General features: G+C 44.1%; 1 protein-coding gene and 1 long non-coding RNA gene across 4 annotated transcripts; both read left to right on the top strand.

Annotated features, from left to right (window-relative positions):
* Positions 1-6,107: 6,107 nt before the first annotated feature.
* On the top strand, positions 6,108-11,916 carry LOC118366432 (uncharacterized). The gene is made up of 4 exons (XR_008088892.1): positions 6,108-6,239; positions 6,503-6,681; positions 7,256-7,331; positions 10,857-11,916. It is a non-coding gene; the product is annotated as an uncharacterized LOC118366432 (long non-coding RNA).
* A 23,271-nt stretch (positions 11,917-35,187) lies between these two features.
* LOC118366170 (D(4) dopamine receptor-like) lies at positions 35,188-64,080 on the top strand. Of its 3 annotated transcripts, XM_035748634.2 has the most exons (6): positions 35,188-35,758; positions 45,314-45,501; positions 49,924-50,255; positions 50,823-50,935; positions 53,605-54,315; positions 62,969-64,080. In XM_035748634.2, exons 3-6 carry the CDS (start codon positions 49,971-49,973, stop codon positions 63,183-63,185), a joined length of 1,326 nt encoding a protein of 441 aa, XP_035604527.1. In that variant the 5' UTR covers positions 35,188-35,758; positions 45,314-45,501; positions 49,924-49,970; the 3' UTR covers positions 63,186-64,080. The 3 variants fall into 3 exon arrangements, with proteins under 3 accessions (XP_035604527.1, XP_035604526.1, XP_035604528.1); XM_035748633.2 differs by lacking the exon at positions 45,314-45,501 and having other exon boundaries at positions 35,191-35,758; XM_035748635.2 differs by lacking the exon at positions 45,314-45,501 and having other exon boundaries at positions 35,195-35,758; positions 53,605-54,311.
* Positions 64,081-64,731: the final 651 nt, after the last annotated feature.

Genomic DNA, 64,731 nt, shown 5'->3' with positions numbered 1-64,731 from the left:
CTGTCAAGCATAGTTTTACACATTTCTATTAGACCTTTTGTACAAAAACGTGAATTAATGAATTGTGCAGGTAATATTGACCCTCACTCATAAAGGAATGTAAAGTGTTAGTTCAACCAACAATCAACCAGTTGTCTAAATTTCTCAAAGGTGCATCTCATGAAGAATCAATTGGCAAGCATATATAGACAGACCAAAAACACAGAGTTGCAATTTTCCAATAATGGATGGACCAGGAAATGAACAGGGTCAACAGCCAAGAGGAGGAGGAAGAAGAGGAGCAAGGATGCATGGTGGAAGGCAAAACAGAGGAAGAGGCAGAAGAGGACTTAGGCTCCACCCGGCACAGCCAAAAGAGGACTGGCCACCCCACATAGCCTGGTTCCTCTCTAGGTTTCTAATCTCCACCCGGCACAGCCAGAAGAAAACTGGCCACCCCACATAGCCTGGTTCCTCTCCCCCCAGCACAGCCAGAAGAGGACTGGCCACCCCACATAGCCTGGTTCCTCTCTAGGTTTCTTCCTAGGTTTTGGCCTTTCTAGGGAGTTTTTCCTAGCCACCGTGCTTCTACATCTGCATTGCTTGCTGTTTGGGGTTTTAGGTTGGGTTTCTGTACAGCACTTTGAGATATCAGCTGATGTACGATTTTGGACGATTTTATTTTGGACCTAAGCGTGTCGTCTTCCTCCCAGCCTTTGGGACAATGCCATCTAATTGTTAGGGTGGAGACATGAACATCTCTTCATTATATTCAGATCTCTGGACGGATACACTTTTACGCCTGATACAGTACGTTAGGTTACATACACCCGGAGAGAGAGAAAATGTAGCCTACACCACACAACAACGACACGGACAGAGACAGTTTGTGAAAGTATGCCTTATCTATTTTGAAGAACTAGTACAATGATTTTGTCAGACAGCTCTGCAGCATACTGAGGCAGGCTAGCTATATAGGATGACTACAGACAGTACAGTATGGGTAGAACATAGACAACTGGCTGGCAGACTGCTACTGCCTGAACAGAGATGAGATGATGACTTTAATAAGGAATGAAACCTAATAAAGTCATCAAATAAAACAAAGTAATATATACAACTGAAATATTGTATTATTTCAAAGTAATTTCCTATTGATGCCTACCCAATGTGGACCTGACAGAGACCATTTAAAAAAAAATGTTTTGGCAATTTAATGTTTACTATTTTGGGCTTTGGAATTTCCATTGAAAAGCTCTAAAATCATTGTAATGTCATAATTTGTTTAATTTTAGAAACTCCGTGATAATTTAAAAAAATAATCTAACCGAAACCGAACCGACCTCAAAAAGCATTAAACTCACTGGCTAATCAGTGATGACAATCGATCACTTATTAACTTCCAGAGAGAAAATAAAATCAGAAGTATTTGGGGCTCACAGTTGAGTACCCCTGCACTACATACCCTAGACTCACATGCCAGGCCTCTAGGCTAGACACCAAGAAGCAATTACGAAAACCAGTTAAATCAACTCCTTTCTCTTTGACTTAAAAACCTTTAAAAAAAAACACTGCATTCAAGGAGATGGTCATCTGCACAGAAGTGATCTAGTTGTTGTAATGAAATCATGGATCACTGAGGTCAATTGAGGCTTAGACCTTGGTGACGTCCAAAATGGCCCCCTATTCCCTATGTAGTGCACTACTTTTGACCAAAAGCAGTGCACTATATAGGGAACAGGGTGCCATGTGGGATGCAGGCTTGACCTGGAAGTTACACAAGAAGAACATCAACACTTCTTGATGGGCGATGAAGGGGTAGTAAGACTTCCATAGAGCCTTATATCTAAAAATATAAAGATTAGCTTAGCTTCAGAGACAAGGCAGCATTGGGTTGCAGGGTGGTATTCTGCTGGTAGACAATTTATCCTGAGCACAGCTATGCAGCATTTGTGATTGGTAGCAAACTCTTTAGTGAGTGTTTATAGGCCTAGAGCTGGTTGGTTGGGGACAGCCTGTCCTCTTTTAACAGATGTTAGATCAGGTGGTATTTGCAAACAGTCTAAATGTAATGAATTCCTCCAGTGGCAGGCCAGAGCCAGGCTTATTAATGTAATTCCTCTTTAATTAAAGCTAAGGACTGTCAGGCACTCTGCTGATACCATAGCCCTCTGTTAGCCAGCCTGCTCATCTCTCTATACCCCTCCCTATTATCACCCTCCCTCGCTGTCTCTCTCTCTCTCTCGCTGTCACTCTCTCTCGCTGTCGCTCGCTGTCGCTCTCTCTCTCAAACTATTTCTATGTCACCCCTCTGTTGGTCCCCCTCTCTCCCCTATTTCTTCCCCTCTTTCATCCTTCCCTCTGCCCCACTCTATATCGCCCTCTCTGTTCCTGCATTTCTCTCCCCCTTCGCAAACTTCTCCTCGCTCTCCTATCAGGAAGTGTTACATCACTTACGTGGAGTGCCGTGGTGGTATAATAAGGAATCACTTTAGTCGAGCCTGTAAAGTGAAGTCAAGTGAAGACCGCACACTGCTCAGATGGAGGAAATCATGCTGTTTACAATAGGCTGCCATTTGTCATTGTTCCTGAACACAGTGTCTGGTAAAAGTTTTGATGAAATATAAAGCTCCTTGGTGAGAGTTTTGATCTTCACACAATGGCTCTCCTAATATGAGCCGACTAAGAGCAGACTGAAAATAAAGAAGGAGAAAGAGAGCGAGAGAGAGAGCGAGAGAGAGGGAGGGAGAGGAGGTGGATAGACTGCTTTAAACCTGTCAAGCTCACTTCTCACCAATTCAATCATCTCAGACGGAATAAATAACCCTGTAAAGGGGATGATTTATAAAAGGTCACACACGCACGCACGCACGCACGCACGCACGCACGCACGCACGCACGCACGCACGCACGCACGCACGCACACACACACACACACACACACACACACACACACACACACACACACACACACACACACACACACACACACACACACACTACTTATGCACCCACCCTCTCTCTAAATTGTAGCTGTTTTTCCACATTCGGACATTGCAGTGCATAACAGCATTAGACATGACATTCACTCGGGAAAAGCTCCTTGCTTATCTAAACTGCTTTGCTTTCAAACGGTGAGCCCTCTCGGTGTGCGTACAGATCTCCCAGTGTTTAACAACAAAGACAACAGCAATTAGGATGATGATGGTCATGTTATGGTAAGAATCCCTCCTGGACCTTTTCTACAGTATTTCTCTGAATGGGTTTGATGTCCTTCAGGGGGCCCTTCGGCAGAGAATGATGGAGCACACACAGCCCTGATTTCCTTTCACCCGGGTGACTGACATTTATTCTGAGACAGTAAAACCACTACAGGAAAGGCACACAGAAGCTTTCAATATAAAAAAACAAGGCTTTTTTAATAATGTAGCCGTATTGCAACTGAGGTGTCGTTTGAACGCTTGAGCTGGTGGCTGGGTGTTTACTTGTACAGTGCAAAATGAATGACTAAATTACATCTAAAACGGATTGTTCTAGCCTTAACCTTATGTCCACACCTGAGCCCTTTACTGTTTTACTTAAAGGTGTGTTAAAGCCTTTGAAGGAGTAGTGTCTGTTTGAAATCCCTTCTGGTGCTGAGGAGTGATGTTCCTATCAGGTATCAGGGGGAAGCAGGCCATCAGCACAACACACATGGGACAGGTGAGAGCAGACTTGGAGCAGTCAGGGGATTAAGGACAGGCCAGCCAGCACTCAGCCCAGCAGGGGAGATGGGGTCTGGGGGGGGGGCAGGGGCACGTTAGTGGGTTCAGCTGGCTCTGATCAACCAGAGAGAGAAGTCCCTATTTGACCACCTGTGGAAAGGAGGAGGCGGGTGAGGAGGGAAGGAAAGGAGAGATGGTTGGTGAAGGTGAAAGAGAATAGGAGAGTAGGAAAGAGAGGACGATGGTGTAGTGGATTATGGTGGGGAGAACAGAAGGAGAAGACAAGGGAATGGTGATAAAGGAGGAGGGAGAGATGAGGGTTGGAGAAAGGGTGAAGGTAGAGGAAGATGTAAGGATGGGGAACAACAAAGCAAGAACGTTACACTTGAAGGAAGCTATGAGAAAGGAGGATAGAGAAGGAGGGGGGGATCTATGTCCTCAATCCCTCCCATACCTTTTTAATATGAACAGAGTACATCTTGCCTATGCTGCTCTGTACCATCACTCATTCATATATCTTTATGTACATATTCTTTATCCCCTTACACTGTGTATAAGACAGTAGTTTTGGAATTGTTAGTTAGATTACTTGTTGGTTATTACTGCATTGTCGGAACTAGAAGCACAAGCATTTCGCTACACTCGCATTAACATCTGCTAACCATGTGTATGTGACAAATAAAATGTGATTTGATTTTTTGATTTGATTTGATTTGGTAAGAGATGGTTAATGGTAAGAGGAAAAGGGAAAGGTGTCTCGAGCATATTTGTTCCCTGTATCTTTTATGGGGGATATAAAGAGAGAACACATAGGTATTTTGAAGCAGACAATGTCAGAGTGGAAGACATCCGGCTCAGGCATCCACTCAGAGGAAGCAGGAATGGGAGGGAGAGGGGCTAATAGCCTCCTAAAATACGCAGTAAAAGGAAGTGGCCACAGTCATGGCCCTCATAAAACTCATTTTCAACTGATCCATGAAGGATATATTGTCTAGAACAGAACACTCCATGTAATCCAATTAACAAGGAGACACAGCACAATCACACCCAGCCACAGATACACACGTGCTGAATACGCGCACATACACGCACACCAGTGGAGGCTGCTGAGGGGAGGATGGCTCAAAATAATAGCTGGAACAGAATGTCATCAAACAGATGGAAACCTTATGTTTGATATATTTGATACCCTTCCACTTATTCCACTGCAGCCACTACCACGAGCCTGTCCTCCACAATTAAGGTGCCACCAACCTCCTGTTAAACACACCCAACCCCATACAAACATACACTATATTTACAAAAGTATGTGGACACCCCTTCAAATGATTGGATTCGACTATTTCAGCCACACCCGTTGCTGACAGGTGTATAAAATCGAGCATATAGCCATGCAATCTCCATAGACAAACATTGGCAGTAGAATGGCATTACTGAAGAGCTCAGTGACATTCAACATGCAACCGGCATCAACAAATGGGTTTCCATGGCCAAGCAGCTTCACATGAGCCTAAGATCACCATGTGCAATGCCAAGCGTCGGCTGGAGTGGTGGAAAGCTCGCTCCCCTCTGGAGCTGTGGAAACATGTTCTCTGGAGTGATGAATCACACTTCACCATCTGGCAGTATGACGGACGAATCTGGTTTAGTGGATGCCAGGAGAACGAACGCTACTTGCCCGAATACATAGTGGAGGAATAATGGTCTGGTGCTGTTTTTCATGGTTTGGGCTAGGCCCCTTAATTCCAGTGAAGGGAAAACCTTAAAGCTACAGCTTACTATGACATTCTAGGCGATTCTGTGCTTCCAACTTTTTGACAACAGTTTGGGGAAGGCCCCTCAACCCCATCAAACACCTTTGGGATGAATTGGAACGGCAGCTGCGAGCCTGGCCTCATCGCCCAACATCAGTGCCCAACCTCATCTTGTGGCTGAATGGAAGCAAGTCCCCGCAGCAATGTTCCAACATGACGAGCAGTTGTCCACATACTTTTGGTCATGTAGTCTATTTGCGTAAAGAAGACTTGCCTAATTAAATAAAGGTTCAAATGTTTTTAAAAGGAAGACTTGCCTAGTTAAATAAAGGTTCAAATGTTTTTAAAAAGAAGACTTGCCTAGTTAAATAAAGGTTCAAATGTTTTTAAAAAGAAGACTTGCCTAGTTAAATAAGAGTTCAAATGTTCTTAAAAAGAAGACTTGCTCATCCTATCTCTCTCTTTTTCTCTCACTCCCTCTCTCTGTGGTCTCTCTCTTAACCCTTTTTCTCCTCTCTCTCTCTCTCTCTCTCTCTCTCTCTCTCTCTCTCTCTCTCTCTCTCTCTCTCTCAGTATAGGCTGACAGCCATCCTCTCCTCTCACTTGGCTCCTCTATTTCCCATAATGCTGGGTAATAAGGCAATCAGTGCCTAATTGGAATGGAGACATTCAGCTGTGAATGTATCATAATGCTGGAACAAAAAGCTTTTGTCAGGCTTTTAACAACATCACCATCACCAGCACTGGGCCCGGGTCCAGATGACGAATCATACACAGATGGAAGTTTAAGTACTCTCTCATTGTAATGTTAACACTTTTTTTGTAATATCTGTAGTTATTGTTTCCACCAGGCAGTTACCGCTCAAATTAGCAGTAAAATACTTTTAGGGTGGTAAAGGGGGGAGATGTTGCCAAAAGTAACGTAAAATATGTCCCCACTAGAAATTCTCAAAGGGACCTTTAATTTCCACTACAGAAATGTCCTTTATACTTCAAAACGTGTATTATTATTCTCTCAGAGGGAAAATAATCCCGGTTGTGTTTTTATGTCTTTTTTTCTATAAGAGAGATAGGAGTCCATTGTATCCGGGCCGGGCTGAAGTCTAAGGAGTGGGCTGTCTCTGGAAGCTGCATTGCCATAATTGAAGTTGGTGTCAGCTTCATAGCTTTTCACTGTGTCCTTTCTTCCAGACCCCAGGGGCCAAAAGTTTTGGAATTCCCACTTTAATGGTGAAATATTATTGGTAATCCACCTCCCTCTCCTCCTACTTATGCATTTAGTACTTCAGCCACGTTCACTTTCATTCCAAGAAATGGTAATATAGCTTTTAGTATGCAGCCACTTGACTGGCTTGATTAAGTAAAACCAAGAGCAGAAAATAAAATAAAATTACCCAAAAATGCGTACACCCCTACAGACTGACACACACTCACACACACATATTGAGAGCTGGGGACTATAAAAAGACGATTCTGAGATAATTGGCTTCAACGTTCCGAACCCTCATTGGTTTGAATGGTGTCAGCAATTTCTATTTTGTATTATTTTTAACTTAACATGAATTGGGGTATTTCTAGTACTTTCTAGGTAGACAACATTGAACAGAACAAGGCTATGTCAGTAATAATAAATAATAATAATAAAAAATGCAGATAGAACCTTATAGTTCCATGCCCTCAAATGGCAGTCTATAACTTTGACCTGTATTCTATTTCATAAATGTTGTAATATAGTCCACTGTAATAGTGTCTATGGCCATTACAGCACAACATACTTCTCAAAAATTCAGAACAGAACTGATTCTGTGTCTCTTCCAGCCCGAAACCATCATTTGGAATTCAATTATGAGAAGTAGCCGGAACCACACAACCTAAAGAGGTCCGTCATTTTAAGGTATTGTCAATACTGCCAATAAGTCTCAGTTTTACATCTTATGCAGGTTCCTGTAATGTTTACTGCCCCTGTTTGAGAAGAAGGATGGATGAAGGGAGAAGAGCCAGCCCTGTTGGGATAACCCCAGGGTTTTTACATTACTGAGCACTTTCAGTGAGGTCTTCTGGAAGAGTCTCTTAGGGGACAGAGGCATCAAATTAAAAGGGACCTGGTGAAGGAACAGGCATCAGGGAAAGGGTGACAGATATAAAAAAGGACTTGGTGACATCCCCTCAACTCAACCACGGGCCACACAAACAAGCAAATATCTTCTGAATATAAATGAATGTGGCCGTAAACACATACTGTCGGCACACAATGACCACACAACATAGGCACACAAAGACACACGCATGCACACACCCTCTGGTCAACCCTTCTGTCCTCTGCTGCTTACTAGCTGCTTATTAATCGTCCATGCATACAGCATACGTCTCCTTGGGGCCCATAGTGTGGGCTTTGAGGTCATTTATTGTCACACACATCGCATGCACACACACACACACACACACACGCACACACACACACACACACACACACACGCACACACACACACACACACACACACACACACACACACACACACACACACACACACACACACACACACACACACACACACACACACACACACACACACACACACACACACACACACACACACACACACACACACGCACAAAGAGTCTCTAGACAGAACATATGCGGAGGCTACGTCAGCAGGTCCCAGCCTATTTTTTTCTTTCCTCTCTTTCTCTCTCTCTTTTCATCTAAGAATCTCCAGATCGCTCACACACTCTCCCCACACAGTCACACTTGTTCTCTACACTCATTATTGTCCTATTCATCCTTCCAAGTACACACGGGAAAAAGCCGCTGTCTCAGTACTTTGTGAAAATAATACAGATGCATAGTTCGAGGAACTGTTCTGTCAAATGCGGATTCTGAGAACCGTATCTCTTTTCGTGGCATGACAAATGTTACAGTGCATTCGGAAAGTATTCAGACCCACATTTTGTTATGTTACAGCCTAATTCTAAAATTGATTAAATCGCCCCCCCCCATCAATCTACACACAATACCCCATAATGACAAAAAAATGAATTAAAAATAAACAACTCAAATATCACATTTACATAAGTATTCAGACCCTTTACTCAGTACTTTGTTGAAGCACCTTTGGCAGCGGTTACAGCCTCGAGTCTTCTTGGGTATGACGCTACAAGCTTGGCACACCTGTATTTGTGGAGTTTCTCCCACTATTCTCTGCAGATCCCAAGCCCTGTCAGGGTTGGATAGGGAGAGTCGCTGCACAGCTATTTTCAGGTCTCTCCAGAGATGTTAGATTGGGTTCAAGTCCGGCCTCTGGCTGGGCCACTCAAGGACATTCAGAGACTTGTCCCGAAGCCACTCCTGCGTTGTCTTGGCTGTGTGCTTAGGGTCATTGTCCTGTTGGAAGGTGAACCTTTGCCCGAGTCTGAGGTCCTGAGCGCTCTGGAGCAGGTTTTGTTTTATCAAGGATCTCTCTGTACTTTGCTCTGTTCATCTTTCCCTCGATCCTGACTAGTCTCCCAATCCCTGCCACTGAAAAACAGCCCGACAGCATGATACTGCCACAAACATGCTCCACCATAGTGATGGTGCTAGGTTTCTTCCAGACGTGACGCTTGGATTTCAGGTCAAAGCGTTCAATTTTGGTTTCATCAGACCTGTTCACCAAAAGTGCCTTTTGGTAAACTCCATGCAGGCTGTCATGTGCTTTTCACTGAGGAGTGTCTTCCGTCTGGCTACTCTACCATAAAGGTCTGATTTGTGGAGTGCTACAGAGATGGTTGTCCTTCTGGAAGGTTCTCCCATCTCCACAGAGGAACTCTGGAGCTCTGTAAGAGTGATCATCAGGTTCTTGGTCACCTCCCTGACCAAGGCCTGATTGCTCAGTTTGGCCAGGCAGCCAGCTCTAGGGAAAGTCTTGGTGGTTCCAACCTTCTTCCATTTAAGAATGATGGAGGCCACTGGGTTCTTGAGGACCTTTAATGCTGCAGAGATTTTTTGGTACCCTTCCCCAGATCTGTGCCTCGGCACAATCCTTTCTCTGAGCTTTACGGACAATACCTTACAGGTGTGTGCCTTTCCAAATCATGTCCAATCAATTGAATATACCACAGCTAAACTCCAATCAAGTTGTAGAAACATTTCAAGGATGATCAATGAAAACAGGATGCACCTGAGTTCAATTTTGAGTCTCATAGCAAAGGGTCTGAATACTTATGTAAATAAGGTATTTCTGTTTTCTTTATATTTAATACATTTGTAAAAATTCCAAGACCTGTTTTTGCATTATAATTATGGGGTATTGTGTGTAGGTTGATGAGGGGAAAAACCGAATTCAATCCATTTTAGAATAAGGCTGTAATGTAACAAAATGTGGAAAAAGTCAAGATGTTTGAATACTTTCCGAATGCACCGTATGTTTGGTTGATCGTGTTTTCTGAGTGCTGGAAGGAAAGATCCTCTATTTATTGCATGACAAATGCACATATCATTTACAGCCTCAGTCATGCCGTTCATGGCACGTATTTCTACCTTCTTAATGCCTAACAATGACAGGTATGTCGTAATTACAATAATATGGAGTGTGCAGAGTGCAGTGTGTGCTGGGTGAACCCTGATGCGCACGCTGTGAATTACATTCTTTCTGTATCAGCATGCTTGAAAAATCACCATATAAAGAGGCATTGTACATGTTCTTTTATGACACTAATGGTGGCCTTTTTCACTGTGCTGTAACAAAATGCATGTATACATTCATAGAAAGAAGGGATGGTGAGAACAATACAAGACCTCAGGGACATCATTAAAATCTGAGGATTGATCAGGTTTAATAGCCTCACCCGTTGGTTATGGGGCCAGGGGTTGTAGACACACACACACACACACACACACACACACACACACACACACACACACACACACACACACACACACACACACACACACACACACACACACACACACACACACACACACACACACACACACACACACACACACACACACACACACACACACATACTGGACCCCAGGAAGAGTAGCTGCTGCATGAGTAACAGCTAATGGGGATCCTAACAAACAAACAAACAAACAAACACACACACACACTACACATCTAACATTACCATCACTCCAGTCTCCTCATCATCTCTCTGTATTGGAGCCGGATGATGGCTGTATCTTTAATAGTTAGTTGAGTCCCATTAAAAACATAATGAGCAACTGGACTTCCAAGAACTGTACAATCAGGTTCAATGAATTCTAAAGCATTACTATGAGAATAGGTTGACAACAAAGGAAGAAAGACAATTAAATACAGCACATAATGCTTTCATAGAGGTGGTTGCGGTGGGGGGGTGTCCTAATTACACCAACTAGGTGTCACACGCTGATCTGTCTCTACTGTCTTTGTGTTTGTCTCCACCTCCCCTCCAGGTGTCATCCATCTCCCCCATTCTGCCTGCCCTGACCCTGAGCCTGCCATTCTGTACCTTGTAACACCACACTGGATTATTGACCTCTGCCTGCCCTGACCCAGAGCCTGCCTGCCGTTCTGTACCTTTTGGACTCTGATCTGGATTACTGACCTCTGTCTGCCCTTGACCTGTCGTTTCGCCTTCCCCCTGTTCTGGTAATAAACTTTTGTTACCTCGGCACTGTCTGTAATCTGGGTCTTCACCAAAACGTGATACTAAGGCTGTTTTTTAAAGGAAGAAACTTCTATCAAAGTTGTCTGTAATTGTCTCTAACCTCCTACAATAAGCGTTCAATTCCACATGCTTTGAAATCAGCATTATACTGTACTGGACTGGCATCATGTGTAGTATATATGTGGAATAACAGTGCCAATGTGTATATGTGGAGTGTGTATATATGTGGAATAACAGTGCCAATGTGTATATGTGGAGTGTGTATATATGTGGAATAACAGTGCCAATGTGTATATGTGGAGTGTGTATATATGTGGAATAACAGTGCCAATGTGTATATGTGGAGTGTGTATATATGTGGAATAACAGTGCCAATGTGTATATGTGGAATAACAGTGCCAATGTGTATATGTGGAGTGTGTATATATGTGGAATAACAGTGCCAATGTGTATATGTGGAGTGTGTATATATGTGGAATAACAGTGCCAATGTGTATATGTGGAGTGTGTATATATGTGGAATAACAGTGCCTGTCCTCTCCCTCCCTCCTCCACTGAGAAAAGAGGACACAATTTTCCAGCTGAAGACGAAACTTAAGTCGCATTGCATTTGGCCTCATGCACCAATTCATGTTGTTACTCCTGTGACCAGAGAAAGTGAAATATTCCTTGCAGCTAATAATAACAACGCAAGCACGTTATCGAAACACTGTACTATACTCATTCATTGCAGCTACAGTGCTGGTGGTAGCGTGAGTGGAAGGAGGACGCCATTGTATGGCTTATCAAAGTGTTGAACAAAGTGTTGACAGTGCTGAATAACTTAGAAATTAAACTCACTCGTAAAAACAGCAGATCTTTTGCTGTATTCGTTGTGTCTCTTTCTAGTCATGGTTTTAAAAGTTTTAGAAATCACACATGATCAACTTTGCTATGCTTTCCAGGATTCTTTTTACAGTCTATTGTGTGAGAAAGCTCAGATCGCTGTGCCTTCACAGCTATCTGATTGGCCAGAGGTAGGCCTTTCCGTGAAGCTTTTTTGAAATCTTACACAGCGGTTGCATAAGTATATCTATAATTCCATGCATAACACTTGTATCTTTTATCAATGTTTATTATGAGTATTTCTGTAAATTGATGTGGCTCTCTGCAAAATCACCGGATATTTTGGAAGCAAAACATTACTGAACATAACGTGACAATGTAAACTGAGGTGTTTGGATATAAATATGAACTCTATTGAACAAAACATACATGTATTGTGTAACATGAAGTCCTATGAGTGTCATCTGATGAAGATCATCAAAGGTTAGTGATTCGATAAAGTTAGTGATTGCTTTTTGTGACTCTCTCTCTTTGGCTGGAAAAATGGCTGTGTTTTTCTGTGACTAGGTCCTGACCTAACATAATCGCATGGTATGCTTTCGTCGTAAAGCCTTTTTGAAATCGGACACTGTGGTGGGATTAACAACAAGTTTATCTTTAAAATGGTGTATAATACTTGTATGTTTGAGGAATTTTAATTATGAGATTTCTGTTGTTTGAATTTGGCGCCCTGCACTTTCACTGGCTGTTGTCATATCAATCCCATTAACGGGATTTCAGCCATAAGAAGTGTTTAAAGTGAATAGTATTCAATGACTATGTCCATAGGGCAGTAGCCTCTAAGGTGCATGGTAGAGTAACCAGGTGGTAGCCATCTAGTGACAGTGGCTAAAGTTCAGGGCAGGGTATTGGGCGGGCAGCCGCCTAGTGGTGACAATTTAACTGTTTGATGGCCTTGAGATAGAAGCTGTTTTTCAGTCTCTCGGTTCCCGTTTTGATGCACCTGTACTGATCCTGTCTTCTGGATGGTAAGCGGGGTGAACAGGCTGTGGCTCAAGTGGCTGAGGTCCTTGATGACCTTCTTGGCCTTCCTGTGACACCAGGTGCTGTAGATGTCCTGGAGGGCAGGCAATGTGAACCCGGTGATGCGTTGGGCAGACCGCACCAACCTCTGGAGATACCTGCGGTTGTGGACCGTGCAGTTACCGTACCAGGCGATAATACAGGATGTTCTCAATGGTGTATTTGTAAACGTTTGTGAGGGTCTTATGGGCCAAGCCAAATTTCTTCAGCCTCCTGAGGATGGGGGTGTGCTCCCTGTGCTCCTTCATTTTGTTGAAAAGAGGTTATTTTCCTGGCACCATTCCGGCTAGGCCCTCACATCCTCTCGTAGTCTGTCTCATCGTTGTTAATAATCAGGCCTAGCATTGTTGTGTGATCTGCAAATTTGATGATTGAGATGGAGATGTGCATGGCCTCGCAGTCATGGGTGAATAGGGAGTACAGGAGGGGGCTGAGTAGGAACCATTGTGCGGTCCCTGTGTTGGGGGCGACCCATCAGGAATTTCAGGACCCAGTTGCACAGGGAAAGGTTCAGACTCAGGGCCCCGAGCATAATGATAAACTTGGAGGGTACTATGGTTTTGAAGGCTGAGCTGTTGTCAATGAGCAGCATGAGCTGTTGTCAATGAGCAGCATTCGTAAACTGAGCAGGCACAGCATGCCAGACAGGAGGGGTGGCACTGGTATTCATCAGACATATCACTGTGGATGACGGATCACCACCTCAAGCTGAACCTCGGCAAGACGGAGCTGCTCTTCCTCCCGGGGAAGGACTGCCCGTTCCATGATCTCGCCATCACGGTTGACAACTCCATTGTGTCCTCCTCCCAGAGCGCTAAGAACCTTGGCGTGATCCTGGACAACACCCTGTCGTTCTCAACTAACATCAAGGCGGTGGCCCGTTCTTGTAGGTTCATGCTCTACAACATCCGCAGAGTACGACCCTGCCTCACACAGGAAGCGGCGCAGTTCCTAATCCAGGCACTTGTCATCTCCCGTCTGGATTACTGCAACTCGCTGTTGGCTGGGCTCCCTGCCTGTGCCATTAAATCCCTACAACTCATCCAGAACGCCGCAGCCCGTCTGGTGTTCAACCTTCCCAAGTTCTCTCACGTCACCCCGCTCCTCCGCTCTCTCCACTGGCTTCCAGTTGAAGCTCGCATCCGCTACAAGACCATGGTGCTTGCCTACGGAGCTGTGAGGGGAACGGCACCTCAGTACCTCCAGGCTCTGATCAGGCCCTACACCCAAACAAGGGCACTGCGTTCATCCACCTCTGGCCTGCTCGCCTCCCTACCACTGAGGAAGTACAGTTCCCGCTCAGCCCAGTCAAAACTGTTCGCTGCTCTGGCCCCCCAATGGTGGAACAAACTCCCTCACGACGCCAGGACAACGGAGTCAATCACCACCTTCCGGAGACACCTGAAACCCCACCTCTTTAAGGAATACCTAGGATAGGATAAAGTAATCCTTCTCACCCCCCCCCCCCTTAAAAGATTTAGATGCACTATTGTAAAGTGGCTGTTCCACTGGATGTCATAAGGTGAATGCACCAATTTGTAAGTCGCTCTGGATAAGAGCGTCTGCTAAATGACTTAAATGTAATGTAATGTAAATGGTATTCCTCATGTCCAGATGGGATAGGGAAGTGTGCAGCGCAATGGCGATTGCGTCATCCTTGAATCTATTGGGGTGATATGCAAATTGCAGTAGGGTCTAGGGTGTCAGGTAAGGTGGAGGTTGATCCTTAACTAGCATCTCAAAGCACTTCACGATGACAGAAGTGAATGCTACGGGGTGCTAGTCATTTAGTTAATTTACCATAACTTTCTTGGGTACAGGAACAATGCTGGACATCTTGAAGCAAGTGGGGACAACAGACTGGGATAGGGAGCGGTTGAATATGTCTGTAAACACTCCAGCCAGCTGGTCTGTGCATGCTCTGAGGACACACCTAGGGATGCAGTCTGGGCTTAAATGTCTTATGTCTGCCACGAAGAACGAGAGCTCACAGTCCAAGGGAGCCGTGGCGGCACTGTGCTCCCTCAAAGAGGGCGAAGAAGGTGTTTAGCTTGTACAGGAGCAAGACTTCAGTGTCCAGGACGTGGTTGGTTTTTCCCTTTATAATACGTGATGGTCTGGAGTCCCTGCCACATACGCCTCATGTCTGAGACGTTGAATTGTGACACCACTTTGTCTCTGTACGGACATTTTGCCTGTTTGTTTGCCTTACGGAGGGCATAACTGGACTGTTTGTACTGAACCATATTCCCAGTGACCTTGCCCTGTTTAAATGCAGTTGTTCGCATTTTCAATCTTGTACAAATGCTGCCATCTACACACAGTTTTTGGTTTGGATAGGTTTAAATCGTCACAGTGGAAACAACATCCCCTGTACACTTCCTGATGAACTCAGTCACCGTGTCGGTGTATACTTCAATGTTATTCTCAGAGGCAACCTGAAACATACCCCAATCCGAGTGATCAAAATAATCTTGAAGCATTGATTCCGATTGGTCAGACCAGCGTTAAACAGTCCTTAAAAAGAGTACTTCCTGTTTGAGGTTCTGCCTATAGAAAGGAAAGAGCAGGATGGAGGAGTGATCTGATTTGCCAAATGGAGGGCAGGGGAGGGCCTTGTGGTCAACAGTTATTTATGCGTGAGTGGCACAGGCGATGTGGTAGCGATTTCTTCAGCGTTTCTTTATTAAAGTCCCCAGCTACAGTAAATGCGGTTACCAGTTTGCACAAAGTCCAGTGTAATTCCCTGAGAGCCGTTTTGGTATCGGCTTGAAGGGGAATATACACAGCTGTGACAATGACAGAATAGAATTCTCTCGGGAGGTAATGCGATCGGCATTTGATTGCGAGGTGTTTTAGGTCAGGTGAACAAAAGGACTTGAGTTCCTGTACATTACCACAATCACACCATGAGCAGTTAATCATGAAACATGCACTACTGTTCAAAAGTTTGTGGTCACTTAGAAATGTTCTTGTTTTTGAAAGAAAATGAAATGTTTTGTCCATTAAAATAACATCAAATTGATCGGAAATACAGTGTAGACATTGTTAATGTTGTAAATGACTATTGTAGCTGGAAATAGACGATTTTTTATGGAATATCTACATAGGCGTACAGAGGCCCGTTATCAGCAACCATTCCTCCTGTGTTCCAATGGCACATTGTGTTAGCTAATCCAAGTTTATAATTTTAAAAGGCTAATTGATCATTAGAAAACCCTTTTGCAATTATGTTAGCACAGCTGAAAACTGTTGTCCTGATTAAAGAAGCGATAAAACTGGCCTTCTTTAGACTAGTTGTGTATCTGGAGCATCAACATTTGTGGGTTTGATTATAAGCTCAAAATAGCCAGACACAAATAACTTTCTTCTGAAACTCGTCAGTCTATTCTTGTTCTGCGGGAGGGATTATACGTGACAGTGAGGGAGTACGAGGGAGTATACGTGTATGAGGGAGTATACGTGACAGTACACCCTCCCTGAGGCGTGACTCCAGCTGCAAGGACGCTGACCAGAGGAACGTCCCGGGGACCAGGAGCGGGCCGATCGCTTCTGCTGAGGTGCAGGAACCTGTCAAGCCAGCTGAGGCATGGGAGCCTGATGAACCGAATGAGGCATGGGAGTCTGACAAACCGGCTGAGGCATGTGAGCCTTATGAACAGGCTGAGGCATGGTAGGCTGATGAACTGGCTGAGGCATGGGAGCGTGCCGATCCAACCGAGTCTTATGAACCTGTCGAGCTAGCTGAGGCATGGGAGCCTGACAAACCGGCGGAGGCATGGGAGCCTGACAACTGGCTGAGGCATGGGAGCCTGACAAACCGGCGGAGGCATGGGAGCCTGACAACTGGCTGAGGCATGGGAGCCTGATGAGCCGGCTGGGGCATGGGAGCCTGTCAATCCAACCGAGTCTTGTGAACCTGTCGAGCTAGCTGAGGCATGGGAGCCTGACAAACCGGCTGAGGCATGGGAGCCTGCCAACCCGCTGAGGCATGGGAGACTGACGAACTGGCTGAGGCATGGGAGCCTGATGAGCCGGCTGGGGCATGGAAGCCTGCCAATCCAACCGAGTCTTGTGAACCTGTCGAGCTAGCTGAGGCATGGGAGCCTGACGAACCGGCTGAGGCATGGGAGCCTGACAAGCTAGCTGAGGCATCCTCGGTAGCTTCGACCATGGATGCTTGACGGGCCAACCGAGTCTTGTAAACCTGATGAGCCAGCAGAGGCATGGAAGCCCGACGAGCCAGACAAAAAAATACTCCTTGATGCTCCCCTTTGGTGAGGTGTTCTTCTGTATGCCATTGTACTGTAACAGGTACGCAGGGAGTCGGGAGGCAACATGGAACAAAACAAGAAACATGAAAAGTGTACAGACATGAAACAGAAACAGATTCAATAACACCTGAGGAGAAAAGAAAAGGGAGTGACAGATATAGGGGAGGTAATCACAAAGGCGAAGGAGCCCAGATGAGTGTCAAGAGGCCATGGTGCGTGTAACGATGGTGACAGGAATGAAAGGTGAAAGGTGCATTGCTTCTATGGTATTTTTTAAAGGGTTGTTTATTCTACATGGACATGTTACTACATTTAAAAGTCATCAAAATACTCAGTTTAGAATATCTACACAAATTCGGCAATTGCATTTCTCATATATCTCTGTAGGCTACTGACCTATTCAATGTTTCCTGTGGCATCTCACCATACATCTATCTGCCTGTAGTTATTGATTTCAACCTGCAGGGGGGTTGTTTGTTGTGATTGAGTGGGGGGAAACAGCTGCGGGCAAGGTTCTGACAGATGGGTGTGTCTTGGTGGTGGCAAGAACACACCCAAGAAACACCCACATCAAACCACATACCCAAGCCAACTCACATTTGGCTTCTATTATGGCTGCCAGTATTTCTTGAGGAGCAAGCCAAAAATGAGGCCAAATCCGAGTGTGCATTTCCCCTTTAAATTAAGTCACTCAAAGACTTCCTGCCTGTCAGCCTTGCCGGCACTATGTATCCCTCCACCCATGTCCCCTTTCCCCTTTTTTATCCTCACCCAGACTATGATTAAGAATGGGGAAATGGTGCTCAGCAGTTGACTGGGCATGAAGAATTAGGTAATTAGTCCACTGGGCTGGCAAATAAGAAAAATAGCCAGCCACAGCCATCACTTTCTAGCTGCTTTAAACAAAGGTACGCTCTGTGTAGTTGCATTCCACCTTGTGATGTGCTGTGTTCCACTGTTTTTTCACAAGCCAGGTAAATAAAGACAAGAGACATAGCACAGAGCACAAGCAGGAAATGGTATTTCATCAAATCAATTCCAATGTATTTATATAGCCCTTCTTACATCAGATGATATATCAAATTGCTGTACAGAAACCCAGCCTAAAACCCCAAATAGCAAGCAATGTAGGTGTAGAAGCACGGTGGCCAGGAAAAACTCCCTAGAGAGGCCAAAACCTAGGAAGAAACCTAGATAGGAACCAGGCTATGAGGGGTGGCCAGTCCTCTTCTGGCTGCGCCGGGTGGAGATTATAACAGAACATGGCCAAGATGTTCAAATGTTCATAAATGACCAGCATGGTCAAATAATAATAATCACAGTAGTTGTCGAAGGTGCAACAAGTCAGCACCTCAGGAGTAAATGTCAGTTGGCTTTTCATTGCCGATCATTGAGAGTATCTCTACCGCTCCTGCTGTCTCTAGAGAGTTGAAAACAGCAGATCTGGGACAGGTAGCACGTCCGGTGAACAGGTCAGGGTTCCATAGCCGCAGGCAGAACAGTTGAAACTGGAGCAGCATACTTAAATTCAGACAGGGCCCCGGATAAGACAGGAGAAATACTCCAGATATAACAGACTGACCCTAGCCCCCCGACACATAAACTACTGCAGCATAAATACTGGAGGCTGAGACAGGAGGGGCCAGGAGACACTGTGCCCCATCCGATGATACCCCCATACAGGGTCAAACAGGCAGGATATAACCCCACCCACTTTGTCAAAGCACAGCCCCCACACCACTAGAGGGATATCTTCAATCACCAACTTATCATCCTGAGACAAGGCCGAGTATAGCCCACAAAGATCTCCGCCACGGCACAACCCAAGGGGTGGCGCCAACCCAGACAGGAAGATCACGTCAGTGACTCAACCCACTCAAGTGACGCACCCCTACTAGGGACGGCATGGAAGAGCACCAGTAAGCCAGTGACTGCGCCACTGTAATAGGGTTAGAGGCAGAGAATCCCAGTGGAGAGAGGGGAACCGGCCCGGCAGAGACAGCAAGGGCTGTTCGTTGCTCCAGAGCCTTTCCGTTGACCTTCACACTCCTGGGCCAGACTCCACTCAATTATATGACCCACTGAAGAGATGAGTCTTCAGTAAAGACTTAAAGGTTGAGACCGAGTCTGCGTCTCTCACATGGGTAGGCAGACCATTCCATAAAAATGGAGCTCTATAGGAGAAAGCCCTGCCTCCAGCTGTTTGCTTAGAAATTCTAAGCAAACAGCCCTTGCGGTCTTGTGACCGCAGCGTACGTGTAGGTATGTACGGCAGGACCAAATCGGAAAGATAGTTAGGAGCAAGCCCATGTAATGCTTTGTAGGTTAGCAGTAAAACCTTGAAATCAGCCCTTGCCTTAACATTTCATCCAGGTTTCTGCCCCTGTTTGTGTGAGTCACTCACTCTGTGGGCTAATGGATCAATTGTGCAGCAGGATTAGTCATAAGAATGGTAAATAAGAGATGTGATCTCAGACTGAGCACCCTATTCCCTATATAGTGCACTACATTTGACTAGAGCCCACAGGACTGTGGTCAAATGTAGCGAGCTGTATAGGGAGCTATTTTTTTTATTATGATTTTTTTTTTTCTCAACATTGCCACGACATCGCTAACAACTCACTCTCCTCCTCCTGCTGTGATAGCAGGGTTGTTGTGACTCAGTACAATCAAACAAGTCAAATACTGTACAGGAAAGATGTACAGAAAAACAACATATTGCACATACTTGCTGAGGGAGATAAAAAAAAAACTGCTTCCCAAATGGCACCCTATTCCCTATAAAGTGCACACCTTTTGTACACTATATAGGGAATAGGGTGACATTTGGGACATAGCCCCCACTCAGCACAGACAAACCCAATGTCGTCGATTCCCATCAGTGTGGCCTTTGGCAAACTGCCAGTCCCAATGAGAGGGCTCTGACCCATTGAGTGATCCATCGTTCATGGCGTCTATTAGGTCAGTCTCGGGACATCAAAATGGCAATGAAGCTTTAACCTTTAGCCCTCTTCCTGTCTTGGCTGAATTGAATTACAGCGCTGAATTGAAGTTGTGAAATGTTATTCACAAGGTCGACAGGGCTGGAATATCTGAGGTTCTAAGGTGCAGAAACACTTGTCTGTCTGCCTCTAACTCCTTCCTGTCTCTCAACCCTTATTTTTCCTCCTCTTTTCTCTCTGGTCTGTGTTTCTTTTTATTCTTGTCTGCTTGTCTTTGTCTGTCTGTGTCTTTTTTGTCTTTATCTTGATCATCTCTCTCTCTCTCTCTCTCTCTCTCTCTCTCTCTCTCTCTCTCTCTCTCTCTCTGATGACATTGTGTGTGGGTATGATGATTGTTTATCTCAAATAGACAGCCTTGAGGTCCAGATTATTCTTCTGCCCAGGGTGAGAGAACAAAGCGGAATAGGGGAGAAGATGAGGGAGGACGTAAGGGGACACTTGGGGGTCAGTGGGGGAAGGAGAGGGGAGAAGGCGAGAGGGGACAGGATGGGGAGGAGAATGATGGTGTATGAGGGTCAGTGAAGGCTTTTAGGGGTCAGGAGGGTTGAGTGAGTGAGCACTTCAAATCTGCACTAAATCAAGAGAGTGAAGCAGAATATACTGCTATTGCCAAAGGGTCAAGTTGGTTTTATTCAGATTTGATTCAGATGGTCAAGGTTGCAAACCTTCTTGCGCATCAAGAAGGACACAGGGAGATCAGAGCCATGGACGACAGGCACATGAAGCGAATGATGAAACGTGATTACATTGTGAGAGCAATTTCACAGAGACAGAGGAGAGAGAGAAACGGAAGACAGAGAAGGAGAAAATGAGAGGGAGAAAGAGAAGGGGGCAGACAGAGATAGAGTGAGAAAGAGAGATAAAGAGAGAGAGGAGGAGGTGAGACAGACACCTGAGATGCAACTGAATTTTGCTGGTGGGGAGAGAGCGAGAGAGGATGGAGGAAGCTTGCCTTGAAGTGCTGGGCATCTTATTCTGACCTGCATTATCTGAATTAGCCCATCAGAATTATACCTACGGAGTAGCGTCTTCTATGGAGGAACTTTGAATGTCTTTTAATGTTGTACTAGAGAAAATGTTAGCTAGCTAACAAGCTTGTGTGTGCAGAGCAGCACTAGAATTCAAAACCTTTATGTAGTTAATAAATACAATGAGAAACGTGATAACTATAATGTCCTTAACTAGCATTGGAGAAGTTAATGCATTCTCTCCCTAATTTCTGAATCATGCTTGTACAGTTGTCAGTAGGCTACAGTAACCTATGCTTCGAAGGGGAGGGGCAGGTACCCTACATACACCTACTAGGAAAGATTTCCAGCTGGCAGGCAGACGCTGGAATACGTTTCTGAGTGACAGAGGGAGGGCTTTGCATAGTTTTTTTCCCCATGGAACGTTTAAAAAATGTGGTTTGGTTCCGGAACAGTATAGATCACTTTTGTTTCCGGTTCAGGTTCTGTTCCTCAAATAATTTCGTTATTTTCCTGTTTTCGGGTACTGTTCCCTGAACCGGTTCCAACCCTTGCAATGGACCAAGGAGAAGTAAAAGACTGAACCTCTCAGTTGTCAGCTCCGACACCTGAGGGTAAACACGATGCCAAAGACTAGGCTTGACAGCTTCGCCACTGGAAGGACATAAGTACAGATGTAGGCCCAGTGGCAGTGATCAATGTGAAGAGGGCCAAAGCGATGTGTGGCACTGTGTGTGAGTACTGTATGTGTGTGTGAGCGCGTGTAAGTGCATGTGTGTGAATGCGTGTTAGAAGTAGTATAGTGAAGCGAGGGAATTTGATTCCACTTTTTCATTCAGCCGCAGCACACAACGTACTGTAGGGCAGAGAGAAAGGTCAGTATCAAAGCAGCTAGAGAAGACAACAGTGGAATGAACATTTCGATTTAAGAACTACTGTTTCTATAAATGTATGCTTCTAAGAATAAGAGCACATTGTCCGCTATAGTAGTTCTCTGTTGAAATTGGCTGTACCTTAAAAGCACAAACATGCAGAGCCATTTCTATACAAATGAACTAGTACTCTTATCCGTAACATCGAATGAAGCCTACACTGCATCTGCTATATTCCAGATTTGACAGAGGTTTGATACCTCTGTCCCCGCTATCCATCATCTCTTCGTTCTACCTTATGAATGGGCATAAAAAGCCCCTTTCGCTTTCATCTCCCTCAAAATGCAAATGACAGGCAGAACGGTGGCAGTCAGTGTACCGTGTTCAGGGGCCTTCAGAGCTGACCATTTGCATAGCGACTGTCACCCGGGGCCGTGCACTCTAATAGAAACCCTCTGACAGTGATAAAGAAGACGGTGGAGAGACAGACCAGCAGGAGACACTCTGTATTTGAAATGTACATCTTTTTTTTAACCTTTATTTAACAAGGCAAGTCAGTTAAGAACCAATTCTTATTTACAATGACAGCCTACCAGGGAACAGTGGGTTAACTGCCTTGTTCAGGGGCAGAATGACAGATTTAGACCATTTCAGCTCGGGGATTCGATACGGCAACCTTTAGATTACTGGCCCAATGCTCTAACCACTAGGCTACCTGCCAGAATGCAATCTTCACAAAGCCTTAATGTAAAACCACAGCAGGTATGATAAGAGTGAGCCAACCTGGCACATGTTTCTTGAGGAATCAGCATGTAAAAATGTCCACATAATAACGGATTTGGATTCAAAAGCCACCAACTAAAAGGGATTGATCAAAAAAACAAAAAGCAAATTCTTATTTTTGACACATTTTTCTGTTTAAGAAGAAGAATTTATTTAAAATGTAGCCGGTGTGAGTCACTGAAAACACACACGACAACAGCAAGTCACAGCGTGTGTTAATCTCTCAAAGCAGGACCCCGATCTCTCCCCCTCTCCCTCTCTATGGCTACATATCTCATCTCCTCCTTTCTCTTTTTATCTGCCTGAATAACCGACAAATAAAGGGAAGCGGATTGGAGGCTGCCCGCCTAGATCAGAGGACTTTCAACCACACAACCAGCAAGGAACTCTGAGAGAGATACAGTGCCTTCAAAAAGTATTCATAACCCTTGACTTATTCCACATTTGGCTGTGTTATCGCCTGAATTCAAAATTGATTAAATATATTTTTTTCTCAACCATCTACACACAATACCACATAATGACAAAGTGAAAACATGTTTTTTTTATTTTTATTAAATACAGAAATATCTCATTTACATACAGTACCAGTCAAAAGTTTGGACATACCTACTCATTCAAGGGTTTTTCATTCTTTTTACAATTTTCTACATTGTAGAATAATTGTGAAGACATCAAAACTATGAAATAACACATATGGAATCATGTAAGTAACCAAAAAAGTGTTAAACAAATCCAAATATATTTTATATTTGAGATTCTTCAAAGTAGCCACCCTTTGTCTTGCTGACAGCTTTACACACTCTTGGTGTTATCTCAACCAGCTTCACTTGGAATGCTTTTCCAAAAGTCTTGAAGGAGTTCCCACATGTGTTGAGCACTTGTTGGTTGAATTTCCTTCACTCTGCGGTCCAACTCATCCCAAACCATCTCAATTGGGATGAGGTCAGGTGATTGTGGAGACAAGGTCATCTGATGCAGCACTTCATCACTCTCCTTCTTGGTCAAACAGCCCTTACACAACCTGGAGGTGTGTTGGGTCATTGTCCTGTTGAAAAACAAATGATAGTCCCTGTAAGCGCAAACCACAATGGATGGTGCATTGCCGCAGAATGCTGTGGTAGCCATGCTGGTTAAGTGTGCCTTGAATTCAAAATAAATCACTGACAGTGTCACCAGCAAAGCACCCCCACACCATCACACCTCCTCCTCCATGCTTTACGGTGGGAAATACACATGCGGAGATCATCCGTTCACCTACTCTGCGTCTCACAAAGACACAGAGGTTGGAACCAAAAATCTTAAATTTAGACCAAAGGACAGATTTCCGCCGGTCTACTGTCCATTGCTCGTGTTTCTTGGCCCAAGCAAGTCTCTCCTTCTTTGTGGTGTCCTTTAGTCGTGGTCTCTTGCAGTAATTCGAGCATGAAGGCCTGATTCACCCAGTTTCCTCTAACAGTTGATGTTGAAAGTTACTTGAACTTTGTGAATAATTTTTTTAGGCTGCAATTTCTGAGGCTGGTAATTCGAATGAACGTATCCTCTGCAGCAGAGGTAACTCTGGGTCTTCCTTTCCTGTGGTGGTCCTAATGAGAGCCAGTTTCATCATAGCGCTTGATGGTTTTTGTGACTGCACTTGAAGAAACTTTAAAAGTTCTCGAAATGTTCCGTATTGACTGACCTTCATGTCTTAAAGTACTGTCGTTTCTTTGCTTATTTGAGCTGTTCTTGCCATAATCTTCTGCATACCACCCCTACCTTGTCACAACACAACTGTTTGGCTCAAATGCATTTCGAAGGAAAGAAATTCCACAAATTAACTTTTAACAAGGCAAACCTCTTAATTGAAATGCATTCCAGGTGACTACCTCGTAAAGCTGGTTGAGAGAACGCCAAGAATGTGCAAAGCTGTCTCATCACATTGAAGAATCTCAAATATAAAATATATTCTGATTAGTTTTTTTTGGCTACTACATGATTCCATATGTGTTATTTCATAGTTTTGAAGTCTTCACTATTATTCTACAATGTAGAAAATAGTAAAAAAATAAAGAAAACCCCTAGAATGAGTAGGTGTGTCCAAACTTTTGATTGGTGCTGTAAGTATTCACAGCCCTGAGTCAATACTTTTAAGAAGTCTTTCTGGGTACGTCTCTAAGAGCTTTGCACATTTGGATTATGCAACATTTGCCCGTCGTTCTTTTCACAATTCTTCAAGCTCTTTCAAATTGGTTGTTGATCATTGCTAGACAACCATTTTCAGGTCTTGCCATAGATTTTTTAAGTAGATTTAAGTCAACACTGTAACTCGGCCACTCAGTAACATTCGACCATGAACAGGGTCGAATACTTATTGATTTAATTTTTTATTCATTTGATAAAAAAAAAAATGAATAACAGAATTCCATTTTGATATTATGGTGTATTGTAGTCACCTGGAATGTAGGCTGTAACACAACAGGATGATGGAGAAAGTCCAGCGGTGTGAATACTTTCTGAAGGCAGTGTATGGGGTGAGTCTATGATATCACAAGTAGTAAGACGCATGAATTTATCTCACTAAAACTAGGGTTTCAAAACTGCTGGTCATTTACCAAAGTTACCGGAACTTTCAGTCATTTTGGTAATTAACAGGTAATCTATGGCAATCTATGGTTTGTAAGGTATACATAAATAACGACATAAAATGTAATAATGCATAGTATTCATTTGTGTCCATATTGTCCATTAGTTTCTAATGGATAGACCATATTGGTTCAATGATAAAAGCATCTAATCAACAATGGCATTTTTTTTCAATTAACTCTGCAACTCTTGTAACTACTGAATTTAGTTCACAACTGCCACCTGCCACCTGCGCCAAAACATTTAGAACAAACACATATTGACATAGTAAAACAAATGTAAGTGTGTAAAAAAAGATATAAAGGATATTTCATGCTGTTACCCTCATATTAAACATCAGTGGAATTCACTAAATTGATGGTTTGCATTTAGGATCATGTTTTCCAGCTTTTTCATTATATATTTTTTAATCGGAAATCATCTTATTTGATTACTTTCTATATTTGAAATGTGAAAAGGCCACACAGAAGGACAGAGGTAATTACAGACACCTGTGATAATCTGAAGTACCGCAAAAGGCCACTTGATGTCATGTGATAAAATTCCCCAAAAATGTAAACGTTACCAAAATTCTTGAAACCAGCAATATGCCCTCTCTTTGCAACCACAACTTGAGATTAAACCATGCATAAAATATGGATGGAGCAATTAATCAAAAAAGAAAATTCTAACAGGAGACAAGTAGAGAATTATGAGGAGCCTTTAAATGGCTTTTTGCAGACATTGTGGGAGCCACTAATTGGAGTAAAGCTTGGTAAAGCACACACACACACACACACACACACACACACACATACACACACACACAGTCTCCAGACACAACAAACACATCCTAAATTAAATAAAACATGAAAAGAACATCCGGAGCACACTGTTCAAATTGGGCATTTGGAAGTCAATGGATTCTGAAAGGTTCCATAAATATCACCTGTTCTGGGACATGTAAATCAATGTTGATGAGACTAAGTTTTGGCACTTAATCAGATGTTTGCCAAGGATGTAGTGTAATCCATTCAGATATGATCACCGAGCGGGCGCCCATCTGACCATGGCCGCGGGCCACTTTAATAAGGAGCAGGGAGCCTGTCCAGGTGAATAATGATTTGAATGACACACACACACACACACACCACACAAGCACGCACGTACACCACAACAACAAATGGAGCCAATTAGCGGGGGCAGTGAGAGGTTCACCTTGTAGCTGAGAGTATAGAGAGCAGACAACTCCATCACGTCATACCTCATATATGTACAGTGTACCATTAGAAGGAACACACACAGACCAGGTGCCGATACAACGGATCTCATAGGACCAGAACAAATGCAGCATGACAGCTCCTAATACATCATATTATGTGTCCCTTGTTTTACAGTGACCTGCACAAAATGGACCGGTCGTAACATGCATCATTATTGAAACACAATCACCCTGGAAAAAGCACTATCAGTAGAGCATCAACAGTGAACATGGTTTCGAAATAGGTCGGCGTGTGGGAGGGGAGGTGACAATAGGAGCAGGAGGGAGGGCAGAAAGAAATAGAAGGAGCAGATTGAGAAAGAGACGAGAAGCGAAAGAGACTCAGAGAAACAAATAGGTGGAAAAGGAGATGCAGGCACAGATATTGAAAAATAAAGTATGTGCAGTAAAGGGCGGGAGGGAACATTAAGAAAACAGAGAAACTATGACAACCATCAAGGGACCCAGGGAGAGAACTAGAAATGGAAAAAGACACACATTAGCTATGTTTCCATCCAATTGGCAACAGATTTGTATTAATCTACAATCCGCATAAAAACAAAGGCACATTTCCCTACCAGAGATTTGTTTCCATCAAACAGACTTGTGGATAAAAAGCTGTGCGTGATGACGTAGTGCACATCAAAATAACTTTTGCAGTGAAATTCCCATGTACCGATTCAAATAATACATGTTAAATGGGTTTCCATCGCATTTTCAACTCTACTGATGGCTTTGTCAAAAACAGTAGCGTTATACACTGTGTACAAAACATTATGAACACCTGCTCTTTCCCATGACAGACTGACCAGGTGAATCCAGGTGAAAGCGATGATCCCTTCTTGATGTCACTTGTTAAATCCACTTCAATCAGTGTAGATGAAGGGGAGGAGACAGGTTAAAGAAGGATGTTTAAGCCTTGAGACATTGATTGAGTATGTGCATCGTTCAGAGGGTGAATGGGCAAGACAAAATATTCAAGTGCATTTGAACAGGATATGGTCATAGCTGCGGGAAGCAGGGGTGCAGAGGTTGCTGCAACACCATAATTCCAATTCCACCATAATTTGCAAATAAATTCATAAACAATCCTACAATGTGATTTTCTGGATTTTTTTTCTCATTTTGTCTGTCATAGTTGAAGTGTACCTATGATGAAAATTACAGGCTTCTCTCATCTTTTTAAGTGGGATAACTTGCACAATTGGTGGCTGACTAAATACTTTTTTATATATACACAGTACCCAGTGGCAATCTTAGCATGTAAATCTTGGCCGTCGTGTCTTTGCGAGATGCAGAGTAGTGATCTCCGCATGTGTGATCTCCGCATGTGTGGTTCCCACGTGAAGCATGGAGGAGGAGGTGTGATGTTGTGGGGGTGCTTTGCTTGCTGGTGACACTGTCAGTGATTTATTTAGAATTCAAGGCACACTTAACCAGCATGGCTACCGCAGCATTCTGCAGCGATACGCCATCCCATGTGGTTTGCGTTTAGTGGGACTATCATTTGTTTTTCAACAGGACAATGACCCCAAACACACCTCCAGGCTGTGTAAGGACTATATGACCAGGGAGAGTGATGAAGTGCTGCATAAGATGACCTGGCCTCCACAATCACCCTCAGAGCTACAAAATGGTATATCATACATGACAGTTGAGGAACAATGGGAAAGTAATTTTGCTTTGAAAGATGATAAACTTGTAAACTCACTTTTGAGAAAAGGGCCTTTGAATGTTTTGGTAATACTATTGTAGAGCCTTTCATTGTCTACCCCCATTCAGCATCGTTCACACCCTCTTAAGCTTTAGCCCCACCCATCTCTTTAAAGGTTGATCAGAATGTACTAACAGCAGTCAAGCACCCAAGCTAACTTGCCAGCTACTTCCAGACATCTAAGTAAGAGAGAACATCTCACTGAACATTACTCACCCTGGCAGAGCTGGTTAGGCTGTTATGTTAGCCAGAGCGTTGGTGACTGTGCAACTGTGCTGTCAGATTGTCTGTTTGTAAATTCAGAGCATTTTGTGTTCAGAGCGCACACCGGACGCTCTGGCTAATGAGTTTACTGATGTTTACTGACACCCCGCCATATTCAACTGGCGTTGAAGGTTCGTAAATTCATCAGTTATTCTGCGCTCTCAGGCACACTCAGACGAGAGTGATCTGGAATCGGAGTAGATGGCCAGACGGAATTTACGAACGCACCCAAAACGGTCGCTTGCATAGTGGAGTCTTTTGTTAAGACATGTAGCTAGCTACATAATAAATCACAACTCATGACCTTACTACCCTGCATGAATCTGCAGGTTGCTAACCAACCAGGTTCAATGTTAGCTAGCTAACATTAGGCTATAGCTAGCTAAGCAAATGGCTCTGAGATACGAATAATAAGGTCATACACATAACGTTAACTAGCGAGCCAGCCAGTTAACGTTAGCTAGCTAGGTAAACAATGAACCATAATCACAACTAATGATGTTACAACCCTGCATGAATCTGCAGGTAGCTAACCAACCAGGTTCAATGTTAGCTAGCTAACATTAGGCTATAGCTAGCCAAGCAAATTGCTCTTTCTGTCAAAATTAGAAATGTGTAATATCTGAAAATGTAGCTAGCTAGACTATCTTACCCATATACTGTACATCATTCATGGTTGGACGCATCTCCTGTTGGATGCCATGGTTGCCCTTAGTTTGAAGACGTAATCCGGAGACAGGTGTTTTCTCCATCTCCTTAGCTATCATCCTCGAATTCCACTGATTTCAAAACTCAGTCCTCCAGAAAGTGGAGAGCAACACTTATGCAGTTTTAATACACAATAAAAAAAATAAAGCAGCATTAGACAGGATTACCTAGACATACTGACCAGCTCAAATAGGCAGAAGCCGCTATATGGTAGACCAATCCAAACTCATCTCTTGGTATGACCAGCCCACTCATTATCTCAGCCAATCATGGCTAGCGGGAAAGTTGCTGCCTTTTTTTGGGCTAAACCAACTAGGCTCGTGATTTAACAATTTGATTTGTATTTACAGATGGCATACACGTTATTATCAAGTCACATGAAAGCTCACATGTTTGAGAAGGCATTTCTGCCCCCAAAAATGCGTTTTGATAAAAAAAATAAAAATCATGTTCGGCTCTCCTGTGAAATAGTGACTCGCGACATACGCCTAGTTTACTGAAACGGTCACATATGTGGGAACTCCTTCAAGACAGTTGGAAAAGCATTCCTCATGAAGCTGGTTAAGAGAATGCCAAGATTGTGCAAAGCTGTCATTAAGGGTGGCTAATTTGAAAAAACGAAAATATAAAATATATTTTGATTTGTTTAACAATTTTTTGGTTACTACATGACTCCATATCTATTTCATAGTTTTGATGTCTTCACTATTATTTTACAAAGTCGAAAATAGTGAAAACAAAGAAAAAACCTTGATTGAGTACTGTAGGTGTGTCCTACATATACTCCTGGTTGAGTATATACTGTATAATTATAAAAAACAATTTTTCCACAAAGGTAGTGCGCTGGGCCTTTACTAGTCCTGTATTAGCAGACTGATATAGCTGTCTATAGAGCAGGCAACAAAATACATTCAGGAAAGGAACAAAGAGGCAGGAGGCCAGGAAAGAGGCAACCAGATAGAGAATAGAGAGGGATGGAGCTAGTCAAACGTAGGCGATCTCTGTGGAAACGGCTTAAGCGGAGAGATAAAAGGGGTGAGTGAAGAGGTGAAGGAGGGAGTGGTGGAGGAAGAGGAGGGCTCAGAGACTCAGCTCTCCTATCTGTGTGTGGTGGTGGTGGGGGAGAGGTGGATGAGCATTTCGCAGCTTCGCTCTCACCCCCTTCAAACATGCAATTTACATTTACAAGTTTTCATATGACCCCTTGCTGAAATCTGTCAATTAAAAAGCAGAGCTCTTTAGAAGGGCAGGAAGTGATTTAATAGATCAAACACACTCGTCTGACACTTTAACTTCGTCTCTCTCCTTTCTTCTCGCTAAGTAAACCTTAAACATGTAAACGGCAACGACGCACATGTGTAACAGAACCTCATTGCAGCCTTGAGCTGTGATAAAGACCCTCAGGCACACATTCATCTTCACGTGTTATCTTTAAAACCAGTGATCAAAGACAGACAGGAGCTGCTGTTTGAAGTCTAATTAAACTATCGTTCTCACCCTTGGCTTGCGAGCTGCCGACGGCGAGACTACATAGAACAGGGTGCCATTTGAGACACCTCCATAGTGTAATCAGTGCTACTTTTATCTATGTTTTACTTCACCTTTATTTAACCAGGTAGGCTAGATGAGAACAAGTTCTCATTTACAACTGCGACCTGGCCAAGATAAAGCAAAGCCATGCAACACAAACAACAACACAGAATTACACATGGAATAAACAAACATACAATCAATAATACCATAGAAAAGTCTATATACAGTGTGTGCAAATGAGGTAGGATAAGGGAGGTAAGGCAATAAATAGGCCATAGTGGCAAAATAATTACAATATAGCAATTAAACACTGGAGTGATAGATGTGCAGAAGATGAATGTGCAAGTAGAGATACTGAGGTGCAAAGGAGCAAAATAAATCAAATAAATAACAATACGGGGACGAGGCAGTTGGATGGGCTATTTACAGATGGGCTATGTACAGATGCAGTGATCTGTGAGCTGCTCAGACAGCTGGTGCTTAAAGCTAGTGAGGGAGATATAAGTCTCCAGCTTCAGTGGAGACTTTATATTTTTTTGCAATTTGTTCCAGTCATTGGCAGCAGAGAACTGGAAGGAAAGTCGGCCAAAGGAGGAATTGGCTTTCGGTGTGACCAGTGAACTATACCTGCTGGAGTGTGTGCTACTGGTGGGTGCTGCTATGGTGACCAGTGTGCTGAGATAAGGCGGGGCTTTACCAAGTAAAGACTTATAGATGACCAGGAGCCAGTGGGTTTGGTGACGAATATGAAGCGAGGGCCAGCCAATGAGAGCATACAGGTCACAGTGGTGGGTATTATATGGGGCTTTGGTGACAAAACGGATGGCACTTTGATAGACTGCATCCAATTTGCTGAGTAGAGTGTTGGAGGCTATTTTGTAAACTACTTCGCCGAAGTCAAGGATCGGTAGGATAGTCAGTTTTACGAGGGTATGTTTGACAGCATGAGTGAAGGATGCTTTGTTGCGAAATAGGAAGCCGATTCTAGATTTAATTTTGGATTGGAGATGCTTAATGTGAGTCTGGAAGGAGAGTTTACAGTCTAACCAGACACCTAACTACCAACCTTGTAGTTGTCCACATAAATCAGAACAGTCCAGAGTAGTGATGCTGGACGGGCGGGCAGGTATGGGCAGCGATCGGTTGAAGAGCATGCATTTAGTTTTACTTGCATTCAAGAGCAGTTGGAGGCCACGGAAGGAGAGTTATATGGCATTGAAACTCGTCTGGAGGTTAGTTAACACAGTGTCCAAAGAAGGGCCAGAAGTATACAGAATGATGTTGTCTGCATGTGGTGGATCAGAGAATCCCCAGCAGCAAGAGCGACATCATTGATGTATACATAGAAAAGAGTCGGCCCGAGAATTGAACCCTGTGGCACCCCCATAGAGACTGCCAGAGGTCCGGACAACAGGCCCTCCGATTTGACACACTGAACTCTATCAGAGAAGTAGTTGGTGAACCAGGCGAGGCAATCATTTGAGAAACCAAGGCAAACACACAAACCAATCAAAAACCAGACCCTTACTGTCTGTCGATGAAAATTCCATTCATGTTTAAAGGAAAGAATAAACCAATAGAAGTAGAGATCTGAGGAGGATAGAGCAAGGTTGGACCTAATGGAAATGACTCACTCTGTCATACTGTTCTAACCCAAAACATGGAGAGCAGAGAGGAGACACTATAAGCTCATCTGACTCAGAACAGAGAGTAATCATTTGGTACTCACACACAAAATAACCCCAAATCATACCTTCCTGTCACAGTAACCTTCCAATATACTGTCACTGTAACCTTACATTCTACACCTTTTCCCTGATTTCCAGACGTATGTAGGCATCCTGGAGTACTGCAATGTGACTTCAAGCAGAACAGCTCCCAGTTGAATTCAATTCAACAACTGTCTCATCTACAGAATAGCCCATCACTTAGAGCAGGGATGGGCAACCCCCCTTTTGTAGGCCCACGGATCCATTTCCAAAACACTCAGCCGAGGTCCCAACAGTTGAGAGTTAGAATAATAGAATACACAAGGTGCCATTTCGAAATGTGGTTGTGCATCAGCAGTTTACCTCTTGTTGTGTCTGTCACTCAATTAGCTCATGTCAACTAACATTTTAGGATTGGTAAATGAGTCTAGCTAGGTATCTAAATTTGTAGTAATCGTGGTTTAAATTACCGACCAGTGTGCACCCATTGATTTTGTTAGTCTCTCTCACTCCGCCCCGTGGATTTTCTTTACAATGGCATGAAATTAGTTATAATAATGGCAAAATCTTCTCTCTGCCCCATGGAAAAATGTGTAGCATTGCAGGACATTTACTCTAAAACGTTGTTTTTCTTTCCCGATGTCAAGCGGGGGCTGCTAAAATGTTTGCCCGCAAGGTGGGGGGAGCCCCCACAACAAAATGTCACTTAGGGCCCCCAAATGGCTAGGGCCAGCTCTGACTGCATGTGTGGATATGGATGCAGGTACGCAGATCCGCGGGCCACATAGGGGCAAGGGGTCAGAAGAGACAAAGTGTCACAGTTCTAATTTCCCTCTGTCACGGTGCTCTACTATGACTTGCAGTGTGGTTACTCCCTCACAGCTTAAATGCAGGAAGCGGCAGCTGAGCCTGACATGTCCAGGGAAGATCTGACTCCCGGATTAGCTATGTGTGATTTCCATTCTAAGGCCAGGTTGAAGCTTTCTATAAGCAACATTCATGGGTTGAAAATTCAAAAATGTTTGCATCGTCTACTTACACACAGCACTGACACACCCACTTACCCTACCAGACATGCCACCAGGGGTCTTTTCACAGTCCCCAAACCCAGAATGAATTCAAGGAGACGTACAGTTTTATACAGAGCCATGATTGCATGGAACTCCCATCTCATATTGCTCAAGTGAACAGGAAACATGGCTTTAAAAAACAGATAAAGCAACACCTCACAGCACAACGCCTCTCCCCCATGTGACCTAAATGGTTTGTGTGTATGTACTGATAGATCCTAAGAATGTAAAGGTAATATATGAACATATAAATAACACATGTAGGCCTAGAATAGTAGGTCTCTTTGTTGAGTCAGTATAGAACCTTTAAGTTATATCTTTCTTGTTTTAAATGTATGTAGTTCTGCCCTTCTCTATTACTGTTCTATGTCATGTTTCATGTTCTGTGTGGACCCCAGGAAGAGTAGCTGCTGCTATCGCAACAGCTAATGGGGATCCTAGTCAAATACCAAATACCAATTCCACAATCCATCAGGTCTGACCAAGGCAGCCAGGGAAAGGTTAGGTTATCAACCTGTAATGGATTTCGCTGGCGTTTCTCAGGGTGCTGTTTTTCCCTCTTTCCCGGTCTTATAAGCCTCGGTGCAGACTCCCTGCTTTATTTCTGTCTGCCTGGAGTATAGGACATCCGGGGGCTGCATTCTGCAGCTAAAACTCACCTGATAGGATCAAACACACTCACAGGGAGCGTGGAGTGGCCCAAATGTTTAACACCCTTTCCCAGGTCCATTTCACACACGCCTGGCTGTCACGAGATAAGGTTGCAACCCCCTCTAACACACACACGTCAATACATAGTAGTCAATAATACACACACACACACACACACACACACACACACACACACACACACACACACACACACACACACACACACACACACACACACACACACACACACACACACACACACACACACACACACACACACACACACACACACACACACACACACACCCTGACACACACATGAATGAGCATATGTATGTATGTTTTCAAGAACTCTCCAGTTTGCCCTCCACTATTGAATAATCCTGATTTCAATTGAGATGAGTACAAGACTCACTACTCTCCTTAGGGCAGATCACTGACAGGCAAGTGTTACTCACGCTTAAAGTGCTCACCCTTACAGCCACTTCTATTTAAGCGGTCATATTGGTGAGACTCGTTGAGATATACGCGCAGTTCATTTTCTATGGTGGGTTCCATGTAAAACCAAATAGAATGTAGAACCATGTCTATTCTACGAGTTCTATTTTTGTAGCTGGCAAGAAGCCCTGAATCACTGATTCAGGTACAGAGGCAGTAAAAGAGGGGTGGAGTCAGAACATAGCGAGACCCAGTGATAGGGCAGCAGCTGTTCTGTGAGAGTGAAGGGAGCGGGTAGGGGTGCACAGCAGCCTTTAACTGTTAACCAATCACAGAGGCCTCAGGCAGATCATGAGTAATTAAGCAAGTGATGGTCCCTCAGCATCCAGAGAGAGAGGGAGATAGATGTACAGAGAGACGGACAAAAGTGAGGAAGGAAAAAAAGAGAGAGAGAGAAAATAGAGAGAGATAAATAGAGAGAGAGAGGGAAAGAAAGAGAGATAGAGAGAGAGAGCGAGACAGAGATACATTTAGAGAGTGAGAGGCGAGAGTTTGTGAGTTTGAGCACACTCTGTGGCTGAGTCTTTGAAAAGGGAGACGATGTGGGCTCAGTCATGTTGTGTCATATCATAAATGTGAAGGCAGGGGGACAAGTTTCTGACAGACGGCTCAGCAATAGTAAAACTCTGCACAGTTGCGGCGCGGGAGGAGATTGAGTAGTGAGTAGTGAGTAGTGAGTAGTGAGTAGTGAGTGTGAGTGCGGAGCGGGAGAAAACAGCTGTTGACGGACAGTTTTGTGGAGCTGAGTGAAGGAAAGCAGCGGAGCAGACAACATCAGGGCTGACTGAGACAGTTTGGACTGGGAACCTCGGAGTGACAGGGATAACAGGATTGATAGACTTCATGGGGTCAAAGCCTTGATATTGATGTGAGTACGTTTTTTTTGCCTTTTGTGCTATATTTGTTGTTCTGTGTTTTGGGATTGTTTTACTCTTGTTGAAAATCAAGTCCTCTAATACCAAAAACAAACAAACCGTGTAATTGATACAAAGGTGATGACAAAAAAAAGTCTAAATAAAAAAAGATCTGCAGAAAATGGTGAAAATGGTTTTTGGAAAATGGTGATATGATTCTGCATATTAATACATAAGATGGTTGTTATACCCAAATGTTCAACAGTAATAAACAAGTCATTTGAGTTTTCAAAATGGAAAAGCACACTATTGCTATAGCACAATATTTTTTCTTCCCAAAGATTGTCCTATTAAGGAGAACGATTATAATTATTTCTTAATCTAAACAGATCAGGCATGATTAGTATCAAGACAGAGAGAACGGGTGCAGAACGTTGTTGTCCTCTATCTAATCATCTTAAGGGTAGCATCTCTAATCACCACTGAGTTTGACATCAAAATATATTGCACCCTTATTTGCACCATTAAACATCTCTGTGGAGAGTGCATACGTGTTGCCTTCGACCAATAAGACAGCACACTGCTGGCCTCCTCTGACCAGTGTGAGCCTCAAGGGGAGGGGGGGTAGTGTCAGATTCTGTCTGTGAGATAAGACACCCCCCAGGGTGGCATGGTGCACAAAAGGAAATAACCACAGAGCCTTAAAGCCATCGAAAAACCAGCAGTTACTCATTTAGTACTTCCCAGACAATTACAGAATTATTCCACGTAGAAATGTAGTTCATAGAACACTTGTTCTCTATTAGTGTGAGGGGTGAGAAAGACCAGCGTCCCAACTATATTTCAGTATTTCCATTTCTAAGAAACCAAGAGACTCTAGCCTACTGGAACACGCTCTCATGGCGTGCTCCTACTGTCTCCTGCTACACACTACAGCACAGCCACATGTAGGGCATACGCAGCATCATAACCCCTTGTTAATACAGTCCTGGCTCCGTTTCCATCTTCTCTAAACCCAACGCCACCACGCTTCCTAGTAAGCAGCTGTTGGCACAGTTGGTCGCAGCAGCTCCGGGGGCTTAATTTGGACCCCCTACCACCCAGGCCAACACCCAGCACCACCCAGCCCAGTTTGATGAGCTCTGGTTGGGCTCCAACACAACGATAAAGACCTTGGATACGGAGCGATAACATGGGACAGGACAGGTGGTTCGCAAAAACACAGTTAAAGGGCAATGAAAACATAAAAGAGGCTAATTCAGCAAACATTTTTTTGATATTGATAGACACAAAGTAAGATTTAATTTCTTATCTGTCAGACTGTCAGTAGACTATATAGAGCTGTCAATGAAACTGACGGATAGCACACTCTGGAAAACAGCAATGCTTTAACGGAAAAGACTACCCAGGTTACATAAACTACGCCTAACTCGACGTCAGAACATTTAGTGAGCAGAAAACAAAAGATAAACAACTTTCTTCTTTAGACAAGCTTTACCTTCTACTAGGTTCCCAAGGCACCACACTGTGCAGCTCTCTTTAACAACTGTCTCATGCGTGGAAAGATTTCCCAGACCCTCCCTTTGACAACCATGTGTTTATATTATTTAAGTTGAACTTTTGATACTTAAGTATATTTAAAACAAAAATACTTTTCGACTTTTACTCAAGTAGTATTTTACTGGGTGACTTTCACTTTTACTTGAGTCATTTTCCAATAAGGTATATTTACTTTAACTCAAGTAGTATTTTACTGGGTGACTTTCACTTTTACTTGAGTCATTTTCCAATAAGGTATCTTTACTTTTACTCAAGTATGAAAAGTGGGTACTTTTTCTGCCACTGGTCAGCAGCAACATCTTGACTGTTGTATAAAAACGGCACTTTTTCTTTTCTACTAGCACTTTTGCCAATAACTATTTTATGGTGAACAGGGTGCCATTTGGGACACACGTGAAGAATCTCAGATTAAGCCCTCCATAAATCCATATGTCAGGTGAGCTACGGGTTGGTTCTAGAGCACCGAGCATCCTAATATGTCCGCCTGCCGTCTCATTTGCTATTGTTTCGATGAACACGATCATTTCAGAATCAATGGGAGGTGCACTGCTGACCTACATGCCATTTCTGGCATCATTGGTATGTATGCAGCCTCCAAGTCAAGATTCAATCAAGACACGCTCTACACATTCCCCAACATCCCATAAAAAAAAACATTGATAGACGAAGTCATGGCCATATATCCGCTTCCATGCTACAGAATCCCCTACTTAAGTCCTGTCAGATACCCCTGACAAACTTAATCTTCCATTCACAACTGTTGATAGATAAACATACACACACACATACATACATAAATATAAATATATGTATATATATATATATATATATATATACTAGCACATATATATATATATATATATATATATATATATATATTATACCTTTCTCCAAGAAGACCTGTCAGATCAGTAGGCTAGCAGTGAACAGTGACCAGTGGTGGCTCGTTTGGTGACTCATTGTAATGGTTGGACTTAAATGAACGGAACAGTACTAAACACATTTCAAACACGTTGTTTCTATGCAATGTGCTTGATACCATTCCATTCCGGCCATAACGATGAGCTGTCCTCCCCTCACCAGCCTCCACTGAAACAGACCATGTCCTGTTTTCAGACTGACTGGCTGAGACATGCAGCACATTATGCTGTTAGGTTTTTTTTTGGAGCATTTGTCGCCTGTTGCAGACATTTTCTAGAACATCTGTGGTCTCGCATCACTTGGCGTGGACAGAGAAATGACGTTTCTATATCACGGAGAAATCACCTCTCAATAAATCTCTCACAGACCCGTGATGATTCAAATGGGTCCTCTCCTCATGCAAAACGACAGGCAGCTCATTAGCCAAGTAAATTAAATCTGAGGCCCCGGATCAGCATCATCTTTATGACAAAGGACGTTTCTAGGATACCGACCAGCTCGTCGTGTGTGTGCGGAGACTGGAGAGACACAAGTGTCCAGTTGTTGCTGCTACAGTAGTATTAAAAGACAGCCGAATACTGACCGGCAGACATCACACCGCAGTAGGCTGACAATGTACATTTTGGGGGATTTTAGCGGGTTGTTTGGCACGGCTAGGGTGATGTGTTTGATAAATGGCAGCAGCAGCACTAGTGGTGGCGAGGCCTGCGGAGAGTGGTGTTGGACAAACGGCCACACAGAGAGAGAGAGAGAGAGAGAGAGAGAGAGAGAGAGAGAGAGAGAGAGAGAAAAAGGGTTGAGAGAGACCACAGAGAGAGGGGGTGAGAGAAAAAGGGAGAGATAGGATGAAGGGAAATTATTGATACAGGAGGGAAAGGGTCGAGGGAGAGAGAGAGAGAGAGAGAGAGAGAGAGAGAGAGAGAGAGAGAGAGAGAGAGGGGAAGGAAAAACTACAACCGGTGATTAGGATAGAGTGTAAGAGAGACAGACAGACAAGAGAGCGAGATAGAGGGCAAATACAGGTCAATGCTGCTGGGGGGGCACTGTATTGGTATGCAGATGCACACACACATAGGCAAACACATGTCATACACACTCCATTCCAACCGCATATGAGCTAATAGATGTGACAGGAAGCTAACACATTGCACATACACACACCTGCAACATAAAACGATTATGTCACAAACAGATGCTTTTAAATGGTTTCGTGTTCTTGTGCTTTACGCGAGTCTAAACCTAGTGTGTGGAACAACACCTCGCCCCAGGAGTCAATACAAACACCCAAGCTGACAATCATGCTATCCTCCTCTTCCAATACACATTATGTCGTCTCCATGTTAGCTGTTGCCTGTGTTCCCGCCTGGCTAATTGACTGTTCAAGTGTTGAGGGTGACGGACTGAGACAAGACGAGATGCAGCCAGTCTGTGATGTGTTAGGCGCTGTAAGCTCACACACCCATGCAGGCAGGGCTCACAGGACCAGTCCTTTCGGTCATTTCCTTCGTGTAAATGGGTTGAAGAAATGACCACTTAGACTATCAACACCTCTTAAAATGCCATTTACACTCCTCTCTCTCTCTCTCTCTGTCTATCTTGGCTTGCAATTCTTATCTTTCTACACATATTGTTAACCCACACACACTACTCAGACAAGCAAACACACACAACAACAACTCACAGACTTACATCTGACCCCGGCATGTCTGTTTCTGTTTTCTGATTCTGACAGCTCCTTGCCCCATCTTCTACTCTTGTCTCTAATGTGTCCCAGCATGCTCTCTGGCCCAGCGCTAATGGCCTCTGTGAACAGAAATACTGTAAAAAAATATATTTGTAAAGGCATTTAAGCAACACAAAAGGATGTCACGGGCTGTCTCCTGTTCAAGTATATCTCAGAAACAGCTAAAAACACTATTAAGCAGCATCTGCTGTCAAATTTTTTGCTTTCAGAAAAAGTTAGTTTCAGGCTAGGCTTCGGTTGGAAAACAAATTGACATTCAGCAAAATAAGGCGTATATCTATGTTTTGTTGTCAAGGCTGCTTGATTTCCCGCTTATATCTCTCTTCATCGCTTTCACTCTGTTTTCCTCCTCTCCCTCTTTCTCTCTCTGTCCATCCCTCTCTCTCTCTCTTCCCTCTCTTCCTCTCTCTGTCCCCGCTCACTCCCTCTCTCTGTGCTATGGGCAAAGCTGGCGGGTGATTTACAGTTTTTCTCAATTGCTAAAACACAATTTCCTGAAAACATTAAGCACAAAACTTCGTCTTCAAGCACTATTTACATAACCTCTGACTCCTCTCGCAAAATGAAACATTCGCCTTGAAACAGTTCTACCTGTGTTCAAAACACTGCTCTCAAATCATTAACAAAGTGATCAAAATGATATACACTCTCAAGCAGTCAGTAAACAATACACCGAAAAATAGAAAACACATTGTTCAAAACCTACAGTTCTCAGGGAATCAAAAAAAAATAATTCATATTTTTCCGTCATTATCTTTTGATGAACGAAAACATGTTCTATCATAGTAGCTCAAAATTGATCAGAAATGACTACTCTGCTTTGCTCTTTGCAATTTTGTTTTTTGTTCTTCCTCCTCCTTGTACCCCTATTTTTACAGTACTGTACCCTGCATCTCACAAACTTGTCCTTTGTCTCTGTGATACTGTTATTCTTGTTCTTTGTTGATATGAACCTGCAACCAGTCAAAATCTATTGAGCAGTCAGTACTGTTAATAAATGGAAAGCACAATGTTCAGGGCCATACAATTTGTTCATTGTACAGTATACAGCCTACAATACCCTGTACTACAGTATACAATACTAAAAGGGACAAAAAGGAGTAAACATGTGATGAATGTGCTTCTTCTTGTCTTTGGGCTGGGTCAGGCCAGAGCACTTCGTCGACATCACAAGCAATATTGTCCCTCCTGAGGCAACGGGGGAAGAATCCTCTTGTGTGCCGTATCCAGCCCTGACATGATTCCTCACCTATATCACCACAGGCTAAATCCATGGCTTGCAGCAGATATACTCTGGTGTAGGGTTGTCCATCATACACTTTCCATCTCCAAGAGGAGAAAAACTCCTCAATCGGAATCAGGAAAGGCGTGTATGGAGGGAGGTACAAGTTCATAAAATGCCCATTGATGTTAAACCATTCCCTTACCTGAGCAGCTCGGTGGAAACTGACATTGTCCCACACTATCACATAGGTGGGAATGGGATTCTCATTTAGCTCTTGACCCTGCTGCTCTTGAACCTGCTGCTCAAATAAAATATCTCTTAGATTGGCAATAAATCTTAGAAAGTACTGGGTGTTATATGGCCCGAGTGTAACATGGTGATGTAGAACACCATGGTTGCTGATAGCAGCACAGATTGTGACATTTCCACCTCGTTGACCAGGTACTTCAACAGTGGCCCACTGTCCAATCACAGCCTCTCCTTCTCCTCTTTGTTAGATTGAAGCCTGCTTCATCGACAAAGATGAACTCATGGGGTCTGTCCAAGGATTCCAAGTCAAATATTGCCTGTGTAGAAATACAATATACTGTATGTAGGATTTTGTAAGTCGTACAGAGACAGTGCTGGGCTTCTGATTCACATACATTGTATGTACTGAAGAGTAATGTCCTTCAAATAGTATGTGTTAGTACTGTAGACAATCTGGATTACAGTAAGTGTTTCTGAATGTACATTTAGTTGCACATACTGAGCTCGCAGTTCTTTCACCCTTAGTGAGTTGCGCTCAAAAGGTGCTCTGTATACTTGTTTCATTCGCATCCTGTTACAATGGAGAGCAATGGTGTAAATACTCACACTGTTGATTCCCTGGAAGTGTGTGTTGTCTTGTATCACTCGTTCCTGGATTTCTCTGAATCGTGTTGCATTATCTTGAAGGACCATGCCAACTATAATGGCCTCTTGCTCCCGAGTGAATATAGCTGTTCTTCCACCTGCATGTGGCTGCCTTGCAATTCTACAAAAAGTAGTTGTGCAGTTACAAAACATATTCATGCAGTACAATACATACAGTGATTAACTTTACAAATGTCTATTGAAACAGCTGCATATAGTGTAGTACAGTAGATTTGCAATTACAAAAATACAGTAGTATACTGTACCTGTTCTCTTCTCTGAATGTCCTTACTGTGGTGGACACAGAAAATCGTCTCAAATTGGGTTGCACTCTAAGTCCTGCTTCCCTCATTGTCAGTCCATGGACAAGAACATGGTCTATAACTGTTGCTAAAATTTCATCAGATATTTCCACTCTTTGTCTTCCTCTTTGTCCTCCTCTTCCTCTTTCTTGCCCTCCTCCTCTTCCTCCTCGTTGCCCACCTCGCATACGCACTCGTCCTCGACCTCTCACATTGTTTCTTCTATCCATTCTCAGACTTTCTCCTTCCCACCTTCAATAACCTGTTTGCTCTCTGAACTGGCTTATATTGGTCGTGTCGCATCATTTGAAACAGGTTAAATCAATTTTGAGTGGTTGTGTTCACTCAATGACATGTCTTCTCTATTTGTATTAGATTGTTGCCACTTGTGTTTACCAGTATGCATGACATGTGCATTAGAGCGCAGAATGTGTTTTGAGAATGAGAATGTGTTTAGAGTTTTGCTGAAAAGTCTAAGTGAGGTCTTCAAATTGTGTTTTACCATGTGAAATGGTTTGAGGTATTGACAACAGACGGCATAATTAGCCAAATGAGTCCAGGCAACTGAGAACTCTGTTCAGCCAATGGGTTTTTAGTGTTTTAGCAATTGAGAAAAACTGAGCTGGGTTGGGCAGAAACACACCAGCATCCATTATTGCTAACAAGCCAGAGACAGCATCAATACATCAACCAAAGTCCTATGAGCACCACTTATCAGTGGCTGTCATGTAACGTAAAGGTGCAAAGTGAAGGTATATAATTACAGAATTCCATTGTTCCTTTTTAAGAAGAATATCCACCATGTATTATATTCATTGACCATAATTACTGTAATGGTCTCGTGTTCAGGGGCTGTTGAAGGTGTGTCGGTGCTTATGTTGGCGTGTCCAGAGGTGTGGGGGAGTAGCCGTGGTTGGTTGTGTGATGTATTTTCTTACAAAGAAATGATCACTGAACAACATCTCCGAACAACATCTGAAAGTTCCTACAGCAATACAGATACACAATGACAGTGGAAAGACATCCGCGCTTCCGATGTACCATCGGTAGTTCATCCTTTCCGGTCACAATCACAGCACTTGGAACTTGCAACAAAACAATACTTAGCCTATATAAAAAATGCTCATGTGTCAACTTTATTTGACAGGGTATGCATGCAGAGATTCCACTTGCCCATATTATAGTAACACAACAAGAAGTTTCATGGTTATCTAAAATATTCGCTGTTTAACTGAGGGCAGCAGAAGTGAAAGTCTACCGATAGGTTCCTCAGTAACCGCTACTGTAATGCGTTTTCGTGTGAGTCTCCCGACAATATTCACCTGAGACCACTCACCTTGATAGTGGGACTTTGGTAGGTAGGTCATCAGAGAAATCCCACGTCCAATTAAACAGGAATTGGAGCCGAACAATGTCCAACTCTGACAGCCTGACAGACAGAGCGAGAGAAAGGAATGTTGCTTTGACTAATGGTCTTCCGACTGGGCTCAGACATCAGTTCAATGTTTTTATTTACATTTGGTTGCACTGTCAATATAACGTGAATTCAACATGAAATCAATTTTTAAAAAATCACCATGACGTTGGATTTAGGTTAAAAGTTCGGTCAAAAAACATGAAATGCCCTGATATTGATGGCTTATTGTCAATCTAATCAGTTCCCCACATTGAATCAACATTTGGGGGGGTTGAAATGGCGTGGAAACAACGTTGATTCAACTAGTTTTCGCCCAGTGGGTTGTTTGTGCACCGCAGAGTGGTTTTGCCCCGGGGGTTGAGGTGTTGTTGTAAGAGTGGCGATGGCTGTCCACGTCCTGCTTTATCAGTCCATTCCATCTGATCTGATGGACCTCAATAACTCCCACTTTATTCCCCTGTCTTGTTTTTTCCCTTTGCGCCGCTCTCATTCTAAGCTGCAAGCTCCCGCTTGGTTTGACATTTAAGGCGGAACGCCGAGTCCGCCGACCACGTAGATGAATTACCTGCTACACAGCAGGCCTAGGAAATGCTTTGTGTGTGTTTGTGTGCATGTGTGTGTGTGTTTTTTTGTCCAGATTGCTCTTTTGAATTTAACCAAGATATTAAACACAGCAGTGAGCTTAAACACCCTCCAGATCACAATTCAAATTTCCACCATGGATCAAAATTCAAAAGATCAATCCGACTCTGCTTGGGACAAATGCTTCTATTTGGCAAACTGTGGCTATTATCAGGAGAGATCCCTGAAATAGGAACATCATCAATATAATCACCAATGAATACATCTGGACTGAAGTCACATTAGTTGACAACTCAACAAAGGTAAATCAAAACTAGGCCGAACTAGTTCTCCAAAATTGGAAAAACAACAAACACTGCTTTCATACCTCATCTATACAAGTGAAATGAGCTGGGACAGTTCGAGTGGGTCTTTTTGTAGATTGTGCGAGCTCTCATGGGTGTCATGGCAACCCTCGCCTGTAGCCCGCAGGAGAAAAAGACAGTTCCATATCACAGGAAAAACTGCTCTGATCTGGAGCACGCTCAGTGGGGAGACTGTGGGAAAAGAAGATGTGTTGTTTCAGAACAACATACAAAACAACAAACCAAAACAACAATAAGACAGGGAGGGAGGCTGCACACGATGAAATCTGAATTAGAGTTAAAACTATGACACGAAAGAGGGGCCAAGGGAATAGTAATAAACTTTCCTTTAAAATCTGTCCTCAAACTGAAAAGCATTTGGGGAATATATCAACAGTAGACTAATGAATCAAATACCAAAGGATCATTTTTGGGTGGAGTTTTCCTCTAAACTGCAGATGCCTACTGTACCATCACTTCGGATTAAAAATACCGGTCCCTCTGGGCTACTGAGTTGCGACACAATCAGGTTAAAGAAAATGTGCTTTCGTTTTTTTACATCCCACCTCTTCCATGGCAGGTGTGATCTGTGATGTCACTCAGGGAGACGAGCATGACTGAAGAGTCATCTCTATAAAACATGGATGTCACGGGTCTCAGCGAGGGGAAGCAGTTGGCTGACACACACACGCTAAACACGCGTGGTCTAGAATCAGCGGTCAGGACACACATCACGCTCTGCCCGTCTCCCGACCTCATTTCATCAAGGTATGAACAGATTTGGCAGGACTTGCACACTATCACAGATTACATGTGAGTAAGACCACTAAACAGGTTAACATCAGCAAGGCCGTGGGGCCAGACAGAATACCAGGACGCATACTCAGAGCATGCGCTGATTAGCTGGCAAGTATCTTCACTGAAATGTTCAACCTATCCCTGACCCGGTCTGTAATACCAACTTGTTTCAAGCACACCATCATAGTCCCCGTGCCCACGAATGCCAAGGTAACCTGCCTATAGCCATGAAACGCTTTGAAAGGCTGGTCATGACTCACATCAACACCATCATCCCAGACACCCTGGACCCACTCCAATTCGCATACCGCCTTAACAGATCCACAGAGGAAGCAATCTCTATTGCACTCCACACGGCCCTCACCCACCTGGACAAAGGGAATACCTATGTACGAATTCTGTTCATTGACTACAGCACAGCATTGAACCGTACAGTCCCCTCCAAGCTCATCACCAAGCTCAGGACTTCCTGACGGGCAGCCCCCAGGTGGTGAGGGGAAGCAACAACATATCCGCCACTCTGACCATCAACTCGTGGGCCCCTCATGGGTGTGTGCTTAGTCCCCTCCTGTAGTCCCTGTTCACTCACGTGTTTGCGGTTGACAAAACGGTGGTAGGACTGATGACAATGAGGCACCCTTTAAAGAGGAGGTCAGAGACCTGGCAGTGTGGTGCCAGGACAACAACCTCTCTCTTAACGTCAGCAAGACAGGAGGAAATGGAGGTGCGAGCACTAAAGAATGAACATGGTCATACACACCCACACAGTTATGAAGAGGGCACAACAGGGCCTCTTCCCCTTCAATAGGCTGAAAAGATTTGGATCCTCAAAAGCTCCACAGCTGCACCATTGAGAGCATCTTGACTGGCTGCATCACCGCTTGGTACGGCAACTGCAAGGCACCCGAGCGTAAGGTGCTACAGAGGGTGGTGAGTACGGCCCAGTACATCCCTAGGGCCGAGCTCTCTGCCATCCATGACTTCTATACCAGGGGGTGTCAGAGGAAGGCCCAAATAACTGTCAAAGACTACAGCCACCCAAGCCATAGACTGATCCCTCTGCTACCGCACGGCAAGTGATACCAGTGCACCAAGTCTGGAACCAACAGGACCCTGAACAGTTTCTACCACCAAGACTGCTAAGCAAGACTGATAAATAGCTAATCAATTGACTACCCAGACTACCTGCAAATACCCTTTTTTGCACGAATTCTCTTGCACTGACTCTATGCACACACACTGGACTCTTACCCACACACACACACACACACACACACACACACACACACACACACACACACACACACACACACACACACATTACACTGACACCCCACCACACACATACACTGCATACCCCCACACACACACACACACACACACACACACACACACACACACACACACACACACACACACACACACACACACACACACACACACACACACACACACACACACACACACACACACACACACACTCACACTCACACTCACACTCACACTCACACTCACACACACTTTTACATTCACCACATATGCTGCTGCTACTGTCTATTATCTATTCTGTTGCCTAGTCACTTTCTCCTACCTGTGCAGATGCCTTATTCACACCCTTTGACTTTTTCCACATTTTGTTGTGTTACAGCCTGAATTTAAAATAAATTACTTTGAGATTTTGTGTCACTGGTCTACACACAACACCCCATAATGTCAAAGTGGAATTATGTTTTAAAGAAATGTTTACAAATGAATAAAAAGCGAAAAGCTGACATGTCCTGAGTCAACAAGTATTTAACCCCTTCATTACGGCAAGCCTAAATAAGTTCAGGAGTACAAATGTGCTTAACAAGTCACATAATAAGTTGCATGGACTCTGTGTGCAATAACAGTGTTTAACATGATTTTGAATTACCACCTCATCTCTGTACCCCAAACATACAATTATCTCTAAGGTCCCTCAGTCGACAAGGGAATTTCAAACACATATTCAACAACATGTGCCTCGCAAAGAAGGGCACCTATTGGTACATGGGTACAAAATAAAAATAACCAGACATTGAATATCTGTTTGAGCATGGTGAAGTTGTGAAGTTATTAATTACACTTTAGATGGTGTACCAATACACCCAGTCACTACAAAGATACAGATCAGCTTTCAACACCATAGTACCCTTAAAGCTCATCACTAAGTTAAGGACCCTGGGACTAAACACCTCCCTCTGTAACTGAATCCTGGACTTCCTGACAGGCTGCCCCAGTTGGTAAGGGTAGGTAACAACACATCTGCCACGCTGATCCTAAACACGGGAGCCCCTCAGGGGTGCGTGCTCAGTCCCCTCCTGTACTCCCTGTTCACCCATGACCCCATGGCCAAACACAACACCTACACCATCATTAAGTTTGCCGACGACACAACAGTGGTTGGCCTGATCACCGACAATGATGAGACAGTCTATACTGAGGAGATCAGAGACCTGGCAGTGTGGTGTCAGGACAACAACCTTTCCCTCAATATGATCAAGACAAAGGAGATGATTGTAGACTACAGGAAAAGGAGGACCGAGCACGCCCCCATTCTCATTGATGGGGCTGTAGTGGAGCAGGTTGAGAGCTTCAAGTTCCTCGGTGTCCACATCACCAACAAACTATCATGGTCCAAACACACCAAGACAATAGTGAAGAGGGCACGACAAAGCCTATTACCATTCAGGAGACTGAAAAGATTTGGCATGGGTCCTCAGATCCTCAAAAAGTTGCATCACCACCTGGTATGGCAACTGCTCGGCCTATGACCGTTCGCAAGGCACTACAGTGGGTAGTACATCACTGGGATCAAGCTTCCTGCCATACAGGACCTATATACCAGGCAGTGTCAGATGAAGGCCCTACAAATTGCCAAAGACTCCAGCCACCCTAGTCATAGTCTGTTCTCTCTGCTACCGCACGGCCAGCGGTACCGGAGCACCAAGTCTAGGTCCAAAAGACTTCTTAACTGCTTCTACACCCAAGCCATAAGACTCCTGAACAGCTAATCAAATGGCTACCCAGACTATTTGCATTGTCCCCCCTCATTTTAATGCTGCTCCTACTCTCTACATATTATCCATGCATAGTCACTTTACCTCCACCTACATGTACATATTACCTCAATTACCTCGACTAACCTGTGCCCCCGCACATTGACTCTGTACCGGTACCTCCTGTATATACCCTCACTACTGTTATTTTACTGTTACTCCTTGATTATTCTTTTTTTAATAAAAAACAAATTGGCTTCAGTTCATTTTAGTTAATACTTTTTAACACTTGTTTTTTCACGAAACTGCATTGTTGGTTAAGGGCTTGTAAGGAAGCATTTCACTCTTGTATTTGGCACATGTGACAAATACAATTTGATTTGATTTGATTTGAGTTTGATTTGATTTGATACCGGCGTCCTTCCTGGAAGGAAATGGCTCTAGGATTTCACCATGAGGCCAATGGTGATTTAAAGCACAGTTACAGAGTTTAATGGTTGTGAGAAAACTGAGGATGGTCATCAACACTGTACTTACTCCACAACACTAATCTAAATGACAGAGTGAAAAGAAGGAAGGCGTACAGAATAACAAATATTCCAAAACATGCGTCCTGTGTGGAAAAATGCACTTAAGAAATATTGGGGTAAATCCAACACAACAGGAGTTTTAATATTTTGTGCATGGTGGTGAGCTGCATCATGTTATGGGTATGCTTGTCATTGGCAAGGACTAGGGAGTTTTTTGGGATAAAAATAAATGTAATATAGCAGTCTGCTTTCCAACAGACACTTGAAGAGGATTTCACCTTTCAGCAAGACAATAACCTGAATCACAAGGCCAAATCTACACAGGAGTTGCTAACCAAGATGACATTGAATGTTCCTGAGTGGCCTAGTTACAGTTTTGATTTAATTCGGCTTGAAAATCTATAGCAAGACTTGAAAATGGCTGTCTAGAAATGATCAACAACCAACTTGACAGAGCTTAAAGAATAAAATATATATATATATCATGGGAAAATATTGTACAACTCAGGTGTGAAAAGCTCTTAGAGACTTACCCAAAAAGACTCACAGCTGTAATCGCTGACAATGATGATTCTAACATGTATTGACTCAGGGGGTTGAATACTTATTTTATTGAGATATATTAGTGTTTTATTTTTCACAAATGTTTAATAAATGTTCACATTTTTCTTCCAATTTGACATTACAGAGTATTTTGTATAGATCAATGATAAGAAATACAATTAAATCCATTTTAATCTCACTTTGTAACACAACAAAACGTACACAAGTCAAGGGGTGTGAATACTTACTGAAGGCACATACACACCACAGCAAACACTCTCCTCTCGCCTCCTCCCTAGATGTTAACTTCAGAGCGACAGTGCAGCCCGGGGCCTCCATCATCGACATGGTCAATGTGACGACATCACCCAGCAGCAATGCCACCCCAGAGGGTCTGACTGAGAAGGGGCTGGTGGTCCTGGGCCAGAGGAAAGAGTATGATTACAACTACTTTGCCCTGGTGCTGGGTGTGCCGCTCATCCTGATCATCATCCTGGGCAACGTACTTGTGTGTCTGAGCGTGCTCACTGAGCGCTCCCTGAAGACTGCCACCAACTACTTCATCATCAGCCTGTCTGTGGCCGACCTACTGCTGGCTGTACTGGTGCTGCCCCTCTATGTCTACTCTGAGGTGAGGGAGGAGTGAAGAGTGTGTTAGTACTTCTACACCTGCATTGCTTGCTGTTTGGGGTTTTAGGCTGGGTTTCTGTACAGCACTTTGAGATATCAGCTGATGTACGAAGGGCTATATAAATACATTTGATTTGATTTGTTAGTATGTGTGTCTGTGTGCGTGCGTGCGTGCATGTGTGTGAGCGTGCGTGCGTGCGAGTGACCTTCCCTCCATGACCTCTTAAATTGGGTGTCAGGTAGCCTAGTGGTTAGAACATTGGACATCGAAAGGTTGCTAGATTGAATCCCCGAGCTGACAAGGTAAAAATCTGTCGTTCTGCCCCTGAACAAGGCAGTTAACCCACCGTTCCTACGCCGTCATTGAAAACAATCATTTGTTCTTAACAGACTTGCCTAGTTAAATAAAGGTTAAAAAAATTCAAACATGTATATATATTGAAGAAACACATACTGTAGTTTTGTCCAATTTACCTGCCCTGTCTGTCTCTTCGTGGTTTAAAGTCCATTGCCGACAGGACTGACAACCTGTTGTTGGTGTTGTTGTCGTTGTTGCTGTGTTTCCCAGTTCCTGGGTGGTACCTGGACCCTGAGCACATACATCTGTGATGCTCTGATGACCATGGACGTCATGCTGTGCACCGCCTCCATCCTCAACCTATGTGCCATCAGTGTGGACAGGTGAGTCCTTCTGTCCTTTAACTTCACCTGGACACTGTGGTGACACATGGCTGTCAGTTCACACTAGTTTTCAATACCACAATACCCTCTCTGACCTGTCTAGTTACAGTACACTGGACTCTGAAACCTAGTAACAACCCATGTCCACCCACAGGGCACAAACTGGTTGAATCAACGTTGTTTCAATGTAATTTGTCAACATATTGTGATGTGGAATATACGTGGAAAATACATTGGATTTGAAAAAAGTAATTAACTATTGTTCTGAGGGCTACATTTCTACCACATGATTATGTCATCATGGTAACCAGCTTGTTAACATAGGGATATCTTGTATATAAACCTTGAATTTGTACCTCTAAAACAATGTCAGATCTTCAGTGTTATATAGGCTGGGCAGCACCTCCTACTGGAGAATTGATCTATCTACAGTTACCCAGTTACAGTTAGCTCACTGGTCACCATAGCAGAACCCACCCGTAGCACGCGCTCCAGCAGGTATATTTCACTGGTCAACCCCAAAGCCAATTCCTCCTTTGGCCGCCTTTCCTTCCAGTTCTCTGCTGCCAATGGCTGGAACGAATTGCAAAAATAAATCAATGAAGCTGGAGACTCATAACGTTAAGCAGCTCACAAAGAACCTCACAGATCACTGCACCTGTACATAGCCCATCTGTAAATACCCCATCCAACTACCTCATCCCCATACTGTTATTTATTTTATTTATTTTGCTCCTTTGCACCCCAGTATCTCTACTTGCACATTCATCTTCTGCACATCTACCATTCCAGTGTTTAATTGCTAAATTGTAATTATTTCACCACTATGGCCTATTTATTGCCTTATACCTCCCTTATCCTACCTCATTTGCACACACTGTATATAGACTTTTCTATGGTATTATTGATTGTATGTTTGTTTACTCCATGTGTAACTCTGTTGTTGTTGTTTGTGTTGCACGGCTTTGCTTTATCTTGGCCAGGTCGCAGTTGTAAATGAGAACTTGTTCTCAACTAGCCTACCTGGTGAAATAAAGGTGAAATAAAAAAATTAAAAAACCTTTGGTGTCCCATCCAGGGTTTTTAACCAAGCCCTATAACTTTGATATTTGGTACTGACTATTACCAATGTGCTATCGTGAGAATGATTGTTGAGAGATCTCCACTTAAAACAAAAAAACAAAATAGATTCACTGCTGCTATCGGAGTCATTAGAAAAGGGTAGGTTTAGCAGAGTAAATAAAATGTGTCCATACTCGTATCACTCATATATCATAAATGATGTTATTTAGGCCTATAAGCTATAGGATTTGCAAAGTCATCCACAGCTATTGTTTTATTTCAACCCAGAATTCAACAAAAAATAGACAATATAATAGGGCTAGGGTTTCAAGCTCTGGTTGATTTCTAATTTAATGATATTTAGTGATGTTGAATTGTGTAGTTGGTTGTCAGCACAACCAAATATCAACATTTGAAGGAGATGCATCTTCTGCTTGGATAGTTCCATTTGTGTCACTGACTTAGTCTGCCTTTAATTCCAGCAAAAAATTAATTCCAACAAAAAATTGCAAAGAACTACTGCAATATCTCTGAGTTATTGGTCGAACAAGGAAAAGATTAATAACACAAGCTTTTCTTTAAAAAGTTTCTTTAAGAAATACCCTGTGTGTATTCTTTATTCCCACTTATGAAAGCAACACAGAGAGCCATTAAAAACACCAAAAACAATATCTTCAACTTGCAAGTTCAATATCTCTTTCTAATGTCTGTAGCGAGCTCTGTAGCGAGCTCTGTGGCGAGCCATGTCACTCACAGTAATCCCCCAAATCATTCTGCCAGTCTGTGAGAAGAGCGTAGCTAGACTATTAGCAGACATCACACAGTGAATGCTAACTGATGGCTGTGGTCTATAGGAGGCTAATGGAACCATAGCTCTGGAACCCCCTCATCGACCCAATCATCAAGACCCACTAATTACTCAACACAGCGAGAAGCAAACTCACGCCAACCACCCAGGGGACTCTACCCGAAACAACATCTAAGGGCTCCAATAGTTTCTGAGGCAAAGCAAAAACAAACCAACTGTAAAATATAAGATAAGCACACAGCACACACTTCCTGCTAGTTAAATGTTATATCCTTAGCGTTGTGCGGCTCATGAGACTGACAGGTTCTATAGCATTGTGGTGTTGTTAGATTTCACAATGTAATTAATTCAACATGGTATCTAATCAATAGATTGAGATTCCTTGGATTTATTAGACAGGAGAAGTAGGATAGAGCCAGATTGTGGAGGGTGGAGTTGAGTGGAGTTATGAATGAAGGTGAATATTATTGTAACTTTATCTGTGGCATTCTAGTGCCTCCACATCTAAGTTCACTTTGAAGCAGGATCACAGAACAGCTTTGAACAACTTTCAGGTTTTTCAAATGCTTCCAAAACAGCCACTATGTCCTCTGAGTATTTCCCTACTGTATTGGCCTGTTTGAAGTCCCTCCATGTTAAATTGATGTATTTATGTATTGTAAATGTAGACTAAGTTATTTACTTTGATCCGTGTCCCAGCAGGTACATAGCCATGGTGGCAGCAGTGCCCCTGAAGTACAACAGGTGTGCTCTATGTATTTGAAATGTATTTTATCCCCTGATGTGTGTGTCCCTGCAGGTACATAGCGGTGGTGGTGCCACTGAAGTATAACAGGAACCAGTTCAGCTTGCGGCAGCTGGTCCTCATTACGGCCACCTGGGTTCTCTCCCTGGGCGTCGCCAGTCCCGTCATCTTCGGCCTCAACCAGGTGCCGGGCCGCGACCCCACCGTGTGCAAGCTGGAGAACGACAGCTTCGTGGTCTACTCCTCCGTGTGCTCCTTCTTTGTGCCTTGCCCTGTCATGCTCTTCCTGTACTACTGGATGTTCCGGGGGTTGAGACGCTGGAGCTCAGGCAGGAGCCGCTCCCAGCTGACGAGGGGAGGGAAAAGGAGCCTGTCCCTGCGCCTCAGCTCCGCCCTGCAGAGGGAGAACGCAGGGGTCAGGGCGGGTGCCAAGGAGAAGGTGGTGTACCTCATGCCCACAGCTCTCAGCCCGATGTCACCGTCGGCTGTATCGATGGCTTCGCCCACAGCGACCCTGGGGGTGGAGGACAAGCAGCAGGATGGTTTGGGGGTGGCCGTGGCGGAGAGCGACCCCATGACTACCCAGATGGACAGCGTTTCGGACGCGGATCCCACGGAGAGGCCAGCTAGGCAGGGGAAGAGCCTGAAGGAGAATGGGCTGGCCCACGCTAAGGCTAATAAGAGGGGGCGCCGTAACAGCAAGAGTAGCAGAGTGAGTGGGAGGGAGCGCAAAGCCATGAAGGTTCTTCCTGTTGTAGTTGGTAGGTATGTGTACGTGTGTGTGTGTGTGTGTGTGTGTGTGTGTGTGTGTGTGTGTGTGTGTGTGTGTGTGTGTGTGTGTGTGTGTGTGTGTGTGTGTGTGTGTGTGTGTGTGTGTGTGTGTGTGTGTGTGTGTGTGTGTGTGTGTGTGTGTGTGTCTTCCAAGGTTTACACAAATCATACCAACAAAGCTAATTTAGCATCGTTGGTGCAAGAAAACAGGGGGTTGCGGTGAGTTTAAATAGTATTCATTACATAAACATGGGGGGACATGGAAATGAGGGGTTCCTGATTGTTGACACATCAACTAGGATTAAAGCGCATGGCTGTTTGTGATTGTTGCTGTTTCGGTAATCAATGCCTGTACAGGAGGGTTTCACCTCTTCTCTGAGTATACAGTATATCCAGCTTCTCATGTCATAAAGCAGTGTTTAAGGCTATATTGAGGCATTCTCATGAGACGGGAATTAAAACTACTTCCCGGAAAAGGTACTCCTCTGACTAGACATTCACGTTATATTACATGGTGTCAGAGGTAGGAGGACAGGCTCACGTTCTACTAAGATAGTGGGCTATGGCGAAGTTTGTCCCACCGCAAAACTTTAGCTTTGATAAACTGACGGAATGGATGGATTGGAAACAACGTTTTGATGAGATTCAAAACCGTGGACCCGGTTGGATCAGGGAGATCAAAAGTACAGGTCAGTTCCCTCATGTCATGGGCAGCGAGGCCGAGAACATTTTCTAATCGCTCACCTCTGCATCAAAGTCTGCTTTCTCATCCTCTGAAAACTCTTTTCCCAAACAGAGTGTTATTCACGAGCGTGCCTGTTTCTATCAACGAGTACAGCGACCTGGGGGAAAAGGCAGAGACATTCATCCGAGCACAAAGCGAGCTCTCAGAGCATTGTGACGTTGATGCGAATAGAGATCGGCATATTCAGAACCAAAGTGTTGTGGGCATACTGGATAAAGGACTGTGTCCTACAATGCAGTTGATGGCAGATCTCACGTTAGCACCTACAGTCCGTCAGTCAGAGAAAGTTAGCACGCAAGTAAGCCAGCAGGGAGAAGCCGCGTGCTATGTGCTGGAGATTGCACGGGGGGGCACAAGAAGATTGCAAAACGGCGCAATGAGAACAGAGATTCAAAGGACACGGAGAGTGCAGAAGGAAAATGCCGCAGGTGTGGGAAAATGTAACATAAAGAGCAGGGAAGATGTCCAGCTTTCAACTGGACATGCAACAAGTGTCAGTAAACAAGGCGTTGGGAAAGAATGTGTCACACAAAATCAGTTGGTGAATTTATTGTTTTCAGATCCGTTTGCAATGCCGATAGGAGTGATGACCAATGGGCAGTGCAATTTGTCATTGGTGCAACACCTGTAAAATGTTTAATTGACACTGGAGCAGATGCTAGTGGGGCGGCAGGTAGCCTAGTTGTCAGAGCATTGGGCCAGTAACCGAAAGGTTGCTGGATTGAATCCCGAGCTGACAAGGTAAAAATCTGTCATTCTGCCACTGAGCAAGGCAGTTAACCCACTGTTCACCGGGCGCGGTGGATGTTGACTATGGCAGCCCACCGCACCTTTCTGATTCCGAAGGTTTGGGTTAAATGTGGAAGACTCATTCAGTTGTACAACTGACTAGGTATCCCCCCTTTCCCTAGTGTAATGCATGAAGAGACATTTGATATGCTCATTCCAGAGAAAACACTGCAGACAGAGTGTGAACAACTAACTCAGCCGGTCAACAGCAGCCGAGATTGGCCTGGTGAAACGCATCGAATGACGCATTTGACTCATATGGAGAATGTGGCTCAACACAGCCAATGAAAATACAACTGAAAGAGAACACACAGCCATATGCAGTGCACACAGCGCACAGAATCCCAATATGCAGAAGGTGAAAGAGGAGCTGTGCAGAATGGAGGAAAATGACATTGCGGAGAAGGCGATGCAGCTAACAGATTGGTGTGGACCCATGGTGCCTGTCCTGAAGAAAAAGGGAAAAATATGTGTGGGTTTGAAAAAGCTTACTGAAGCAGTGAAAAGGGAACAGTTCATCCTACCACCTCAGCAGAGCTGAGTGGAGACAGAGTATTCTCAACAAAGGGATCCGGCAAGTGGCTTTTGGCAAACACCCCTACACTGTGACAGCAGAAAGTTGACAACCTTTAGTACACCTTTTGACAGGTACTGTTTCTGCCGCCTGCCGTTTGGGATCTCGAGCCCTCCAGAAATCTTCCAAAACAAAATGGAGACATTGCAAGGCCTTAAGACAGCCCCCGTTTTTATGGATGACATTTTGGTATATGCTAATACTATTGAGGAGCACAACGAGTGACTAAAAAGAGTCCTGCAGAAGATTGAGTCAATGGGGCTAAAGTTGAACAGAGAAATGTGAGTCCTCAGGCAAACAAAGCCTCGCTTCCAGGGACACCTCATTGACTCATTAGGAGTCAGGTCTGATTCAGAGGAAGTGGAGGCCATCAGGCAACTTTACCCACCAGAGAACTTGCAGGAGCTGGATGGATGGTTAAATAACTAGGGAAGTACATCCCCAACCTTTCCACAGTGGGTCAACCACTGCATGAGCTCCTGAGGTCAAATCAAATCACATTTTATTGGTCACATCCACATGGCTAGCAGATGTTAATGGGAGCGTAGTGAAATGCTTGTGCTTCTAGTTCCGACAGTGCAGTAATATCTAAGTAATCTAACAATTCCACAACAACTATGTACATATAAATATATGGATGAGTAATGGCCGAGCGGCACAAGATGCAATAGATGGTATAAAATACAGTATATACATATGAGATGAGTAATGTAAGATATATAAACATTATTAAAGTGGCATTATTTAAAATGACTAGTGATCCATTTATTAAAGTGGCCAATGATTCAAATCTGTATGTAGGCAGCAGCCTCTCTGTGTTAGTGATGGCTGTTTAACAGTCTGATGGCTTTGGGCGTGGGAGTGGGATCACGCACAGCAGGCGGCGTCCCAGAGCCTCAAAGTACTTCTAACGACTTCCCCAGTTCCTGACGTTCGAGACAATTCGAGAAATATCTATACGGCCTGGAGGTTTTCAAGCCAGTGACCACAAGCCCTTGGTCCAAGCCCTTGGCTTTACGGTGCCAGAGACTACTCCCGCAGCTCATGAGGTTCTAACCCACGGGGGAGTACGCGCCAGGCAAAACGTGGGTCGTGACGAACACTCTTGTCAAGGAGTCCGTTGACACTCGCGGAAGAGGAAACTGACACGCACACGGACGTGGAGTGTTACATGGCAGCCATAATCAACAACGTACCTTTTACACAGACAGAAGAACGGAGAGCATCAGAGTTGCCACCGCAGCTGATGGTAAACCACAGACAGTGATCAAGTACATCAGGTCAAGACTGGCCTGAACATGTGAGTAAAAACCCCAGTCACAGTCCGAGATTTTTGTTCAGCAAAAAGTGAAAGAGTACAATGGTATGGTCACAAGAGGGAATCGCATACTAGTACCACAGACACAGCGGGCAGGCAATCTTGATAGAATACACAACAGACATCAAGGTCTGACTAAACGCAGAGATAGGGCCAACGCCTCAGTATCTCATCAGAGCTAAAGATAAATGTCTCGTTGTGAGCTTCGAAAGGAACAGCAAAGTGAGCCACTCATCTCAACGCTGTTCCCTGACAGGCCATGGAAAAGAATTGCTCTGGATCTATGTGAGCATAACAAACAAAACCATCTGATTATATCTGACTATGACTCCAGATACTACACATGCCTATCACCACAGTACACAGGTCGCCCTGAAGCTGAAAGGAACCTTTTCAAGGTATGGGATTGCAGATGAGGTCGTTAGTGACAATGGGGCCCCAATTCCCTAGTTCCGAGTTCCGAGAAATGGCAAAGCATCTTGAGGTTAAGCACATTACTTCCGGCGCGCACAACCCTCAGGGTAATGGTCACGCCGAAAGGGCAGTGCAGACCGCGACGAGGATTCTGAAGCAGAAAGACCCACTGGTTGGTCTCATGTGCCACAGATCAAACCCAATGCACGACAACGGGAGCAAGCCCAGCAGAGCTCCTCATGGGTAGAGAAATCTGAATGAAACTCCCACCGTTGGAGAGAAACCTCCAACCTAAGTGGCCCAACAGAAACACGTCAGGCTAAAGGTCGCAGCAGAAAAGAGGTAACAAGGCTTCTACTACAACCAGCCATCCCGGGGCGAGACCAAACGAGTAGACGACACCTGCAGGGGTAACAGGGGAAAGCGTCACACCCAGGTTTACGTCGTCGAGATGCAGAAAAGAGGAACACTACGACGCAACTGTCGCCACCACCAGACAGTGCCTACCCCAACTAGAGGTTTAACGCCTTCTTCTCCTGAAAGAAGAGAAAATAGTCTACTGCCAGACTGACCTCGAGTGACACCACAAAGACTGCTTGTCAAGGACTTTTACTTACCAAGTCTGGAAGGGTTTGTAAACCAGTTGTCAGACTGGACCTGTAAAGAACAACTAGAAACTAGAAACTAGAAACCAAGAGACATTAAAAAGAGACACTACAGATCAATATACCGGGGGGGGGGGGGGGGGTACATGTGAAATGTTGCGTTGCTTTATTGTTCTTTCAAAAACCTTTTCAGTAACATTGTTTCTGTGTATTGCTATTCTGAAGTGCGGTTGCTTTCATTATGGTTACACTCATTTGTAGAAGGTGTTAAAAAGGCAAATGTGTTAAAGTTAAAGGGGGAGATGTCATAGTATGCACCACAGTGGGAGGTCATAAAGCAGTACGTTAGTTATCTTGAGTCTTTCCGGTGAGACGCGTATCAATACAACTTACCTAGAATGGCTGTAAGCACGACAAAATGTGGCTGTAGCACGACACAATGTGGCTGTAGCACGACACAATGTGGCTGTAGCACGACAAAATGTGGCTGTAGCACGACACAATGTGGCTGTAGCACGACACAATGTGGCTGTAGCACGATACAATGTGGCTGTAGCACGATACAATGTGGCTGTAGCACGATACAATGTGGCTGTAGCACGATACAATGTGGCTGTAGCACGACACAATGTGGCTGTAGCACGATAAAATGTGGCTGTAGCACGACACAAATGTGGCTGTAGCACGACACAATGTGGCTGTAGCATGACAAAATGCGGCTGTAGCAGCACGACAAAATGTGGCTGTAGCACGACACAATGTGGCTGTAGCACGATACAATGTGGCTGTAGCACGATACAATGTGGCTGTAGCACGACACAATGTGGCTGTAGCACGACACAATGTGGCTGTGGCACGACAAAATGTGGCTGTAGCACGACAAAATGTGGCTGTAGCACGACACAATGTGGCTGTAGCACGACACAACAATGCGGCTGTAGCACGACACAATGTGGCTGTAGCACGACAAAATGTGGCTGTAGCACGATACAATGTGGCTGTAGCACGATACAATGTGGCTGTAGCACGATACAATGTGGCTGTAGCACGACAAAATGTGGCTGTAGCACGACAAAATGTGGCAATGTAGCACGACACAATGTGGCTGTAGCACCAGACAAAATGTGGCTGTAGCACGACACAATGAGGCTGTAGCACGACACAATGCGGCTGTAGCACAATGTGGCTGTACACAATGTGGCTGTAGCATGACAAAATGTGGCTGTAGCATGACAAAATGTGGCTGTAGCACGACACAATGAGGCTGTAGCACGACACAATGCGGCTGTAGCACGACACAATGAGGCTGTAGCACGACAAAATGTGGCTGTAGCACGACACAATGAGGCTGTAGCATGACACAATGAGGCTGTAGCACGACACAATGCGGCTGTAGCACGACACAAAATGTGGCTGTAGCACGACACAATGCGGCTGTAGCACGACACAATGTGGCTGTAGCACGACACAATGTGGCTGTAGCACGACACAATGTGGCTGTAGCACACAATGTGGCTGTAGCACAATGCGGCTGTAGCACGACAATGTGGCTGTAACACACAATGGCTGTAGCACGACACAATGTGGCTGTAGCACGACAAAATGTGGCTGTAGCACGACACAATGTGGCTGTAGCACGACACAATGTGGCTATAGCACGATACAATGTGGCTGTAGCACGACACAATGTGGCTGTAGCACGACACAATGTGGCTGTAGCACGACACAATGTGGCTGTAGCACGACACAATGTGGCTGTAGCACGACACAATGTGGCTGTAGCACGACACAATGTGGCTGTAGCACGACACAATGTGGCTGTAGCACGACACAATGCGGCTGTAGCACGATACAATGTGGCTGTAGCACGACACAATGTGGCTGTAGCACGACACAATGTGGCTGTAGCACGACACAATGTGGCTGTAGCACGACACAATGTGGCTGTAGCACGACACAATGCGGCTGTAGCACGACACAATGTGGCTGTAGCACGACACAATGTGGCTGTAGCACGACACACACACACAATGTGGCTGTAGCACGACAAAATGTGGCTGTGGCACAATGCGGCTGTAGACAAAATGTGGCTGTAGCACGACACAATGTGGCTGTAGCACGACACAATGCGGCTGTAGCACGACACAATGCGGCTGTAGCACGACACAATGTGGCTGTAGCACGACACAATGTGGCTGTAGCACGATACAATGTGGCTGTAGCACGACACAATGTGGCTGTAGCACGACACAATGTGGCTGTAGCACGATACAATGTGGCTGTAGCACGACACAATGTGGCTGTAGCACGACACAATGTGGCTGTAGCACGACACAATGTGGCTGTAGCACGACACAATGTGGCTGTAGCACGACACAATGTGGCTGTAGCACGATACAATGTGGCTGTAGCACGATACAATGTGGCTGTAGCACGACACAATGTGGCTGTAGCACGACAATTGTGGAATAAGTCAAGGGGTGTGAATACTTTCTGAAGACACTGGGGAGACGGTGGTGTTACACGGTGTTGTTGTTCCACAGATTTAGCAGGATGTGTTGAGCACTGCTAGTGTTGTTGCTCCACAGATTTAGCAGGATGTGTTGAGCACTATGCTAGTGTTGTTGCTCCACAGATTTAGCAGGATGTGTTGAGCACTATGCTAGTGTTGTTGCTCCACAGATTTAGCAGGATGTGTTGAGCACTATGCTAGTGTTGTTGCTCCACAGATTTGGAATAAGCAGGATGTGAATACTGAGCACTATGCTAGTGTTGTTGCTCCACAGATTTAGCAGGATGTGTTGAGCACTATGCTAGTGTTGTTCCTCCACAGATTTAGCAGGATGTGTTGAGCACTATGCTAGTGTTGTTGCTCCACAGATTTAGCAGGATGTGTTGAGCACTATGCTAGTGTTGTTGCTCCACAGATTTAGCAGGATGTGTTGAGCACTGCTAGTGGTGTTGCTCCACAGATTTAGCAGGATGTGTTGAGCACTATGCTAGTGTTGTTGCTCCACAGATTTAGCAGGATGTGTTGAGCACTATGCTAGTGTTGTTGCTCCACAGATTTAGCAGGATGTGTTGAGCACTATGCTAGTGTTGTTGCTCCACAGATTTAGCAGGATGTGTTGAGCACTATGCTAGTGTTGTTCCTCCACAGATTTAGCAGGATGTGTTGAGCACTATGCTAGTGTTGTTGTGAAAAATAGAGGAATGAATAATACCACCCTCCACAGTATAGTCTCTTCCCACAATGCTGGACCTATTTGTATACTGTACTAATGCAGGACCGCATCTATCCACTGACAAACCAACTCCCGCTGTGTCTGAACAGACAAAGCAGGGAGAAATAGAGTCCGTAGTCTATGTGTTGTGGATCTAAGCTGTGTCATACCATATGTGTGTGTGCGTGAACAGGTGTGAGTGTTGGCACGTGCTGAATGAGTGGAAAATATGACATACACACACCCGTTGTCTACGTACATCTACGCACATCTACTCGGAGCAAGTCGCTCACACCATGACTGGCACAGGCCATGTGTACAGGCAGAGCTGACTAACTTTACTCAGTGTGACAACGTTATCATGGCATGTTTGCTGGAAAGGTGATGAAGTGTTACCAGCTAGTTCGCTTGCGACCAAATATAGAGTTAACGCGTGATGTAAGTGTCTGTAAGGCCTCGTACATTATGGTAATGCAGCTCGCAGTACAAGAGGAGGACGCTATCTCCTCAGAAACAGCCACTTGATTGCAATCTTCTACCATGGTTCACATGATCTGTGCAAACACTTTCTCATGCCACATGCATCTGTTCTACACACCTGCACACAGAAAATACAAATCCAGTAACTTTATATGCAGTGAGCTACAGTCTGCCTGTCATAGACAGCTTTCCCTCAATGGGACGTCACATAATATTTACCATCTCACATTATACCAACACACTTGTATTAAACACAACCTCTATAAGCAGTGTCTGTCATGAACACCTTTTCCTCAATGTCATAGCACATTGATGTTTACCATCTCACATTATGGTAATATACTGTAGTTTTGTATCCCTTGCCATGTATTGATTCATTGAAAATACTGACTGCTTCACCTTTTCCCTCTTCCTCCCCCTTTTCCTCCCCCCTCTTCTTCTCCTCCCCTCCCCTCCGCCTCCTCCCCTCCTCTTCCGCCCTCTTCTCGCCTATACCAGGTGTGTTCCTAGCCTGTTGGACGCCTTTCTTTGTGGTACATGTGACCAATGTGCTGTGCGTGTCCTGCGAAATCAGCCCCACTCTGATCTCCGTGGTAACGTGGCTGGGCTACGTCAACAGTGCTGTCAACCCCATCATTTACACTGCCTTCAACGCAGAGTTCCGAAATGTCTTTCACAAACTTCTCTGCTGTCGAGCATGAGGCCTGAGTTCTGAGATCTCTTTGACAAACTATTCATTGCGATAGGACAACAATTATCTTTATGGTTCAACCTGAGGCCTGAATTCTAGAATGTTGCTCTCGGCCATGAGACCTGAATTAAATGATCTTTCACAAAACTCCTCGGTTGCTGGATGTGAGAGTGACTTCTTTACCCAAATGGGTTTTCCTGGATTTAAGTGCTGGCAGAACGCGAGGTTGTCAAAATGGATGAACAATACAGGGGGACAACATGACAGGATTTGACTGATGCCTTAGTTGACATATTGTGTACTGAAAGACAGTGGCTCACAGTATCTGATGTTTCTACATTGAAGTTGATACTGTGCGAAATATTGCTTGGTTACAGAAGATGGTGAATACTGTTAATATCACAGCCCAAAGGCATAAAATATGTGAACAACGTGCACACTTAAGAACATCTAACTATTTGATGTGTGAGTTTTGATCTCTCTCAGAATGAAATGTTGATGTTATGTACGGTTCTCAATTTTGATTTAATAATGTGCAGGTTTTCTGTATTGGTATTGCGTTTCATTTTCTTTCGAATTGACTTTGTCTCCATTTATCCTGAGGATTTGGGAGACTTTAGGGACAGGGTGGCTCAAGAAGAACTCCAATTACACGGCAAACATAGTTAAATCAAAAATTCAAAAAAACACTCCGTTTTCTATCTTGTGGATGACAGACATTGCCTGTAGATAATATTATGAACATTTACGCCACCAGAAGGGACAAATGACAGACTTTAGGGCCAACATTGTGGAAGGAACTATTGAAGATGATGTCATTTGTAAAGTCATACTACGACCTATTTTGACGAAAGTGCTGTGAATGTGACAAATGTAAACAACTCTCTTTGTCGTCGATGGAAAAATAATAAAACATGTTCCATATGATGATACTAAATGATACGTAGTGTGATACTTTACTATATGATGCGTATGATGATGCGTATGATGATGCGTATGCCATATTTTCCCTACGTACGAAACTGAAATCAGAGTTAAATCATTTCAGCCCAAATGACATAGATAAACATCTATTTGTCCATGTCACTGAGAGCGATACGGAATGTTGGTCGATTCCCTCATCAAAAGCCACAGAAGACACTGCCATATTACACAACACAGGAAATGACCATTACATGTGAAATGATCCTTGTCTGTTATCTACAAGGGGGAGAGAGAAACTCAATCATGCAATTTCACCTCAAGCGTTAAGGCTTGAGTGCTGGGCTTAGTGCGGTGTCTTTGCTGTAGCTGGTGGACACAGCTCTCACCCAGCTAGAGGAGCACATACACCCAGAGATAGGGAGCTGAGATTTGGACCAGTGAGTCATACTTAGTGACCAGCCACCATGTATGAAATCAATCCACGTAGATATGATCCACAGCCAGCCACCGAACGACCACACTAGCAATCTTCCCCAGAGCAGGCCTGAAAGCCAAGGCAGAGCAACAAGAGTGATAAATCACAGTTTGGCGTTTTAATCTCTGGCCATGCTATGATGACCTGTCACAAGGAAATGTGACTCTACTT

Source organism: Oncorhynchus keta, chromosome 33 (assembly GCF_023373465.1).
Source record: "Oncorhynchus keta strain PuntledgeMale-10-30-2019 chromosome 33, Oket_V2, whole genome shotgun sequence".
Classification (NCBI taxonomy): Eukaryota; Metazoa; Chordata; class Actinopteri; order Salmoniformes; family Salmonidae; genus Oncorhynchus; species Oncorhynchus keta.
This window is presented reverse-complemented; position numbering and strand designations above follow the sequence as displayed.

Bases quoted from the DNA above. Each gene is read 5' to 3' on its own strand.
- LOC118366170 (XM_035748634.2), top strand. From the start codon at position 49,971: ATGGTCAATGTGACGACATCACCCAGCAGCAATGCCACCCCAGAGGGT. The intron at 50,256-50,822 runs GTGAGGGAGGAG...TGTGTTTCCCAG, and splicing joins CCCTCTATGTCTACTCTGAG to TTCCTGGGTGGTACCTGGAC. The intron at 54,316-62,968 runs GTATGTGTACGT...CGCCTATACCAG, and splicing joins CTTCCTGTTGTAGTTGGTAG to GTGTGTTCCTAGCCTGTTGG.